We start from the raw sequence: 59,855 nt of genomic DNA, 5'->3' as shown, positions 1-59,855 counted from the left end.
TTTTGAAACAGCTCTGATTTTCTGAGCACCTGTCATGATTCCTGAGGTTCTACAATGCCCAAACAGTAGAAAAACCCCACAAATGACCCCATTTCGGAAAGTAGACACCCTAAGGTATTCGCTGATGGGCATAGTGAGTTCATAGAACTTTTTATTTTTTGTCACAAGTTAGCGGAAAATGATGATGATTTATTTTAATTTTTTTTTTCTTACAAAGTCTCATATTCCACTAACTTGCGACAAAAAATAAAAAATTCTAGGAACTCACCATGCCCCTCACAGAATACCTTGGGGTGTCTTCTTTCCAAAATGGGGTCACTTGTGGGGTAGTTATACTGCCCTGGCAATTTAGGGGCCCAAATGTGTGAGAAGTACTTTGCAATCAAAATCTGTAAAAAATGACCGGTGAAATCCGAAAGGTGCACTTTGGAATATGTGCCCCTTTGCCCACCTTGGCATCAAAAAAGTGTCACACATCTGGTATCGCCGTACTCAGGAGAAGTTGGGGAATGTGTTTTGCGGTGTCATTTTACATATACCCATGCTGGGTGAGAGAAATATCTTGGCAAAAGACAACTTTTCCCATTTTTTTATACAAAGTTGGCATTTGACCAAGATATTTCTCTCACCCAGCATGGGTATATGTAAAATGCCACCCCAAAACACATTGCCCAACTTCTCCTGAGTACGGCGATACCAGATGTGTGACACTTTTTTGCAGCCTAGATGCGCAAAGGTGCCCAAATTCCTTTTAGGAGGGCATTTTTAGACATTTGGATCCCAGACTTCTTCTCACGCTTTAGGGCCCCTAAAAAGCCAGGGCATTATAAATACCCCACATGTGACCCCACTTTGGAAAGAAGACACCCCAAGGTATTCAATGAGGGGCCTGGCGAGTTCATAGAATTTTTATTTTTTTGCTTAAGGAAATTGATTTTTTTTTGTTTTTTTCTCACAAAGTCTCACTTTCCGCTAACTTAGGACAAAAATTTCAATCTTTCATGGACTCAATATGCCCCTCACGGAATACCTTGGGGTGTCTTCTTTCCGAAATGGGGTCACATGTGGGGTATTTATACTGCCCTGGCTTTTTAGGGGCCCTAAAGCGTGAGAAGAAGTCTGGAATATAAATGTCTAAAAATGTTTACGCATTTGGATTCCGTGAGGGGTATGGTGAGTTCATGTGAGATTTTATTTTTTGACACAAGTTAGTGGAATATTAGACTTAGTAAGAAAAAACAAACAAAAAAAATATATATTTCCGCTAACTTGAGCCAAAAAAATGTCTGAATGGAGCCTTACAGGGGGGGTGATCAATGACAGGGGGGTGATCACCCATATAGATTCCCTGATCACCCCCCTGTCATTGATCACCCCCCTGTCACTGATCACCCCCCCTGTCAGGCTCCATTCAGACGTCCGTATGATTTTTACGGATCCATGGATACATGGATCGGATCCGCAAAACACATGCGGACGTCTGAATGGAGCCTTACAGGGGGGTAATCAATGACAGGGGGTGATCAGGGAGTGTATATGGGTGATCACCCCCTGTCATTGATCACCCCCCTGGTAAGGCTCCATTCAGACGTCCGCATGATTTTTACGGATCCATGGATCGTATCCGCAAAACACATGCGGACGTCTGAATGGAGCCTTACAGGGGGGTGATCAATGACAGGGGGTGATCAGGGAGTGTATATGGGTGATCACCCCCTGTCATTGATCACCCCCCTGGTAAGGCTCCATTCAGACGTCCGCATGATTTTTACGGATCCATGGATCGGATCCGCAAAACACATGCGGATGTCTGAATGGAGCCTTACAGGGGGTGATCAATGACAGGGGGGTGATCAGGGAATCTATATGGGTGATCACCCGCCTGTCATTGATCACCCCCCTGTAAGGCTTCATTCAGACGTCCGCATGTGTTTTGCGGATCCCATCCATGTATCTGTGGATCCGTAAAAATCATACGGACGTCTGAACGGAGCCTGACAGGGGGGTGATCAATGACAGGGGGGGTGATCAGGGAGTTTATATGGGGTGATCAGGGGTTTATAAGGGGTTAATAAGTGACAGGGGGGGGGGGTGGGGGGTGGAGTGTAGTGTTTGGTGCGACTTCACTGACCTACCTGTGTCCTCTGGTGGTCGATCCTAACAAAAGGGACCACCAGAGGACCAGGTAGTAGGTATATTAGACGCTGTTATCAAAACAGCGTCTAATATACCTTTAGGGGTTAAAAAAAATCACATCTCCAGCCTGCCAGCGAGCGATCGCCGCTGGCAGGCTGGAGATCCACTCGCTTACCTTCTGTTCCTGTGAGCGCGCGCGCCTGCGTGCGTTCACAGGAAATCTCGGGTATCGCGAGATGACGCGCCGATGCGTCCAGGAGGAACAAATCAACCACCTCCCGTGGTCCATTCCAAAGACTCCAAAAGCATGTGCCCAGCCTGACATTAAAAATAATTGACCCCCCATCATGTTTAAAACATGGGTAGTGGCAAGATTGGGGTTAATGAGTCTCATTAACCCCAAATCTTGCTGGCTGTCTTTCTTATAGATATGGTTTTTGCCTGCCTTTATTTTGAGGCAGGCTAATCATCACTCCTGCACTGGGTCTGGCTGTGGGCTAGGCTAGGTACCTGCTATGCTAGGCTGGCTGCTTTTCAGTGCTCAGTCTCACTGTCTCACTGACTCTGGGGCTCGGGCTGACGCTGGGAGGACTCAAAGGAGTACACATGACAAGCGTGAGTGACTCAGTTAGGAGTCAGGACGGAGGAGGAGGCTGCTCTGCTGCCGCTGGTGCCGTTCGCTGAGCTCAGCGCTCACTCATCTCAGACGGAGTCAGACGGCGGGGCGCAGCAGTTTATTACCTCCCCCGTCCCTCCTCCTCCTTTATTAAACGCACAGTCATTGGTGGCAGTGGTGCAGGCATCTTCAGAGCCCGCTTACTCCATTGGGCTCAGCGGCGGCAGCGTCATAGGAGGGAGGGAATCCCTCCCTCCTTCTCCCTCTCGCCTTCTCCACTGTCTTTCTGGCGGAGCGCCATGTTGTGTCATAGGAGATAATGGGCTGCGCAGCCCAGTATCGAAAAAGTGCAAATCACAGTACCGAATCGATACTTGTAAAAAAGTATTGATTGGGTATCGATTTTTCGATACCCGCAACAACCCTAGTCCTATATACATACAGGGTGTACCCCGACACTGTAATGTACTGTCCTATACATATACAGGGTGTACCCCGACACTGTAATGTACTGTCCTATACATATACAGGGTGTACCCCGACACTGTAATGTACTGTCCTATATACATACAGGGTGTACCCCGACACTAATGTACTGTCCTATACATACAGGGTGTACCCCGACACTGTAATGTACTGTCCTATACATACAGGGTGTACCCCGACACTGTAATGTACTGTCCTATATACATACAGGGTGTACCCCAACACTGTAATGTACTGTCCTATATATATATATATATATACAGGGTGTACCCCGACACTGTAATGTACTGTCCTATATATCTACAGGGTGTACCCCAACACTGTAATGTACTGTCCTATATACATACAGGGTGTACCCCAACACTGTAATGTACTGTCCTATATACATACAGGGTGTACCCCGACACTGTAATGTACTGTCCTATACATATACAGGGTGTACCCCGACACTGTAATGTACTGTCCTATACATATACAGGGTGTACCCCGACACTGTAATGTACTGTCCTATATACATACAGGGTGTACCCCGACACTAATGTACTGTCCTATACATACAGGGTGTACCCCGACACTGTAATGTACTGTCCTATATACATACAGGGTGTACCCCAACACTGTAATGTACTGTCCTATATATATATATATATATATACAGGGTGTACCCCGACACTGTAATGTACTGTCCTATATATCTACAGGGTGTACCCCAACACTGTAATGTACTGTCCTATATACATACAGGGTGTACCCCAACACTGTAATGTACTGTCCTATATACATACAGGGTGTACCCCGACACTGTAATGTACTGCCCTATATACATACAGGGTGTACCCCGACACTGTAATGTACTGCCCTATATACATACAGGGTGTACCCCGACACTAATGTACTGTCCTATATATACAGGGTGTACCCCAACACTGCAAACCTCTGCCCCATAAGTAATGCACCCAAGTATAAAAAGTGCATAAGCTGGGCACCTCAATACTGCCATATTCCACCCTATGAATGTGTACCCCAATCCTGGCGTGTACCAGTGGGTTCCATACCTAGTGCACCCCACCTTCCCTGTCAGGAAAAGACGGCCTCCAGCCCCGATATCACCTAGTACTGACCCGCACATCCCCCCAAGTTGCTCTGCCGCACTGTTGGGTCCGCTCACATTACACTGCCCACCACGCACAGCCCTCACCACACTGAGTGGCTTCAGTGCGCAGGCGCCAGTCCGCCGGGACTCTCCCGCGCATGCGCAGTAGGGCTCACCGGGTTAGGCGCCGTATTGAAATATCCCGATCTAGAGACTCGTCTTGTATAGAACATCCGGCCTGTGTACAGCAGAGCCCCGCCACCTCCAGGGGGCACTACACCATGACTGACACTACAAAGTCATAACTACTGCACCAAATTACTGTATCCCAATACACAGTGGCGCGGGGGGAGCGTTGTCCCGGGCGCCAAATTGTAGGGGGCGCCAGGCAGCAGGCAGTAGGAGAGCCACGGGAGCCTATGGCCCATTCTGCCTCATATAGGCTTCGGGCCAGGCCTGAAACGCTAGGTAAAGAATGTATTGGCTTCTTTGAGGTCATGAGATCATGTGACTGCTTCCTCCCGCCCCTTCCAGACTGTGCCAGAAGCAGAGCAGCACGTGCTGTGGTCAGTGACTTCTGCTGGGGGCTTGTAGTGCAGTATATGAGGGGCGTGAGAGCTGCTAGAAGCTTTTATAGTCACCCTCAGTCACATTGCGCACTCATCCCCTTACAAGGTATTTTGACTCCATGAGGTGGTTTGGCCTCGTCTGTGCCCCCTCCACACTGTGGTAGAGATGAGCGAATTTCATATTTTGAAATTCGTTTGGTGGTAAAAGGAGAATTGCGTTATGGATTCCGTTACCACGGACCATAACGCAATTCTATGACGGAATGCCTTCAGAGGCATTCCGTTATTCATTCTGTCATAATTGAAGTCTATGGGCTGCAAAACTGATCCGTCCCGGGGAGGACTCCCCTGCATAACGGAATGGGACGGATCCCATTAGAGCAGAGAGGACCAGAGTTTAGATCCCAGGGGGGATGGGGGGACTCTAAAGGGGTTGTCTGGGTTCAGAGCTGAACCTGGACATATCCATATTTTCCCCCAGGCAGCCCCCCTGATGTTGGCATCGGATCATCTCAAGCTCCGACGCGCTCCCTTGCCCTGCGCTGGATCGCACAGGACACGGGCTCTTTTGTTTACAATAACACGCTTCCGCCCGGCAGTGTGTTCGGTGGCATCACCGGCTCTGATGGGCGGACTTTAGCATTGCCCTAGCCGTTTCACTGGCTAGGGCAGCGCTAAAGCCCACCCATCAGTGCCGGTGACGTCACCGGGCTTCCTGGCAGCCCCATGGAAAGCCTGGTTCACCTCCGGAACTCCTGAAAATGCCTTTGGCCTGCGCGATTTAGCAGAGGGCAAAGGAGAGCATCGGAGCAGCTCAAGCCAGGGGGGCTGCCTGTGTGAAAGTGGAGGGATGTCCAGGTTCAGCTCTGAACCCGGACAACCCCTTTAACAAGAAAAAAAAAAAAAAAAAAAGGAAGGGCGCAGCCTGCTTACACCTTTAAGGAATCTCCCCACTAGGGGGATTTCTGCCATCCTGATGTCCAAAAAAGCACTAAGGGCCGACACTTGAACTTTTAGGGTACTGGTTCTGAGCCCCTTCTCAAATCCTACTTGCAAGAACTCTACAATCAGGCTCACGTTCATACTACTCTGAGGATCCCAACGGTCACCCGCAGATCACAGAAAAGGCTTAACAAGTTCGCGGATACATTTTGGAAGTGATCTGCTTTCTACTATGTAGCAAGGTCGATATGACGGCCTCAGAAAACCCCTTTTCTTTTATAAGATCCATCCCGTCTCCAAGCCGCTAAGTGTAGATGTTGTATGTTGGGATAAATGGCCGGACCCTGATGACGGCGGTCCGGAATCTGAGGCAGAAACCAGGGCTCCCTTGTCGCGAGGTTTTGAAGCGGGGGGAACCCAAAGTCCTTGCAATCAGAGAGAATGGTGGAAATGCGTAGAGAAGACCTCTGGGCCATGGCAAGGAAAGAGCGTCTATCTGATTTCAATTTTCCTTGGGGCTGATGGAATAAAAATGTTCTACCTTCCTGTTCTGTCTTGTTGCAAACAGATCTAATACCGGAAGCCCCCACCTGTCTGTGATCTGACTGGAGATCTTCTGATTTAACGACCATTCTCCTTCTCTGAGACCGTCCGCTGAGAAAATCTGCTAAAATATTATCTTTCCCTTATAAGTGAACCGCTGAAATGGACTTTAGGTTCTCCTCTCCCCATCTGAATATTCTTCTCGAGACAGCAGTCAAGGATTTGCTTCTCGTCCCTCCTTGACTGTTTAGATATGCCCCCGTCGTCGCAATGTCCGAGAGTACCTTGACATGGTGGTGTTGGATAGTTGGTCTCAAACTTAGGAAGGCTTGGAAGATAGCTGCCAATTCTCTTAGGTTTGAAGACGCTAAAGACATCTGAGGACTCCATGTTCCTTGTACCATTTCCTGCAGAGTATGTGCCCAATTCACTCTATTCGAACTAGGACCCTTCAAAATATACCTTTTTATATTTATCCTTAAAATATATGCCCCATGTTGGTGGCTGATAACATACAGAAGTGCAGACCTAAGGCCGGCTACTTAATACTACACATATAGCACCACATTTGTGACATATATACACAATACACAGATGGATAGAGGGGAGGTCATCGGCTAGTAACCTTATATGTGGGGAGTCTTTCCCTAATGCAGTCCTCCTCTAGCCTTTGCCCAGGGACCACCCCTGATGGTGGGGTTTCCCTGTCCTCGTACCTTCCCTACTTTCCCTATATCACCCTAATAGTAAAGTGAACTAGTGCAACAATTAACATATAGCAATGATACTGCCGTAACAAAGATGGATGTTGCCCATAAATCAGGTAACAATAAAGTACCCCACAACACAATATCCCAACGCGTTTCGCCCACTCAAGGGCTCCTCAGGGGGTCTAGGTTCAAATGATACATTCAAAAAATTGCACTTAGTACAGTGTCTACTTGGATATATTTACCATAAGGTACATTCTACTATTATGCCAACTGTCATCCTGAAAAGATGCTGCGGACGTCACAAATAATAAGACAGACTTTATATGATGGGAACTGGAGGCATCATTAACTCCTATTGGATAATGGAGATGCTGCTAGTCAATTCCAGCTCCTGTCATGACTGCCTCCTCCCAGGGACTCGATATGGCAGAGGACCTCTATTGGCTCTGCCCCTACGCCAGCTTCCAGCACACGCCTGCGCTTCCTCCTGGCCATGCCCCCTCCAGCCGTCACGTCACATCAGCCACTGCCGGAAGTGCGCCAAGGAAGAGCAATGCGGTACGTCACAGGAATCCGCCTGCAAGATGCGCGAGGCGTCGATCCCCTCTACCCAGAGGTAGGTACAGCCCGGGATGCCCAGCGTGGGACTTACTCCAGAAGGAGAGTCAACACTCCACCCGAAGCCTCTGTCCCCTGCTCAGCCCTCCCCAAAAATAGGAAGGAATTTATATTTTGGCTTCCGCTGTTGTTTCCTGTCCCTGGGAGACGGGATCGAGGTCCTATCAGTGCCGGTGTGGAGGAGTTAGGGAAAGTAGCCTTATCTATCTATCTATCTAAGGCTACTTCCACACTAGCATTTTCAATTCCGCTATTGAGATCCGTCATAGGATCTCAATAGCGGAAGAAAACGCTTCAGTTTTGTGCCCATTCATTGTCAATAGGGACAAAATGGAACGAAACGAAATGCACCAAAATGCATTTCATTCCGTTTGGTTGAGCTCCCATTGCGGATAGGATAACGCTGCTAGCAGCGTTTTTCTGTCCGCGATGTCCTGGCACACAATGTAAGTCAATGGGGACGGATCAGTTTTCTCTGACACACTAGAAAACTGATCCGTCCTCCATTGACTTTCAGTGGTGTTCATGACGGATCCGTCAGGGCTATATAAGACATAATACATCCGGATCCGTTCATGACAGATGCATGCGGTTGTATTATTGTAGCGGAAGCATTTTTGCAGATCCATGACGGATCCGCCAAAAAACGCTAATGTGAAAGTAGTCTAATCTTGTCTGTCTATTTCATATTCATCAGCATAGGTCAGTCATGCCGGCCTGTGTTGGACCCTGACTGATTTTATATTGATCACGTATCCTAGTCCAAGATAACCCTCTTAAAGGGCATCTGTCAGCAGTTTTGTACCCATGAACCTGGCTGACCTGTTCGATGTACACTTGGCAGCTGAAGGCATCTGTGTTGGTCCCATGTTAATATGTGCCTGCATTGCTGAGAAAAAATTTGGTTTTAAAATATGCAAATGTATCTCTAGGAGCAAGGGGGCATTACCGTTACACCTAGAGGCTCTGCTCTCTCTGCAACTGCCGCACCCTCTGCACTTTGATTGACAGGACCAGGTGTGATAATGTTTGCACTGCCTGGATCTGTAAATCAAAGTACAGAGGTCGTGGCAGTTGCAGAGAGAGCAGAACCTCTAGGTGTAATGGTAACGCCCCCGTTGCTCCTAGAGGCTCATTTGCATATATTAAAACATCATTTTTCTCAGCAATGCGGGCACATATGAACATGGGACCAACACAGATGTCTTCAGCTTCCAAGCGCACATGTAACAGGTCAGCCAGTTTCATAGGTACAAAACTGCTGACAGATGCACTTTAAGAGTGGGGATACACCAGGGGTATAGCTATAGGGGGTGCAGCAGTTGCATCAAGGCTATGATTCCAAGGTGCCTAAAGGCCCTTCTGCCACATAAGAGGACACCAGTACTAGGAGTAGCACATGGGAAGGCGGGTGCGCTAATAAATATTTTGGCTTGGGGCCCTGATGCTACCCCTATGTGATACATACAGACATCTAGTTATGTGCAGTCTATGCAACTGCATTGGTAACTATTCTAAGTAATAAATGTGATGCTTTTTACCTTTACACTTCTAGTTATTTTTATTTAATTTTTTTAATAGGCCAAACTTTTGTATACATTTGTGTTGGTTTTATGCGAGCTATTCTGCACAAAATGCGATGTATGTGTAATGCCAAAACATGACCACAAGATGGCAACCCCGAGCACAAACTACTGCATACCTGTAATGCCAAAACATGACCACTGGATGTCACTGCGGAGCACACAACGTGGTAGACGTCTTCCTGTGACCTGTGGGGAGTCTCAGCGGTGACTCTCCGTGTGGCTCCAATCGTCTGCATGTAAGTAATGTCTCCTGTGCGCCTCATACACTGTGCCCTGGGCTCCTACCCTGTATTATCACATGTCCTAAGGTATCTCCCTGCAGCTGATACACTGTAAGACTCTATGACAATTCAAGGGCATTGGAGTCAGAATGTAGCAGGGGAAAAACCAGGACTGGAGCCTCCGCAGACATGGGGTATAAGGGAAAGATCTGCACCTGTTCTGTGTTTAGAGCCGCACCTGGTTGTGGCTCAAAATCACTGACCCAACACTGACATGTAAGGGTACTTTCACACTAGCGGCAGGGAAGTCCGGCGGGTGAACAGCCTGTCGGATCCGTCCTGCCGCTAGTTACGGTGTGTGTGCCCCCGGACTGCTGCTCCTTCCCCATTGACTATAATGGGCACGGGGCGGAGTTCCGGCGGCAGCGCACGGCGAGAGGCAGCCGGACTAAAAAAGTACTGCATGTCGTAGTTTTTGTCTGGCTGCCTCTCGCCGTGGGGCCGCCCTCATTATAGTCAATAGCGGCAGGACGGATCCGACAGGCTGTTCACCCGCCGGAACAGCCTGACGGACTCCCCTGCCGCTAGTGTGAAAGTCCCCTAAGGCTACTTTCACACTAGCATTATTCTTTTCCAGTATTGAACCCCGGTAAAGGGGCTCAATACCGAGGAAAAAACGCATCAGTTTTGTCCTAATGCATTCTGAATGGAAAGCAGTCTATTCAGTATGCATCAGGATGTCTTCCGTTCTGTCCCTTGTACGGTACTTGACTGGACAAGATACCGAAGCTTGCTCTGTATTTTTTCTGGACAAAATCCCGGAACAATACCGCACTTGCCGGATCTGGCATTAATTTCCATAGAGATGTATTAATACCGGATCCGGCATTAATTTCCATAGAGATGTATTAATACCGGATCCGGCATTAATTTCCATAGAGATGTATTAATGCCGGATCCGGTTCTAAGTGTTCTGGAAATTGCCAGTTTTCCAGTCTGCGCATGCACTGGGATATAGGAGGAGCTAGTTTCGCTTTTGATCTTTGAAAAAATTTAAATACCGCTTTCCCGGATGCGTTAGATGGATCTGTCTCATCCGGAATAACAGATCCGGAAAAAAAAAGCTATCAGTTTGTATACAGCTTGCCGGAACTGCGTGCTGGATTCTAACAACACTCGTGTACCCTTAATGAGGCATTATGGGATTGGCAGTAGGTTGTCTCCAGAGCCTTACATTTCTCCCCTTGCATTGCCATAAATGAAATCCACAACAGATAAGTTTCGCACTCCTGGCCTATACGCCGTGGATATTGCGGCTATTTCATTCACTCGCTACAGACATTTTCTTTGGAAAAATCTGTACGTAGCTTGCAGAAAATGCCCGAGTCAATTGTGGTCGCAGATTTCACTCTTGCAATGCGGACGATTTGTGCTAACAGTTTTGCAACAAAAACCAAGGGGTCGGCAACTTCCGGCACGCCAGCTGTTGTGAAACTACAACTCCCAGCATGCCCAGCTGTTCCACTAGTTCTCTAAACCCCAATAGAAGTTAATGGAGCATGCTGGGAGTTGCAGTTTCACAACAGCGCGAGTGCGGAAGGTCAATAACCCCTGGCTTGGGCCACAGGACATAGACAATCAGGCAAGTGGTACTACATTGGTATATACTGGCCAATATACATGCAGAACACCCTGACGGTACAGGTAGCCACTGCTCCGGTCGCAATGCATATAAAAACTGTAGTGGCCAATGGCTTATCCACAGCAGGGTCCCTTTGAGAGTCTTGCTATATATAGGAGCTTTCCACGCGGTGGGACCCTGGTGTGGGCGTGCCTTTGGATCACAGGGGTCCGACCCCTGAGAACGATGGTCATGTCTCTGAATGGAGCAGTAGGGCAAACATCAGTCCATTCACTTCTAAAGGGTCTGATAGAAATGAATGGAGCTGTGGACTGACATGCAGACTATTGCTCCATTTGGGGGGGGCAGTCAGATTCCCCCCCAACAATCTGTTATTTATCACCTATCCTATGGATAATACGGGTCATGGAGTGACCCTTTACCTCATTACCCAGTTATAAGAATATTGCTCGCCCTGCTATGCAGCTTCGCCCATTCCTTACCCCACGATCCGATTCTGGTGGGATAGGGCCAAATTTTGCAGACAGGTTCATGGATCCATTTTCTCTTACAGGAAGATGGCCCCAAGCTGCCTTACTGCTGAGGACAGGTTTTGAAGGTGCATCGCAGCCATTAAGGAGATGAGACGGTCACGCAGTCTTCTGCTCTCCGGGGCCTCCCTGGCAGTTGGAGTGGCACTTGGTGCAGGACTGACAAGCTGGAAACTAAAGGATGAGGCTGCTCCTAAAATCCTCTACCCTCCTATAGTCCAGGCAGCCTCTGAAGTGTTGCTGCCGTCTCCCTCTGGGATCGCCCGCTTTGGTCTGCCAGGGCTGAGTCAGCTCAAGACTCGGCAGTCCCATGTACTGAGCTACGACGCCAGGCTTCGGGGCCCAGCCTGGGTTTTGGAGCAGCTTAATGGTGAACGGTTACAGGGCAGCGCCAACCGCCAGGGCTGTGATTTCATAGAAGATGAGTCTGTGCACCCTTATCACCAGGCTACCAACGCAGACTACCGAGGAAGTGGTTTTGACCGGGGGCATCTGGCAGCTGCGGCCAATCACAGGTGGAGCCAGAAGGCAATGGATGAGACATTCATACTCAGCAACATTTACCCTCAGGTTGGTTTCTGTTAAACCTGAAACTGATTTATATATACTAACGGCCAAGGCATGCTGGGAGTTGTAGTTTTGGAGAGTCACGGGTTGTAGATCACTGGTTTACGCAATACTGGAGTAAGACCTCATTCAGACAGCTGCAGTTTAGTGTCGGTGTCACAGGATGCAGGACCCATCAACCCTATGGCGACCTAAGTTCAGGTCACGTGAATTTGGTGGGATCACGTCTTGCAACCATAACCAGAGGCTAAAATGGGGCCCTTGGTTGTCAGTAATGGCTGTCATGTTGAAACGTTACTACTAGGGATGAGCGAATCGACTTTGGATGAAACATCCGAAGTCGATTTGCATAAAACTTTGTTTCAATACTGTACAGAGCGAGCGCTCCGTACAGTATTAGAATGTATTGGCTCCGATGAGCCGAAGTTATTCCCTCGCGTGATAACTTCATAAACTGATTTCTACTGTAAAAAAAAAACTAAAACATTTCCTGTACTCGGGTTCAGTTCCAAGTGGTCAGAGTTCAGGAAAATATTTTTTTTACAGTAGAAATCAATTTATTACGTTATTAGGTAAAGTAATAACTTCGGCTCATCGGAGCCAATACATTCTAATACTGTATGAAGCGCTCGCTCCGTACAGTATTGAAACAAAGCTTTATGCAAATCGACTTTGGATGTTTTATCCGAAGTCGATTCGCTCATCCCTAATTACTACCTAAGTTACGGCCATACATTGCGGTTGGGACGCGCCTGCCTAATTAAGCCGGTGTTCATGGCGACTGCTTGAGAGGTAACCCACAAAACCGCACAGCCGATGCCCATGAACACTGAATAAAGAATTTGGTTGTAATTCATTAAAGGGTTTTCCAGGTTTTTAAAGGTGTTACCCGAGATGTGACACGATCCCGTGCAGTGGCCACTTCCGGGATCATGTGCCGTACATTGGACGGGTGACCAGAGGCTGGGATTAGAACCCACAACATGAGTCTCTATCTCTTGCCGCAGCGCTAGTGGGAGATTCAGACTCGCGCACGCGCTGCAAGTTCTAACTCCAGGCTAGGATCACATGCCCAACATCAGGCACATGATCCTGGAAGTGGCCACTGCACGGGATCATGTCGCATCTCGGATAACACCTTTAGGGTCGATTCAGACGTCCGCAAATGGGTCCGCATCCGTTCCGCAATATATAGGGAACGGGTGCGGACCCATTCATTAATAATAAGGCAGAACGGGATGCGGAGAGCACAAAAATAGAACATGTCCTAAAATGCTTTTCCTTCTTTTTTTAAATGAAAAAAAAAAAAAACACAAAAGATTTCAACAAGAGCAGTATGAATTTATTCAGCAGCATCAGCCCTGCCAGGCATTATGCCTGGATTAAGAAGGTTGATCCTGCCGATGCTCTTTAATTGAATCGTCTTACGGGGATCATTCATAGGTCAGTCATTTTTAGAAAAAACTTGAGGCAATAACTGCAACAGCATAGGACGTCCTGCTGTTAAAGGGTTTCTGTCACTAGAATTGTGCGATGCGCTAATGTCAGCTGCACCTAACTCTGCTATTCTTGTGATCATTCATGCCCCCGTAAGGGTCCATTCACATGTCCTCAATTTCGTTCTGCATTTTGCGGAATGGAATTGCGGACCCGCACTTCCGGGTCCGCAATTCCGATCTCGTAAAATATAGAACATGTCCTATTCTTGTCGGCAATTGCAGACAAGAATAGGCATTTTCTATTCGGCGATGTGCGGTCCGGAAAATCCGCAAAACACACACGGACGTGTGAATGGACCCTTACTGTAGAATTCTGTGCACTGGCAGGCGCTGTGAGGAAGCTGGCAACCGGCGAGCGTCCTTGCCTTACCGCTGGGATCTTTTAGGGAGATCTATTAGGGTGAATAGGATTTTTACATTCTCCATTTTGAGCTATGCCTCGTGCACAGCTCAGTATGGAGAAAGCCATGGCAGGCCTGGATCGCTTCAGCAGCGTCCAGGCTGCCATGGCAACTAATCGGAGCTCCTCGATTTAACTGTGGGGGCTCCGATCGGAAGTCAGAGGGAGCCGCATCCCTCTGCCTTCCCTCACAAGTGCTGTGATCAGCGTTGATCGTGGCACCTGAGGGGTTAAAAGACATGAGCGGACCGATCCTCGCTTCCTGCCAGTGCGGGCAGCCACCAGCTGTATGATACACCCGGCACCTGCCGCGTATGGAGAGGGCCCACTGCAGAGGCCCGCTCCACACACCCCCAGACACATAACCCTGTATATGTACAGCGCTATGGGTTAAGGGGTTAATACTAATGATCTGGATAGGTCATCAGTATCTGATCAGTGGGGATCAGACACCCAGGACCCCCGCAGATCAGCTGTTTGAGAAGGCACCGGCTCCCCTGTGAGCGCCGCGGCCTTCTCTCTGCTTTCCCTAGGGCAGTGACGACTCGGTCATCAGTCACATGGCCGAGTGGGTCCGAGTGCGATACCAGGAACAGTGACTATACTACGTACGGCACTGTGTCGGTGAGCAGAGAGGTCACAGCGCTCACAGGGGCACCAATGCGTCTCAAACGGCTGATCGGCAGAGGTCCCAGACCCCCACCTATCAGATACTGATGACCGATCCTGAGGATAGATCAGAAGTATTAAAATCTCGAAAACCCCTTTTTAAGGCCTCTTTCACATGTCCGTGATGACACCCGAGACAAGATGGTCAGCAACTTGTCCATGAAGTATCCGTGTTTGGTCCTTGTGTCCAGTTTTTGCCCTCCATATGTCATTTGTATTCCACAGATCACTGCGAGGTGGAAAACTAATCTCTTTGCAACCATCCATGAAAACCACGGACCAAACACGGATGGCATCATGTGCGTGAGGGATCTGTAATCACGGCTAAAAATAGGGCGCGCTGATGTGGTGTCACCATGGTCCATGAAAAACCACTGATGAGTGAATAGACACATTAAAGTCAATGGGTACGTAAGCAGTCCATGGAGACCACAGACGGCACACATCCGTGATTCACTGATGTGAAAATAAGGCCTAATCCTGTGGAACAGTGATCTCTACAGCCGACACAAAACTCCCGTCATGCTGGGAGTTGTAGTTTTGTACCAGTGGTTGGAGACCATTGCTGTATATGCTGATTTTGGCCACTTCATTCTTACAGAATCCAAATCTTAATCAGAACGCCTGGAATAACCTGGAGAAATACTGCCGTGGCCTAACCAGGAGTAACAAGAACGTGTACGTGTGCACCGGGCCCCTCTTCCTCCCCAAGTAAGTCACAGGACGCAGATGCATGATTTGTAACCTCATTCACCTCACTGACCTATTCTAACACTTTGCAGAAGGGAAGTCGATGGGAAGATGTACGTGAAATACCAGGTCATTGGTGCAAACCACGTTGCCGTCCCCACGCACTTCTTCAAGGTGGTCGTCCTGGAGAAGTACAATGGAGAGATAGAACTGCGGCCCTATGTGATGCCGAACTGCCCTGTAGATGAGAAGATCCCCTTGGATCGCTTCTTAGTCCCGATAGAGAGCATTGAGCGAGCCTCGGGTCTACTTTTTGTTCCCAATATACTCAAGAGCTCAAGCAACTTGAAGGCCATCACGGCGGGAGGGAAGTGACGCCGTCTGGAGCTGCACCCACTAGTACATGGGGCCCAGTCACTAGGACGTCTGTGGACACTTACCCATTGTGTTTTGATATAATTAGGAAAAATCCAGTAAATATAATAAAAGAATTTAATTGATGAGGTGGTCTGGTCGTGTGTAGTCCATAAGTTTACAATGTCCACACCATGAATGGGGGAGTTCGTCTGCCACCGATACTGGTTGTCACAGTCCGTTGTTCAGCCATCTTTGATCTTCTGAACTGCACTTTCTATTCTGGGTTTCAATGCGGTGAGTGAGATCAATATGGCTTCCTTGAGGAGGGAAAAAAAGAAACGTGAAATGAAACTGAGATATCATCACTAGCGAGAGGTTCCAATAGTAAGGTCATAGCCGTCCTTAAAGGGGCATTCGGTGGGATGTAAAGATGACTATATGTTTAGCACATGCTGGTTACAGCAGTTAAAGGGGTTGTGCAGGCGGTGTATATTGAAAACCTATCACTGATTGAATGGACAGTGCGTCACTTTGGTTCCTTCTGAGCTTTACCACACACAGCGCCACTCTGTATCCATAGGCTAATCCTGGTACTGCAGCTAAGTCTGATTCAGGAGCATGGACTGTGGCTGCTAATACAGAAGAATGGCACCGCTTGTAGTAAAACTGCTTTGTTCTTGTGACTGATGCCAATCCCAGTGGTAGGAACAATACATGTTTATAATGGTGAACTGCATGTACTGTACCATTCACTAAAGTACCATTATCAGAGCCTGACCGCTTTTTAAGGTGTGATCCAATATTATACTGTCTAGCGCTCATTTCTGACATTCAGACTTTATTGCCAAGTGTTCTTCTAAATTCTGCTCCAGTCCTGCCTCGGGGAGGACATCAGAATTTCACAGTGTTCCTCACTGCTCCCCTGCAGACGTGTAAGCCGCGGTGTGTTCACCAACCTCTGTTCTGATGGTGCGGCTGCCCTGGCCTGGACATGTGTTCAGGTAATGGTTGAATAAGATACTAGGTTCTTCTATTTCCAGGTTCTGGTCACTGTCCACGCTGGCTTCCAGTCCTCGAAGTCCTCCAAACACAACCAAAGCATGTCTGACAGCATAACAAAAGATAAGGTTACTGTGCTGCCTGACAGTCCTTGGAAATTTACGCTTAAGGGTCCACTCACACGTCCGTAGTATATTGCGGATCCACAATACACCCGGCTGGCACCCCCATAGAACTGCCTATTCTTGTCCGGACAAGAGAGCCACGGACCGGAAGATCGGGGGCGCGCTCCGGAAATGCGGATGCGGACAGCACACTGTGTGCTGTCCGCATCCATTCCTGACCCATAGAGAATAAATGGGTCCGCACCCGGAACGGATGCGGACCCATTCTACAGACGTGTGAATGGACCCTAACCAAGACCACATCTATCAATAGTGTGTAAAGTACTGAAAAACTGTGATATGCTAAGTACAGGGCGAGACAGGGTAGGGCAAGACAAGGATTCAAAAAGCAAATGCACATATGCACTACAGCATCTAGCCCTGCAACAGGCATAACTTAATTTGTTATTCCCGCCTCTTTGCAGTCCCAATCGTGATAAATGGCACTGTTGGTAGGTATGCGGCAGTCCCAAAAATAGACATACAACAGAGGAATAATGCTGGACAGATAGAGCTACATGACATCTGTCAGGAGCCAAAAAACAGATCAGATCCTATCCTTAAGATAGGTTATCAATATCTGATGGGTGGGGTGGTTGACTCCCGGCACCTTGGCCGATCAGCTGTTTGAAGAGGCCGCCATGCCACAGTGAGCACTGCAGTGCCATATATTGTACAGTGGTTGTCCTTTATATTGCAGCTCAGGACCATTCACGTGATGTCACTGACCAAGGAATGCTGCGGCCTCTACAAACAGCTGATGAGCAGGGGTCCTGGGAGTTAGACCCCCCACCAAACCGATACAGATTACTTACCCTGAGGATAGATCATTATTTTACACCTGGAAAACCCCTTTAGAGGCTCTGATGCTTACCGGAAATCTGGCAGCGCCACATCCTCCACACTGCTTCCTCGTTCAGAGGTTCCAATAGTAAGGTCATAGCCGTCCTTGAAGGGGCATTCAGTGAAAACCGCACCTGAGATATAAAGACGATTATATGTTTAGCACATGAGACACACACACACACACACACACAACATCAGGTCACGAGTGGATCCGGATACTCACTGAGGCACGATGCCAGCCTCACTCTGTACCCCCAGTATATGGCATCTTCAGTCCTTGGATGCTGCGGCGAGACCACAATTCCTTTTCTTACTTTTCGGTCTGGACACAGATCATATATAATGAATATACAAATAATCTGATGAACGACGCAATAGCTGAGAGATGTGTATGGAAGACGTTCAGACCCGTACTGTTCCCACCAATATTTGTCCTGGCAGTGGAAATCCTTTCCATTATTTACCCCTTAAATTAAAGGGCTTGTCCATAACTAGAAAAATAAAAAGGGTTTGCTTTTCGCTCAAGAAACAGCACCTCTCCTGTCCATGGGCTGGTATTGCACATCATCTTTATTCAAGTGGATAGGCTGCTAACTATACTGAGGAGTAACGGGAGAAGACGCTACGTCCTCCCTCACTGGTGTGAGCTACTACTTCCCACATCGCTTCTTTCCTATTTTTTGCTTTACAGGCTAAACATCGGGGTGAAGGTTCAGGTCCAATGAACATTTCAATGTTGGATGCCTGTGTCGTGAGCCGTGATTATTTACCTGGATTCTCAGGTTGCATCTGAACGGTGACTCTGACTCCGGCTTGAAGCTGCTTGTCGATCTGCACCTCCTGTGAAGACATGAGAAGGGATGAGACTTCTGACCAGCATTCACACACTTCAGACATCTAAATCTCAACAACCCCCCTTTACACATGCATGCTCGGCTGAGAGTGCACATGCAAGTCTAGTTTCACACATGTGGTAAAGCTATCAGGCTCCGGCAGAGGGACAGCGTGCTGGAGTTCACCATATTCACCCCAAGACAGATAATGGGATTCGGCACAAGTGCCTGGTTTCGGCCAGACAAAAACTGGTGAACACACTAGTTTTTGTCTGCCCAAAATTTGGCCCTTATGCCAGAAACATGCCGATTCCCTGTCCCATTATAGTCAAAGGGGACTGGTGGTGCATGGCAGCTTTACCGCATGTGTGATACTAGCGTAAGCTGCTGACAGACATCTCTGGCGACGGCTTATCTCCTTGTGAACAAAAGATCGGACGTGTCGAAATTCATCTGTCTGATCTTTGTTTGTGTATGACATAGAAAGACATCTTTCATAGCACCAAACGGTAAACAGGTATAAAGCTGCAAATGACAGGTATTCCCTCTGGGAGGTTGTTCTCAGTACCTTTCTCATGCCACAGTTCACGAACGAGCCTTTGCCAGGTTTGATGGGCCGATCTAACACGACTCCCTCCCGGTACTTAGACTCTTCATCAATTCTCACATGATGAGGACTGTCCAGGGGGTTCAGAAGCCCTAGAAAGGGGTTAACACTGAGAATGATTGCGAACACCAAACACAGGAAGGTTCCCTGCCTGTCATCCATATATCGTACACTTACCTGCAAACTGCAGATCTGGATGTTTGGGGAAGAATGACTTTCTTAAGTACCTATGGTAGAAAAGACGAGTGTATAAAACATCACACATGTCCTGTAGAAGAGCAACAAAGGGCATCACCAAGAGAGCAGTTTGTGAGCTCCACCGATGGCGACTACTACAGTGGCCATGACACATCAACTAATGTTCCACGGACTTGAAATGGGAAGTCGTATTCAACCCCTGTGTTGTGGAAGCTGCAAGTACAGTACATACAGATGAAAGATACCATGTACTAATGAATACTTCTGCAAGCAGCATTTTATCTTCTGTAGGGGTTAAACACTTTTGCAATGCACTGTGGGCTGCTGCCAGTGGTTGTCACCAAACGTCTCCTATAATGCCTCATTCACACAGCCAGTGATTTTCATCAGCGATTTTGAGCCAAAACCAGGTGCGGCTCCAAACACAGATCTTTCCCTTATACCCCATGTCTGTGGAGGCTCCAGTCCTGGTTTTGGCTCACAATCACTGATGTGTGAATGAGGCTTCACTCGGATTACTCACAGACTTTTCCTTAAAGGAGATGTGCCCAGTGAAAAGTTCTCTCCTTTCCACAGGACGGGGATAATGATCTGATCAGTGGGGGCCCGACTGCCAGAACCTCCACTGATCCTGAGAATGGAAAGGCAGGTCATGTGTGCTGCGGTTCCATTACTTCTTCTGCTCTCCGAGTACAATGCTCAGCAGTTCCATAGAGAATGAACATAGCGGTATCAATCGTGCGCTGCCTGCCGCTCCATTCATACAAGGGGACAGGACGCTATTCTCAGGATCAGATGACTTTTAAACTTGGCACAGCCCCGTTAAATTCCCTGACAGGTCTGTACTCACTGCGGGCACTCCAGGTACTGCAGTATGCGTGCCAGCTGCACACAGCCGTGGCCTTTTTTGCCAACTCCTTCAAACTCCCCCTCCACGCTTCTGAAAGACAAGACATGGACAAGTCAGCGGAGAACATACAGCGGCGGACATTGCTGCTCGTCCCCTTCGGGTATGCCGTACGTACTTTGATCCTTCGTCATTCTCATCAAATATCACTACCTCGTCCACACAATGAATAGCACACGCCCGAGCGATCTGGCCGGCCAGGTACGTGCGCAGCTCCGGGGACTGGGCGTTCTCCATAATGGAACCAGGCAATGCCACACTCACTGTATACAGACGACCTAAGGGGGAAACACAGTGAAAGCCGCCTTTATCACACGAGGATAATGGATATGCAGCTCTGCTAAAAAGTACGAGGGTCAGCAGGGGCTGTATACAAAGAGGCACACCACAAGTCCCAGCAGAACAGCATGCATTTGCAGTGAGAGCCCCTGAACTCCCATTTCATACAATCACACGTTTGATTCTTCCTAAGGTTCTGTAGATCAATTGTATCCCACTGTTTTAAAACTACAATTCCCAGCATGCCCTGATAGTCGCAGGCTGCTTGATACATAAGAACTCAGCACTTTCTTTAGGCCCCTGAAATAGGAGACTTGGGAGCTGCGCTGCCCCCGCTGGCTTGTCGTGGTAGGGCGACACTAGTAACATAATTATGACTGTACCTTGTGATGCCTTTTTCACTTCTTTCTCCTGCTCCAGTTTCTCGGTTTCTTTCCGTTTCTGCAGTTGCGCCTTTTCTAACTCTTTCAGCAATTTCGCTTCTCTCCATTGTTTTTTCTGCTCTCTTCCTGCAATTCATATAAGTCGTCAGGTAGTTAAAGGGGTTTTCTGGGTTCTCGATACTGACATCCTGACCTCAGGACAGGGTCGTTGTGCTGCGGTGGAGGGTACGGCAGCTTCATCCCGTTCACGTGCATAGAACAAACCTGCCGTACCCCGCACCGCCATTACTAAACAGACCGCACGCGGGGAGATGGGCCGAGGCAAACTACTAGAAGATGCTGTGCTTGCTGAAGAGCTGTGGCCCCTTCAAACAGCTGATTGGTGGCCCCCACCGATCTGATACCAATGACCTGTTCTGAAGATAGATGATCACTATCCTCAACCTGGAAAACCCCTTTAAGACTTATGTAAAGGACAAATGAGCTCTTACTTTGTTCCTTATGTTTTCTCCAGTTTACTTTCTTTTCAGGTTCCTGAAACACACAAAAAAATAGATTACGATCTGAGGGTGAAGATAAATGTCAAGTCTTTCACTGCAGATTGTTCCAGGGCCTGAGGGGGCGGAGCATGACACACGACGTCAAAGACCACCAAGGGGAGAACGCCAGTGTCATGCTCCGCCTCTTGGCTGGGAGTGTCCCTCTGATCGCCCTGTGCACACTTCTGCAACTTGCTAATATAATTGGTGTTTCAACACCTCACCGTTAAAGATCTCTGCTTGCTGTCAAGTTAGGCCTCACTCACATTTCCGTGTCAGTATTATTTACTTATAAAAAGTGCCCTTATTTAATCCGTGAAGATGTCCGCGTGTCTGTTTTTACTTTCCGTGTGTCATCAGTAATTCACGGACGTTGCTCAGCGGAAATTTAATTTCAAGAGCATTTTCTATCTGGCTTCCGCGAAGAAGGATGCACCACGGATGCCATCTATGTTGTGTTCGTGATTTTCAAGGACCCATAGACTTCAATAGGGGTGTTTGGTCCGCATCACTGACCAAAGAAGTGCACGCCTCCGTGATTTTTTTACTGACCCACTGTCAGTAAGGAAAAATACTGATGTGTGACCAGGCACCAAGGTACTAATTAGCATACTATACAATACCTCATATCTCTGGACTGTCACAGCATATCGACATGAGACAAGTGGCGTTATATGCAGCTGCATTTACAGTCGCAGTGTGGCGGTGTTACCATAGAAATGACTAGGGTCGCAGTGTGGCGGTGTTACCATAGAAATGACTAGGGTCGCAGTGTGGCGGTGTTACCATAGAAATGACTAGGGTCGCAGTGTGGCGGTGTTACCATAGAAATGACTAGGGTCGCAGTGTGGCGGTGTTACCATAGAATGACTAGGGTCGCAGTGTGGCGGTGTTACCATAGAAATGACTAGGGTCGCAGTGTGGCGGTGTTACCATAGAAATGACTAGGGTCGCAGTGTGGCGGTGTTACCATAGAAATGACTAGTGTCGCAGTGTGGCGGTGTTACCATAGAAATGACTAGGGTCGCAGTGTGGCGGTGTTACCATAGAAATGACTAGGGTCGCAGTGTGGCAGTGTTACCATAGAAATGACTAGGGTCGCAGTGCGGCTTGCACATTTGCCACGAAACCAGAATCACAAAAAATCCAACCCAGTCAGATTTTTTTGTGATTCGGGGACAGGGTGTAGTACACGTACTAGTCGTAATGTAACCCCATTTATTTCTATGCTAGCGCCGCTACATTGGGGTCCTTAGGTGTGACAGCTGTGTAGCCAGCCTAAAAAAAAGGCAGGGAAGGGGTAAAAACTATTAAAAAGTTATTATCAGCTGTTCAGGCCGCCATCCGATCCAGCACCGCCGCTCCGATCCTCCTGGGCTTTGTTTACATGACCACAAAGGTGTCATCCCGAACATTGCACAGGACTGCAGCAGTGTCATCCAAAATACTACACACGACCGCAGCAGTGTCATCCCGAATACTACACACGACCGCAGCAGTGTCATCCCAAATACTACACACGACCGCAGCAGTGTCATCCCAAATACTACACACGACCGCAGCAGTGTCATCCCAAATACTACACACGACCGCAGCAGTGTCATCCCAAATACTACACACGACCGCAGCAGTGTCATCCCAAATACTACACACGACCGCAGCAGTGTCATCCCAAATACTACACACGACCGCAGCAGTGTCATCCCAAATACTACACACGACCGCAGCAGTGTCATCCCAAATACTACACACGACCGCAGCAGTGTCATCCCAAATACTACACACGACCGCAGCAGTGTCATCCCAAATACTACACACGACCGCAGCAGTGTCATCCCAAATACTACACACGACCGCAGCAGTGTCATCCCAAATACTACACACGACCGCAGCAGTGTCATCCCAAATACTACACACGACCGCAGCAGTGTCATCCCAAATACTACACACGACCGCAGCAGTGTCATCCCAAATACTACACACGACCGCAGCAGTGTCATCCCTAATACTACACACGACCGCAGCAGTGTCATCCCAAATACTACACACGACCGCAGCAGTGTCATCCCAAATACTACACACGACCGCAGCAGTGTCATCCAGAATACTTCACACGACCGCAGCAGTGTCATCCAGAATACTTCACACAACCGCAGCAGTGTCATCCAGAAAACTACACACAACCGCAGCAGTGTCATCCAGAATACTACACACAACCGCAGCAGTGTCATCCCGAATACTACACACGACCGCAGCAGTGTCATCCCGAATACTACACACGACCGCAGCAGTGTCATCCCGAATACTACACACGACCGCAGCAGTGTCATCCCGAATACTACACACGACCGCAGCAGTGTCATCCCGAATACTACACACGACCGCAGCAGTGTCATCCCGAATACTACACACGACCGCAGCAGTGTCATCCCGAATACTACACACGACCGCAGCAGTGTCATCCCATCCCGAATACTACACACGACCGCAGCAGTGTCATCCCGAATACTACACACGACCGCAGCAGTGTCATCCCGAATACTACACACGACCGCAGCAGTGTCATCCCGAATACTACACACGACCGCAGCAGTGTCATCCCGAATACTACACACAACCGCAGCAGTGTCATCTCAAATACTACACATGACCGCAGCAGCCAATCACTGGCCTCAGATGTCACATGCAGTATATGGGACAGCGGGTTCACAGAGTGGCAGCACTGGAATGGAGGGGGTAAGAACGGAACTCTGACAACCCCTTTGAGAGGTGGCTTTACTTTGGCTTCAATAGACAGATAACACAGGAGAATAATAAAGAGCACACTGCTGTGGAACTACAAATACAAGCACTCCCAGGCAGGAAATGACAGCCTGTTCAAATTGTGGCTCCTAAGCTTTCTGCAGCACCACAACTCCCAGCAGTGTCGGACTGGGGTGCCAGTGGAATTGATTCTGGGGGCCCACCGTACAGCTACCAAAAATGGAAATGTTTTCGGTCTCGTGCACTTGACCGTGTGCATTTTACTACACAATACAGTGGGCAAAACAGGATTATATTATGCACTATTACACTATATCAACGTTTTTCATCAAGCAACGAACACATGGCTTTTAGTTGATAACTTGTTGGTCATTTACAGTCAGCAGCGTGGATGGTCCTTAATGAGCCCCCCAGTCCCTCAGCCAGGCTAGGCAACATCCAAAGTGATGAAAATGTTTATTGGAGTGAATATATGATAAGGATGGGGCTGCGCGGTGACACTGGCCGCACTGCAGATGTCGCGGCCAGGATCGCTTAATGACAGTCATAAGAAATCCAACAATTAAAAAGGATTTATGTAACGAACGATGATTTATGTAACAGCCTCATGGCTGTCAAAAATGTATGTACTGTAAATAAAATAAAATAATTTTTAAAAAAATGTGCCTGGTCATGAAAATCTCAGGAAGAGGACCAGTCCTGAACAGTCTAACCTTTATTTTTTGTAAAGGAATGGAAAAGAAAGGAAATCTGCTTTTTTTTTTATGGCATGCACTGTAATTCGATTTTATTTTTTTAATTGTGAAATAGAGAAAAAAAATAAATAAATTGTGTTTTACTTTATACACTGTCACCATGTACTGGAAATGCTATATAATATATACTACTAAGAGGTGCCATGGTGGTAAGGACGCTGTTCCACCTAATGGCTGCCGCATGGCCAAACACCAGAAGTCGGCACAGTCTGCAAATCTACTAAGGTTTACTACTTGCTGATTCTTAATGGCCGTGTGATTCTAGGCAATTTCTTCATTTATTTGTATACCGTACAGACTTTTGTGTTTTGCTACGTGGGATGACACCACTGTTCAGGATGTTGGCCGTGTAGAACTGCGGCAACAGCAAATGATGGTTTGGATGCGACATCGGTGACCACCATTATTGCAATGTAAGGGCTTATTCACACGCCCGTTGTACAGCAAAGGGGTATATCGAGAACCCATTCAACTTCAATGGGTCCGTGATCCGTCCGCACTGCAAAAAAATAAAACAAGTTCTATTTTTTTGCGGTGCCGAGGCACGGACAGAAACACCACTGTATGCGGGCCGCAATACGGCCATGGACCCACAACGGCCGTGTGAACAAGCCCTAAGGGTGCAGATTTTGTGGCAGAATATTTTGTGACTGAAAATCAATTCCATTCTATTTGCAAAGGATGGCCATGGGGCTGATCTGATGCCACTGGCTCTGGGGGACATGTCTCATGATGGCAATTGGCAAATGCCATGGGGCTGATGGCACTGGCTCTGAGGGACATGTATGATAATGATGGCAAATGCCATGGGGTTGATGGCACTGGCTCTGGGGGACATGTATGATGATGGCAATTGGCAAATGCCATGGGGCTGATGGCACTGGCTCTGAGGGACATGTATGATAATGATGGCAAATGCCATGGGGTTGATGGCACTGGCTCTGGGGGACATGTATGATGATGATGGCAAATGCCATGGGGCTGATGGCACTGGCTCTGAGGGAGATACATGTATGAAATTTGTGTTTTACTAACACTTAGTCTTCATCTTTACATTGTTTGGAAAAAGATCTGTTAGGGTACTTTTACACTTGTGGCAGGACGGATCCGACAGGCTGTTCACCATGTCGGATCCGTCCTGCGGCTGTTTCGCCGTGCCGCCGCTCCGTCCCCATTAAATATAATGGGGACCGGGGCGGAGCTCCGGCGCATCACGGCGAAAGCCGCCAGACCAAAAAGTCGGACATGCAGGACTTTTTAGACCGGCGGCCTTTCGCCGTGCTGCGCCGAAGCTCTGTCCCAGTCCCCATTATAGTCAATGGGGACGGAGCAGCGATCCGGCGTCACGGCGAAATAGCCACAAGACGGATCCGACATGGTGAACAGCCTGTCGGATCCGTCCTGCTGCAAGTGTGAAAGTAGCCTTACACATTAAACATTTCTTGAAAAGTTTTGTAATTTGTATTTTTTGTATGAATACAGAAGAAAATAATATATCACAATATAGATTTTCGGCCATATTGCCCACCCCTAACACAAAGCATCCCAAAGCCATCACAACTGCTGCCATATCATAGTTGCCAAGAGTCCCAAACTTGAAGGGACTGTGCCCTAATTTTAAAAGATAGCCCTGGCAAGGTTGGACTGTCCCGGGCCAAAAATGCACAGATCCAGGCAGGTTTGGGGTGTTCCCGGGGGTAGGGCTTACATACCCCAAATTTACCAACTGCTGTTGGCAAGTATGCCATGTGGTGGCACCGTAGTCTCCCCTACAAGTCAAGCTTTACAGGAGAGAATACCTTTGTGATACGGTCTGCAACAGAACGTGCCCCAACTTTAATTCTCATGGATTTTGTTCTCCTCCATGTTAAATCATAGGCACAAGGATGCCGAAAACAGCATCACAGGGGTGCACACAGAAACTGAAGCGTCCATATTGTGAATCCTTGTATTTTCCCTGACTGTGTCCCTAAGTATAGTGCCAGCTGCCCTTAAGGGCTCTTTCACACGAGCGGATGCCGTGCGTGGAATCTGCTGCGTGAAAGACAGCCAAGCCCTGCTCTGGACGGAGCAGTAACATGATTGATAACGCTCCGCGCCTCTTTTTGCTACAAAATCACGGTGACAACTTTATCTCACTGTCATTTTGTAGTAGTAAGGTCACAGAGAGGCGCGGAGCGTTATCAATCATGTTAATGCTCCGTCCAGAGCGGGGCTTGGCTCTCTTTCACGCAGCGGATTCCACGCATGGGAACCGCTCGTGTGAAAGAGCCCTAACCCTGTCCAGACACAGTCTATTTTTATTTTTTCATTTTCGTTCTCTGCCTTCCAAGAGCCATCATGTTTTCATTTTCTGTTCACGTCGCCATTGAAGGGCTTGTGTTTTGTGGGACAAGTTGTATTTTTAATCTCGCTGTTTATTTCACCGTAGCTTGTATTGGAAAACGGGTGCGGTAAAATATGGCAATCCTGCCAAGGTTTTTGACGACCTTATTTCGCGGGTCAGTGCGAATACAGCGATATCAAACTTATCGCCAAGTAAACATTGCCACCAGAGATAGAACTGTGCTTTCTGAGAGACTCTCCATTTAGGCTCATAGAGGGGGAACCCGAACGTGGGTCTTCGTGAGTCTACCCATTTAACGTACTTTTGAGAAGAAGAAAAAAAAACATCGGTCTGACGGTCTCTTGCTTTATAAACAGACATTTCCTGGACCGCTCCTCCTGACGTTATGTCTACACAGGGTGAAGGTCTACCTGTTATATATGTGCAATATAGATAGGGACACACCTGACAGTCTAGTGATACATCACATTGTGCCGGCACTTATTACCACTGTAGGTCTCTTAAAGAGCCACTCTTCCTAAAACCGAGATCGGCAGGAGCAACGCCACGCACCAGATTCACCAGACTGTCCTGCTATAAGAATGGTATAAGGCTCCATTTTGCTCTTGCTATGGGGCACAAGTGATAGTCTATCTTCAGGATCTGAGTGGCGGGTGTCCGACAGTCCACAACTCTGTTCACCAGCTGTATGAAGTGAATGGAAGCAGCACTGCAGTAACAAGCGGGCAGAGCCGCGTTGTTCCTGTGCCATCTTCTGGATACCATAATGGTTGTCACCCAGCAGACTGACAATGAAGGACGACTGAGTGACATTACACAGGGGTGGACTGGGTCAGCAGAGTACTAAGGGGTGGACTGGGTCAGCAGAGTACTAGAGATGGAGGATACTCCAGTGGCCCACGGTCTAATACAAAAATGGGCCTCAAATGTCCTGCAGAGGACAACCCCAGTTGGAGGTGACCTTGGAGCCAAGTTTTAGGGTCTATTTGTTATGGCGTGATTCCAACACATTAGACCTGTAGATCTAATGAAAATATGTGGAAGAGAAGGCTGCAGGCCTCGAACCTCCATGTTGTGTGAACACAAGACTTTGTATCTAATCTGTTATCTTCATACTGGCTCAAATACAAGGCTCACACATCTGAGGAGACTGCTTCCTACCTCTTCTTACTGTGATAAGGAACAAGCAGTGCAAAGCTGTAACCTACCACTGAGCGTAGACACCCGGGCACCCCATCCCCCATAAACCCGGGGCCCACGGTAACGGACATAACAAGGCTTGACCAATGGACGCCAAATCAGATCTGAACAGGCTATGGCTGTGGACTGTAAATTATTACTATTTGTATGGTACACAGTGTATAGGCTGATTGACTACTAGTGAGGATATATAGTGCGCACAGGAGCCTTCCTTAAAGGGAACCGGTCATGAACTTTAGGCCTCATGCACACAGCCGTTTGGCGGCCGTGGCCGTATTGCGGCCTGCAAACGGCGGGTCGGCAATCCACAGCCGCGTACACTCCGCATCACAGATGCGGACCCATTCAATTGAATGGGTCTGCAATTCCAGAGATGCGGAACAGAGTCACGGAACAGAACACCGGAAGCACTACGGAGTGCTTCCGTGGTGTTTCTTTCCATGGTTCCGCACCGCAAAAAAATATGACATGTCATATTTTTTTGCAGTATGGACATACCACGATGAATGGGTCTGCCCCGCTGCACGGATGTTGCCCGTGCATTGGGGACCGAACGGCCGCACAACGGCCGTGTGCATGAGGCCTTATGCTGCCCACACTAACGGTAGAATAAAGTAGAGACAGGTGAGTGGATTTCAGCAGTCGGTCATTTAAAAGTAAGTGGTTGCTGAGAACCAACATCACAATCATTGCAGACTGGGCCTGGAAAAGAGTCCCGGCCACCTGAGAAGAGTCCTGGTTATCCATGAATTCCTGCTGATGACTGACAGTCTTCTACCTAGTTTTCTCTCTTTCTCTCTAGGAGAGAACTGCCAATCATCAGCAGGTGGGTGAGAGAGCAGGAGATTATGTATAACCAGGACTCTTCTCAGGTAGATGTGACTCTTTTCAAGGCCCATCCTGCAATGATTATGATGCTGGTTCTCGGCAACCACTTACTTTTAGCTGATGAGTGACACAGCCCTGAAATCGGTGAGATCAGCATAAAGTGGATGACAGGTTCCGTAAAGGGGTTGTCTCCCTCCTGCAAATGACATTAAGGGCTCATGCACACGGCCGTTGCCCGGCCATGGCGGGTCTGCAATACACGGGCACCGGCAGTGTGCATCCCACATTATGGATCGTGGACCCATTCACTTAAATGGGTCCACAATCCGGGAGAGGCAGAACGGAGGCACGGATCTGAAGCCCACGGAAGCACTACGGAGTGCTTCCGTGGGTTTACTATACGTGCCTACGCACCACAAAAAAGTAGTGCATGCACTCGGACCGTCGGATGCAGATCGCGGACCCCATTCAAGTGAATGGGTCCGCGATCCGCATGCGGCTGCCCCACAGTTGGTGCCCGTGCATTGTGGACCACAATTTGCTGTCCGCAGCATGGGCCCGGCCAGCACGCGGTCGTGTGCATGAGCCCTTATCATATAGAGAAAGTTAATACAAGTCACTTACTAATGTATTGTCATTGTCCATATTGCCCCCTTTGCCGGCTGGATTCATTTTCCCATCACATTATACATTGCTCATATCCAGGGGTTATGGCCACCGCTGCACTGCAGGTATGAGGATGGGAGCTGCTGCACACACGTGTCTATGTTCACTCCCACAGCCGGCTCATTTTCCTAATAATGTGCAACCACGACCACCGCTGCTGGATTCTAGGGTGGTCATAATCCCTGGATACGAGCAATGTATATTGTGATGGAAAAATGAATGCAGCCAGCAAAGGAGGCAAAATGGACAATCACAATGCATTAGTAAGTGGCTTGTATTAACTTTCTCTACATGATAAATGCCATTTGCTGACGTGAGACGAGGGATTCTGTCAGCTAGGTTTAGCCTATAGAGCTGAGGACATGCGCTGCTGGATCGCCACTAGCACGTCCGAAAGATACATTCCCCATAGCTCTGAGTGCTTTTATTCTATATATATGCAAATGAGGCTAGTAAGGAGCCCAAGGGGCTGTTACCAACATTTCAGGAGCCCAGCACCGCCCGCTGTGAAGGAGCCCAGCACCACCCGCCTCCTCCGAATCTCCTCCGACATCACACAGTTAGGCCCCTTGCAGACGAGCGTTTTTCCCGCAGCGAGCCCACATCGCAGCACCCGGCCTGACCTCCCAGCACTGACGGGATTCACATAGCATTATATTGATTTATGATGCTATGTAATCCTTACAGTTCTGGAGTATATTGGATAACACTGGCAGCATTATGTCAGTGTTATCCAATACATTCCAGAACTGTAAGGCCTCTTTCACACGGGCGTCATGTTTTTTGCCCGGATAAGAGCCGGGTGTGTTGCGGGAAAATGCGCAATTTTTCCACGCGAGTGCAAAACATTGTCATGCGTTTTGCACTCGCGTGAGAAAAATCGCGCATGTTTGGTACCCAAACCCGAACTTCTTCACAGAAGTTCGGGCTTGGGATTGATGCTCTGAAGATTGTATTATTTTCCCTTATAACATGGTTATAAGGGAAAATAATAGCATTCTGACTACAGAATGCATAGTATAATAGTGCTGGAAGGGTTAAAAAAATAAAAAAGTTAACTCACCTTATCCTCTTGTTCGCGTAGTTCGTTCCCGGTCTGTAGTTTGCTAGCTGTGGGCTTGGGCTAAAGGACCTTTGATGACGTCAGATCACATGCTCCATCACCATGGTGATGGACCATGTGATTGGAGCATGTGATCTGACGTCATCAAAGGTCCTTTAGCCCAATCCTACAGCTAGCAAACTACAGACCGGGAACGAACTACGCGAACAAGAGGATAAGGTGAGTTAACTTTTTTATTTTTTTTTAACCCTTCCAGCACTATTATACTATGCATTCTGTAGTCAGAATGCTATTATTTTCCCTTATAACCATGTTATAAGGGAAAATAATACAGTGAATAGACTGTCACCTAGAACCCATGCGTGAAAATCGCACCGCATCCGCACTTGCTTGCGGATGCTTGCGATTTTCACGCAACCCCATTCACTTCTATGGGGCCTGCGTTGCGTGGATTATCGCACCGCAACGCACAAAGAGGAGCATGCTGCGATTTTCACGCAACGCATAAGTGATGCATGAAAATCGCCGCTCATGTGCACAGCCCCATAGAAATGAATGGGTCAGGATTCAGTGCGGGTGCAATGCATTCAACTCACGCATCGCACCCGCGCGGAATACTCGCTCGTGTGAAAGGGGCCTAAGGGTTACATAGCATCATAAATCGATATAATGCTATGTGAATCCCGTCAGTGCTGGGAGGTCAGGCCGGGTGCTGCATCTGCAGGGGGCCTTACAGCGCTGTAATCTCACGCATGCGCAGTTCGTTCCCTGAGGCTGATGCTAGCACAGGGAAGGAACACTATGCCGGCACTAGGGCTACAGCAAATGATTATTTTAGCAATCGAGTATTCTACCGATTATTTTTACGATTAATCGAGTACTCTAATAAGAAAAAATGAATTAATAGACTGTTTTCCTTTATAAAAACTTATCAGACTTCCTGCCATCAGTCTCTAACACCCTTTGTTCCCCCCTGTGTGATCAGCCCAAGTGCCATCAGCTCCACTCCCCCTTGTGTCATAGCCCCTGCTCTCCCTTGTGCCCTCCTGACACCCGGAGTGCACATCGTCATTGGTTGCTATGACGCTGTGCACTCGGGGCGCCTGGCCATAGTCGCGCCCCCACCCCGCAGACACTTCATTGTTCCGAGCTGCTCTGGGTCTGACGTCACACAGCGCATTCGGTCACGGCGTGCGTACGTCAGCAGGTCAGTACAGTGGAGTGTCCGGAGGCCCCCTGCTGGAAAGGTGAGTATTCCAAGTGCTTTGTGGGCCAGCGGGAGACCACAGAGCGGGAGTAATAGCAAGCGCTTCACTCCCGCTCCGTGGTCACGTGACACAAACAAATCCTCGATGCAAAAAATTTGCATCAAGGATTTTTTTGTGTCGAATTACTCGATTTAATCGAGTACTTGTTGCAGCCCTAGCCGACACAGCATGTGCGAAATTACGGCTCTCTAACTGTGTGACATCACAGGACCAAGGAGGAGATTCGGAGGAGGCGGGCGGTGCTGGGCTCTTTCACAGTGGGCGTGGCTGGGCTCCTTCACAGTGGGCGTGGCTGGGCTCCTTCACAGTGGGCGTGGCTGGGCTCCTGAAACGTTGGTAACAGCTCCTTACTTGCCTCATTTGCATATATACAAAATCTTTTTTTTTTTTACAGAATAAAAGCACAGAGAGCTATGGGGAATGTATCTTTCGGACGTGCTAGTGGCGATCCAGCAGCGCATGTCCTCAGCTCTATAGGCTAAACCTAGCTGACAGAATCCTTTTAAAGGCTTAGGGCTTGTTCACACGACCGTGACGTGTTTTGCGGTCCGCAAATTGCAGATCCACAAAACACGGATGCCGCCCGTGTGCCTTCTGGAATTTGTGGAACGGAACAGGTGCCTATTCTTGTCTGCGGGGACACGGAACTGTCCGCATCTTTTGCGGCCCCATTGAAGTAAATGGGTCCGCACCGATGTGGAACCAAACCAGGGTTGTGTGAATGGATAATGGATTTACTCAGTGTAAAACCGATCACAGGTAGCGGAGTTGCACCATGATCAGCTGTGAGGGCAGACATTCTGTGGATGCTGGTGGTGTTTCTGCAGTAGAAGCGGCGATTACTATAGCGCCAAAGTGCCTTCATAGGGCTGTTTAATGCAGCTCAAAGTGGTTGTAAAAAAAATGTAGAATTGAAAAAAAAAGAAAACAGCGCCACACTTGTCCATGGGCTGTGTCTGGTACTGCAGCTCGGCCACCTATAAGTGGAAGCTGCAATAACAGACACATCTCCCAGCATCTTTCAGTCTGTACAGACTCCAATGCCTAGACCGTTTTCTACAGCACACATGGCCTGACTGGAGGAAGCCGGGAGCTGACGTGCGGACTCCACGTCCCCGCTCCCTATACCTCTGCCTTGCGACCCTCCTCACCTGCTCCAGCCTCGGTCTCTTCTCCGCCATGTTTGCTCCACGTGTGGCCAGCACTTCCGGTTTGACAGGCCTCTCCTAGCAACCGCGGGGTGAGCCGGGCCTCTGCTGCCCTCGTGTGGCTGGCGCCTGGCACTGCAGCCAGAGTCCACAGCTGGCAATACACAGGAGCCCAAAAATCTGGCAGAGAAGTGAATTTACAAGTGGGTCGGTCGGATTCTGATAATAAAAAAAACTAAATCAATCAGTTTAATAAACCTTTAATGACCCTAAAGTTCTTAGAAGTCTTCCACACATGTCCCCAATGTGTCCAGTTATTGATGCGGCATCAATGATGCCTTATAAATGCCACAGCTAGAGATGCCACCATAGGAGCCTCAGCCACAGATAGCCTTCCATGGCACGGCACGTTAACCTCTCTACATGGACCTATGGGCAATATTGAGATGCCAAGATGCTCCTAGATTAGCCAGGCGCCTGGTACCACGTCTCAGGCTCCTGTGGGCTCATGTATTATATGGGCGCTTGTTGACTTCAGTCCAACTCTCCTGATGCCCAAGGGTTGTCTCATCATAGACAATGGGGGCAACTGTCTAATAGGTGCGGGTTCCACCGCTGGGACCCGCACCTATATCGAGAACGGAGCTACGCAAGTGAAGGAGGACGCACTGCGCATGCGCGTCCCCCTCTCCCATTTATTTCTATGGGGCTCTTTCGGCGGCCCCATAGAAAATGAATTGAGGGCGGATGCGCATGCGCAGGGAGTCCTCCTTCACTTGCAGGGCTCCGTTCTCGATATAGGTGCGGGTCCCAGCGGTGGGACCCGCACCTATAAGACAATGGGGCCATATCCTAGCAACATGCCCCCCATTGTCCGTGATGATACGAATGGATAAGAGTTCAGTCCTGATTCGCTCCTGCACGTTACGTAGATTATTAGCTCTGCGCTGCGCTCATTACTTTGTGCAGATTTCACACTTTGCAATCCAAGTCTGAACTCAGCCTTAGACCAATCCAACCCCATTCACATGCACTGGAGACTTCTGCTCAGAATTCAATCCTCCATCAGGTTTCGCCCCATTCATGACCATGGAGCTAATTCCTGTGAACGTCCACAGCAGAAATCCAAGGGTCAGTTATGGATTATTATTAGAGATGAGCGAACTTCTGTTTTAAGTTCGGCGTCTAAAGTTCGGGGTCAGGTTAGCGGAGAATCCCGATATGGAACCGGATATGGATTCCGACTTCCGTTGTGGTCCGTGGTAGCGGAATCAATAGTGGCCGATTATTGATTCCGCTACCACGGACCACAACGGAAGTCGGAATCCATATCCGGTTCCATATCGGGATTCTCCGCTAACCTGACCCCGAACTTTAGACGCCGAACTTAAAACAGAAGTTCGCTCATCTCTAATTATTATCTGACGTGTGGACATAGCTGAAAGCTGCAAATGAGCAGGAAGATCTGTGATCGCTGTTATCTGCCCAGTCTGTACGGTTATTGCACATTAGATCAACGCCCTTTGTGTTTCCTGGAAATGATTAAAAGAAACTGAATGAAAAGTGAATTTGAAACTTGCTGGTAGCCGCCGCAAAAAAACGCCCCCCTCGTCCTGTTGATTGACAGGACCAGCGAGTGCTTCTCTTTCAGTGACGTCATCGGCGCAGGCGCACTGAGGGAGTGCTGAGGAGGCGAGCCTCCTTCTCTCAGAGCGCCTGCGCCGAATGAAGACAGGCGCGGGATTTGAAATGCTGACAGGGCCAGCTGGAGGAGGAGAGCGCTCGCTGGCCCTGTCAATCAACAGGAGGAGGGGGCGTTTTTTGGGGGTGGCTACCAGCAAGTAGATGTCCTACTTGCTGGTAGTGAAGTGATTTGCATATTTTAAAAGATCATTTTTTAAGGAAAAGAACCCACAGCTAAAGGTAAGAGCCCTATGTAGGGAATAGTCGTTATAAAAGGATTTTAACAAGCTCAAAAAAATAAATAAGGGTTTTGGGGGTGACAGAAGCCCTTTAAATGATTAATTCCAGTCACTGTTTAGAAAACGTGAATTCAAATAATTTGAGAATGAACAAGCTTATGCAGGATAAGTGAATAAATATATTTACTAAGTGTGGGCTCAGTGGTTAGCACTGGGGTCCTAGGTTTGAATCCAACCAAGGACAACAGTTGCATGGTGTTTGCGTGGGTTTCCTCCCGGGTTCTCCGGTTTCCTCCCACACTCCAAAGACATACTGATAGGGATCTTAGACTGTGGGACCGCTTGATGCTAAAACAGACAAATCACATACAAAATAATAAAAAGTAAATAATCATCACTGTCCTGGAGTTATTCCCATCAGTCTTTCCTCCAGTGTGCATCACGCATGTCTCTGAGATCACTCAGGAAGGTGGTCTTATCAGCACAAACCATCTCTAACCTACTACATTACAAAGAAGACTTTATTACACAGAATATTAAAGGTAATATAAAAGAGACAGAATCAAAGGGGCAGAACTAATCAGTTCCAAAATACCCTTACAATACATTCCAACCCTGGTCATTTGACAGAAAACCACTTTGGAACCATTGGATTTCTAAAAAAAAATAATCTAAAACTGTGTCTAGGACTAACAAGAAGTGTTTTTCACTGAGGTCTTCTTCACTGCTGATCGTCTTGGATCTTAAAAGTCTCTGGTGCAAAGTCCATTCTCCATTTTTCCCCCATTTTTTTGGTGTTCTGTGCACCGTACACCTCAACACATATGTTGTCTCCAGAGTTCAGTCTCTTACCCCTCGTTTCTCTGTGTTGAAGTGGAGAGAGCCTCTTATCAGTGGTTGTTAGACAGTCCATAACCTTCTCGGTTTGAGGAGCTTTGACATTGGGAGGGACCTCCTCCCCTCCAGTGTCACAGCGGCAGACAGCAGCAAGATGTTATAAGATGATTGATTTCAAGGGTCCCTGTGGCGACTTCAGTCACATGATGCATCTATGATAAACTGTTAAATATTCTACCCAGTTTTTTATATGAACATAGGCTGGTTGAGATGCTGTACATTGCCTATGTGTATGTAGTGTACAAGACTAGAGGTCCACCTTGTTCACAGGCCAGCGGGGGATTCACTGGTACCCCGTGGGTCAGTCCGAGCCTGCTTATTCCTCATCTTCCCTAATTCTACCAAGCCAACCATAGTAAACCAGGTCTAAGTTGAAATCGCAATGCGATTACTTTAAGTTATATTAATCACATTGCGATTTCAACTTAGAGCTGGGTTTCTATTGGGTCAGCTTGCTAGAATTAACGAAGTTAACGAATATGGAATATAGCAGTGCTAAGTTGAAATCGCAATGCGATTAATATAACTTGAAGTAATTGCACTGCTATATTCCATATTCGTTAACTTCGTTAATTCTAGCAAGCTGACCCAATAGAAACCCAGCTCTAAGTTGAAATCGCAATGCGATTACTTTGAGTTATATTAATCGCATTGCGATTTCAAAGTAATTCTCAAATCCGACAGTACATTCTAGTAGGTGCAGCCACATGTGACTGAAATGGGGTGTCCAGGGGTCCGCAAAAAACGGATGACATACGGATACATTTACGTGTGCTATCAGTTTTTCACGGACCCAAAGACTTTCTATGGGGCCACGGACCGCAATTTGCGGCCAAGTATAGGACATGTTCTAAAATAAAAGGAACGGACAGCACACGGATGACAATGAAAGGCATTCCGCAATTTTTGCGGACCCATAGAAATGAATGGGTCCGTGCATTGTCCTCAAAAATTGCAGATCGGACACGGAAGAAAAACACGGTCGTGTGAATGCTCCCTAATTGTACAGCCACACGGCGTCACTACGGCTGTGAATCTCACGTCCATGGAAAAACACAGCTTCTTGCATGGTGGCAACTGTTCATTTGGTGCACACTCCATCTGCTGCAAAATATCATAAAATACACTTTTCCCCTCACATATATTGTCGGGAAGAATATTGTAGCTAAAGGTGGAGGCCCCTATATTCTTCCCGACAATAAAGAAATGTATGTTTGGATGGGATAATATGTTGAATTTCAGAAAGTATGGGCCATATGGTATATTATATTTCCAATAGACCTCTAGTCACATTAGGTCAAGGTAGATTTTTCAATTATTCCCTTTTTTTTTTTAAACGCATCACTACCGCACTGGTATTGCATGGTGACCAAATGCGTTTTTTCGACCAATTAAGAGTACCACTAGGATTGTACAACTGTATGGTGGGTTTTTAAATTTTAACATTGCTAGGACATTATTTGTGATTGTTTTTAATTATGATTTTTTTATTGTTCTATTTTAAGTTCGAATTTTGTATACTTATTACCTGAAGTTGACAATATCATGCATATATAGCAGCATTGATTATATTCGATCAATATTCAATTATGGTTGGTTCAAAGAACAAGAGGATCCGGACCGGATTTTGTATGACATCATATCCCCTATAAAAGAGGGGCATTCTGGGGGGACTAGTAACCACTGAGGAAGGGGTTATTTAATACCCCGAAACGCGTCTGGTTCAAATCCCCCAAAGGATCACTTGCCAAGTGTAATGGAATATTAATATAAGAAATTGCCCGTCCAATACCGTCTGCCGCGCAGTAGGTGATTTAAAGCTTGTAAAGATCGTGCACAACTATCAAAGTCCACGTGCAAACAAGCCGGCGTGGGGATCTAGACGGAAGAAATTCGTATAACTCATAAGACTACGGTAGGCTGCATCGAAAGACCAACGTATGGGCATTTGTTTAATCGAAAGGTAAGACTGTTCAATTTTTGTATGCCGGCTTATAGAAACATAGAAACATAGAATGTGTCGGCAGATAAGAACCATTTGGCCCATCTAGTCTGCCCAATATATCTGAATCCTATGAATAGTCCCTGGCCCTATCTTATATGAAGGATAGCCTTATGCCTATCCCATGCATGCTTAAACTCCTTCACTGTATTTGCAGCTACCACTTCTGCAGGAAGGCTATTCCATGCATCCACTACTCTCTCAGTAAAGTAATACTTCCTGATATTACTTTTAAACCTTTGCCCCTCTAATTTAAAACTGTGTCCTCTTGTGGTAGTTTTTCTTCTTTTAAATATTCTCTCCTCCGTTACCGAGTTGATTCCCTTTATGTATTTAGCAGTTTCTATCATATCCCCTCTGTCTCGTCTTTCTTCCAGGCTATACATATTAAGGTCTTTTAACCTTTCCTGGTAAGTTTTATCCTGCAATCCATGTACTAGTTTAGTAGCTCTTCTCTGAACTCTCTCTAGAGTATCTATATCCTTCTGGAGATATGGCCTCCAGTACTGCGCACAATACTTCAAGTGAGGTCTCACCAGTGTTCTGTACAGCGGCATAAGCACCTCCCTCTGTCTACTGCTTATACCTCTCCCTATACATCCAAGCATTCTGCTGGCATTTCGTGCTGCTTTATTACATTGTCTTCCCACCTTTAAGTCTTCTGAAATAATTACTCCTAAATCCCTTTCCTCAGATACTGAGGTCAGGACTGTGTCAAATATTCTATATTCTGCCCTTGGGTTTTTACGCCCCAGGTGCATTATCTTGCACTTATCCACATTAAATTTCAGTTGCCAGAGTTCTGACCATTCTTCTAGCTTTCCTAAATCCTTTTCCATTTGGCCTTTCCCTCCAGGAACATCAACCCTGTTACATATCTTTGTGTCATCAGCAAAAAGACAAACCTTACCATCGAGGCCTTTTGCAATATCACTTATGAAGATATTAAACAAAATTGGTCCCAGTACAGATCCCTGTGGAATCCCACTGGTAACATGACCTTGTTTTGAATGTTCTCCATTGACTACAACCCTCTGTTGTCTGTCCCTCAGCCACTGCCTAATCCACTCAACAATATGGGAGTCCATGCTCAATGACTGCAGTTTATTGATAAGTCTTCTATGTGGGACAGTGTCAAAAGCCTTACTAAAATCTAGATATGCGATGTCTACTGCACCTCCACCGTCTATTATTTTAGTCACCCAGTCAAAAAAATCTATAAGATTTGTTTGACATGATCTCCCTGAAGTAAACCCATGTTGTTTTTCATCTTGCAATCCATGGGATTTTAGATGTTCCACAATCCTATCCTTTAATAGGGTTTCCATTAATTTGCCTACTATTGATGTCAGACTCACTGGTCTATAGTTGCTCGATTCCTCCCTACTACCTTTCTTGTGAATGGGCACGACATTTGCCAATTTCGAATCTTCCGGGACGACTCCTGTTACTAATGATTGGTTAAATAAATCTGTTAACGGTTTTGCCAGCTCACCACTAAGCTCTTTTAATAATTTTGGGTGTATCTCATCAGGCCCCTGTGACTTATTTGTCTTCACTTTAGACAGCAAACTTAGAACATCTTCCTCTGTAAAGACACATGCATCAAACGATTTAATAGTCATCCTTTCTAGTGGAGGTCCTTCTCCTTCTTTTTCTTTTGTAAAAACTGAACTGAAGTATTCATTAAGGCAGTCGGCTAGCCCTTTATTCTCTTCTACATACCTTCCGTCCTTTGTTTTTAATTTAGTTATTCCTTGTTTTAATTTCCTTTTTTCATTTATATATCTGAAGAATGTCTTATCCCCTTTTTTCATAGACTGAGCTAGTTTTTCTTCTGCCTGAGCTTTAGAAGTTCTTATAACTTGCTTGGCCTCTTTTTGCCTAATCTTGTAGATTTCCTTTTCTTCATTGCTCTGGTTTTTTTTATAATTACAAAATGCTAGCTTTTTATTTTTAATGATTTGGGCCACTTCTGCTGAGTACCACAGTGGTCTCTTCCTTTTTTTGCTTTTACTGACAAGTCTAATGCAATTTTCTGTTGCTTTCAATAGTGCACCTTTTAAGTAGTCCCATTTCTCCTGGACTCCATGTAATCCGTTCCAGTCTGATAAGGACTCATTTATGACTAATTTCATTTTTGAAAAGTCTGTTTTTCTAAAATCTAAAACTTTTGTTTTTGTGTGGTGGGACTCTTTCACAGTTCTTGTATTAAACCACACTGACTGGTGATCACTAGATCCCAAGGTTTCGCCTACAATGACATCATAAACCGAATCCCCATTTGTGAATACCAAATCCAAAATGGCCTCCCTCCGGGTTGGCTCCTCAACCATTTGTTGTAGGGATAACCCCAGTAGGGAATTTAGAATATCTGTACTCCTGGTAGAACTTGCTATTTTGGTTTTCCAGTTTATATCTGGAAGATTGAAATCTCCCATAATGATAACTTCTCCTTTCATTGTCATTTTAGCTATTTCTTCAACTAGTAGATCATCTAGTTCTTTAACTTGACCAGGTGGTCTATATATCACACCTACACGAGTTACTGCATGATTAGCAAACTGCAACGTAACCCAAACTGACTCTATGTTGGCCTCACCAACTTGTATTAGGTTAGATTTAATGCTATCTTTCACATACAGGGCCACTCCTCCTCCTTTCTTGCCTTCTCTGTCTCTTCTGTATAAAGAGTACCCTGGTATGGTTATGTCCCAGTCATTTCTTTCATTAAACCATGTCTCCGTAACAGCCACTAAATCTACATTCTCAGATGCCATTATTGACCCAAGTTCATTGATTTTTTTTACCTAAACTGCGAGCATTTGTAGACAGGACTCTGAGCTTATCATTTCTTAACCTCTGTGCTTCTGACCTGTTCTGGCATTGTTTCGGGGGGCAATTGGACTCTTTAATTTTCACTCTTTTGCCCCCCCTTCCTAGTTTAAATACTCTTTCGCAAATTCTTGGAGTTGTTCACTAAGTACATTTGTTCCTTTGAGAGAAAGATGCAAACCATCTTTTTTGTACAGTTCCTTTCTATTCCAAGTAGAGCTATCATATTTTTGTATGCCGGCTTATGTGTGTTGGGAACACACAGCTAAGTGTTTCAGCGGGAAGCCGCTGAGAATCCAGTATAGTGGGACGCCGCTAGGACAATCTTTGGGCGAATAGCTTATCATAAGCTGTATTTGAGTTCCAAGTGATTAATCTTGTTCTTCCAAAGTGATTCATATGGGATTTAGACTTTTATCTTCATATTCCAAAGTTTGGATCGAATACTATCGATCTTTCCGATTCGAATGTTACATATTTTACACCTATGAATGCTGCTATTGAACGCTGATACAGTTCGAAAATTAATATAGGCATTTATTTAGCAATTTTATTTAGCGATTTTTTTTTTATCGAATATTTAGCGATTTTATTGTTATTGTGATGATCGTTTATGTCCTCGACTTTTCTTGTGATTTTTAATTGTGCCCAGTACCTTTCACTATAGGGTAGCACCTATTTTCATTATTATACCGATATATAATAAATTCAATATTGGTCGCGATATCTGAGAGTGCCCAGTGTAATTTTTTTTCATTATGTCATTTATGTCAAAAATGAACACCGTAAAATTTATAACGTAAAAACTCAGTGGCAGTATTGCTGTTTTTTTCCCATCTCCCTCCCAGAAAGTTATGTGTACCCCCAAAATGACACCATTAAAAACTACAACTTGTCCCGTAAAAAACAAGCCCTCATACAGCTATATACAGTGGATATAAAAAGTCTACACACCTCTGTTAAAATGTCAGGTTTCTGTGATGTAAAAAAATGAGACAAAGATAAATCATTTCAGAACTTTTCCCACCTTTAGGCCTCATGCACACGGCCATGTTCCGCGGCTGAGAGCGGTCCGTGGTAACCCGGCCGGGATTCCTTCTGATAGCAGGAGCGCACGGCGTCATTGGTTGCTATGACGCCATTCGCTTCATGATCTATACAAGTGTATCATTGTACAGCAGTGGCGGCATGAAGCGCACGGCGTCATAGCAACCAATGACGCCGTGCGCTCCTGTTGTCAGAAGGAATCCCGGCCAGGTTACCACGGACCGCTCTCAGCCGCAGAACACTGCCGTGTGCATGAGGCCTTAGGCTACATGCACATGACCGTATGTGTTTTGCAGTCCGCAAATTGCGGATCCGCAAAAAAAAAGGATGACGTTCCGTATGGCATCAGTTTTATTTGCGGATCCATTGTAATAATGCCTATCCTTGTCCGCAAACTAGAAAAAAATAGGACATGCACTATTTTTTTTGCGGAGCAACGGAACGGACATACTGATGCGGACAGCACACTGTGTGCTGTCCGCGTTTTTTGCGGACCTATTGAAATGAATGGGTCCGCATCCTATCCGCAAAAAAAAAAGGATCGGACACGGAAACAAAATAAAGTCGTGTGCATGAGGCCTTAATGTGACCTATAAACTGTACAACTCAATTAAAAAACAAACTGAAATCTTTTAGGTAGAGAGAAGAAAAATATAAAAATAAAATAATATGGTTGCATAAGTGTGCGCACCCTTAAACTAATACTTTGTTGAAGCACCTTTTGATTTTATTACAGCACTCAGTCTTTTTGGGTATAAGTCTATCAGCATGGCACATTTTGACTTGGCAAGATTTGCCCACTCTTCTTTGCAAAAACACTCCAAATCTGTCAGATTGCGAGGGCATCTCCTGGGCACGGCCCTCTTCAGATCACCCCACAGATTTTCAATCGGATTCAGTTCTTGGCTCTGGCTGGGCCATTCCAAAACTTTAATCTTCTTCTGGTAAAGCCATTCCTTTGTTGATTTGGATGTATGCTTTGGGTCGTTGTCATGCTGAAAGATGAAGTTCCTCCTCATGTTCAGCTTTCTAGCAGAAGCCTGAAGGTTTTGTGCCAATATTCAGGGGCGTAGCTATAGGGGGTGCAGAGGTAGCAGTCGCTACCGAGCCCAGGAGCCTGAGGGGGCCTAAAGACCCTTGTGCCACATAAGAAGACACCAGTATCATAGAAATGGCATGCTTGGACTTCCGGTTCCGGCGCGCACATGGATAGCCGCTAGTTACAGGAGCCTCGCTTTACCGGCCCGTAATTCATTGAGCCACCGCATATCGGGACTGTAAAGTGCCCACACATACCCCTTGAAGCATTGGGGACATCTCATGGAGAAATTCTTGGTCAGAGGCAGCTCCCAGAACGAGTTCCAACCATCACTCCCGACAGGAGAGGAGCCGAGAACCAAGGGCAAGATGGCGCCAACGAATGATAAGCGTCAAAGACTTACCCGATCGACTTCTCAGTCTACACAGAGGAGCGCTGAGGCTTCTTGTTCGGAAGAGGAGGAGGTGGACTGCGGTCCAGATCCGAATGTGGCGTTAACTTCCTCATGTAAAACGATAGCCATAGAAGTGGCCAAACTCCTGGCACCGGATATTAAGGCTTCACTGGAGGCTACGGTATCGACGGCCTTACAACAGTTACAGACGGAGGTGACACAACATACCTCCCAGATAACATACGTCCTAGAGCGGCAATAGTGAAGTACCTGAACTATGCTGCCAAAGAGGCCATATTGGCAAATATTCAGACGCAACACACAACCCCTACTGGTTCGGGGTAACAAAATTTTATTATTCAGCGACTACTCCGCTGAGGTAGCGAAACGCAGGAGGGAGTTCAGTCAGATTTGTTCCTCACTGGCGCAGAATAAAGTCAAGTTCGCCTTATTGTACCCAGCAACGCTGAGACTTTTCCGTCAGGATGGAACGATTGACACCTTTCACTCTCCAGGAGAGGCGATGGAGGAACTGGAGTCTGATCCGCTATATTCGGATATGGTCCCCCCACCTTCCCAGAGATCCACAGCGTCGATCAGAGGAAGAGGATCCAGGCAGAAACAAGGACGATTGGCGTCTAGGCCCATGGGGTCGGAGGAACAGGCGGTGGATTCCAGATGAGAGCTGAGATCATAAAGTGTTGGCGTAGTCTTACAAGAAACCCCTGAAGGGACACGTGAGATGGCAAAGGACTTATGGTTCAATTATGTTATGATATGCCGTTAATTGTTATATCGATCAGTAAGGGCTGGAGGGCTAAGTATGAGATTGTCTTTGAGACAGTTAGTTTGAGACGAGCTAGCGCATGCGCAGTGTCGGCATCATGTTCATTCCCTGTACTGGCATCAGCACAGGGAACGAACTACGCATGCGCTAGCTCACGCATCGCGAGATTTCGGCGCTCCAGCTCTGTGACGTCAGCCAGCAAGGAGGAGATTCGGAGGACGCGGGGCGGTGCTGGGCTCCTTTCCGCTTGACTCATCTCCGGATACAGGACTCATATCAGGTCATTTGCATATGGATCAAAACAGTTTTTTAACACAATAAAAGCGCAGAGAGCTATGGGGACTGGGTATTGCAGATGTGCTAGCGGCCATCTAGCAGCCCATGTCCCCAGCTCTATGCGCAAAATCCTGGTGACAGGTTCCCTTTAAGATCGATGTTACATTTCTGCAGGAGACCCACCTAGAAGAAGCTGATTTTTGGAGGATGCAGAGATTATGGGTGGGGCAAGTGATAGGGTCATCCTCTGTGGGTAAAAAGGCGGGTGTCATTGTTCTATTGCATAAACACTTACAATATGTTATCAAGTCCACATCAACGGACGATCAAGGGAGGTGGATGCGCATATGTCTAGATTCTTCCGCAGGCCAGATGGTCATACACAATGTCTACGCCCCCAACAAATCTCAGATAGATTTTTATAAGGGATTAGAGGTGGATATTCTAAAAGAGGATTCACAAATGATAATGGTGGTAGGAGATTTTAATAGGGTGCATAATGAACAGGAAGATAGGAGACGAGGGGTCTCCCGGGGTATCAACAACCAGGGTCATGCTCAGACCTTACTCCCTCTATTGCAGAACACCGGACTATTTGATGTATGGCGGTATCATCACCCAGTGGACCGCGAGTTCACCCATTTCTCGCATGCTCGGGGGTCATGGTCAAGGATTGACTATTTTTTAACATCGTCAAGATTGTTGACAAAAGTTAAAATGGTTGAGATCTCTGACTTGTTAATCTCTGACCATACCCCAGTGATTATGGAGATCATGGATACTGATCCCAGGGGACGGGAATATATATGGAGAATGCCTCAGCACTTATCCAAGGACAAGGAATTTATAGACAAAATAAGAGGGTGGTGGGAATACTCACAAGATAATGCAGAACATGTGACCAATCAGGCTCTTTTTTGGGATGCGGCCAAAGCAGTACTAAGGGGTCGTATAATGTCACATACGATAGGGAAAAAAAAGAGCCGAGGATTAAATATGAAGAGGCTACTATTCAGGTACGAGAGGCATACACAAATTTTCTGCAAACTCCCACAGAAGCCAACAAGTTACTATGGGTAACTGCTAAACATAACTTTGATTACTGCCTGGAGAGACAGGAAAAATGGTTTGGGGACTATCAAAGGGTGATTGGCCAATTTAACTCGTCCATTTGTCAAACAGTCACCATTACATCCTTTAAAAGATAAATCGGGTAGACTGTGTACCCAACCGAAGGATATAATGGAAACACTGGGCGAATTTTTTCAAACACTGTATACTAACGATCCCTTTGATGCCCAGGGAGCAAATGACCTCCTGGCCAAGGTAGAACTGCCACAGCTTTCTAGGGAAGTGTTGGAAACGCTGAATCGTGACGTAAGTGAGGAGGAGTTAATGACAACTATAAAAACTCTTGCGAACTGCAAGGTGCCGGGCCCTGATGGGTTCCCAGCTGAATTTTATAAAGCAATGAGCCAGGAATTGTCCCCGACTTTGACCAGTTTAGCCTATATAAAAATACTCCCAAAACCGGGAAGAGATTTAACTCAGCCGGGCTCATATAGACCGATATCTTTAATCAACCAAGATATTAAGATTTTATCTAAAATCTTAGCTAATAGATTGGCCATCTGTGTGACCGATTTGATAGGCCCTCACCAAGTGGGGTTCATGAGGGGTAGGTCGGCGGTGACCAACATCCGGAAGGTTTTGGCAGTTTTAAGCAACGGCAGGAATAATATAAGTGAATATAAACCAGCGCTATTAGCAATCGATGCCGAGAAGGCTTTCGATGATGTTAGTTGGCAGTGGTTAGATATGGTGCTAGACAGGGTCAACATTAAGAGTAACTTTAGAAATTACCTAAAAGCGATATATGAAAATCCTCAAGCGAAAGTTTATGTACCGGGCTTTTTATCAAAGAACATTGTACTCAGTGAAGGCACACGGCAGGGATGCCCCTTGTCTCCCTTGCTCTTTAACCTGGCAATGGAACCCCTAGCTAGATTGGTGGTGCAATCTGATACCTTTGAAGGAATTAAAGTAGGTAATCAGGAGTTGAAAGTGAGTTGTTTCGCGGACGACATCCTGATATACCTAGGAGCACTGGAGCTTCAGTTAGATCGGGTAATGGAGACATTAATCACATATGGGAGAGTGACAGGTTATAAGATCAACGTAGACAAGAGTCAACTGTTGCTCCTGGGGCGGAGGACTTACCAAGAAAGCCAAATGCGAACTAGAGTTGAAATCCGGAAAGATTATCTAACTTACTTGGGTATCAAAATAGGGCGCACCCCGGAGTCAATATATACATTGAATTACCCCCCTCTCTTCCTAAAGATAGAGAACGAATTGGAAAAATGGAAAGAGTTACCCCTGTCCTTGTGCAGTAGAGTGCACTTAATTAAGATGGTAAGCTTCCCGAAGTTACTCTATCCACTTCAAACAATCCCGCTACTTCTAAAGCACACAGACACCACGAGGATGCAGACAGCGTTTAACCGCTTCTTGTGGAAAACTAAAAGGCCCCGCATTGCTTATGCAAAACTGACAATGTTGAAGTGGGAAGGAGCGCTGCAAATGCCAAATATTTGTCATTATAATCTAGCGGCCTTATTCCGGCATGTAAGGGACTGGGTGTGGGGGACTGGGTATTATTCGGCAACCAAGATAGAGCAGGAACTAGCCGGTTTATAGAACTTAGATGCTCTATTGCATACAAAAAGAAGAGATATTCCCATACCGATCAGACAGTCCATTTTGCTAAGAGACACCATAATGGCGTGGAAGTCGATTAGGAAGATCTATGGACTTCCCTACTATATATCACCCAGAATGCCATTGTGGTCGCTGCCTGCGTTTCCACAGGGCAGAGATAATATTTTGTTCCAAGGCTGGAAGGCTAAAAACATTACGAGACTTAGTGATTTATTGGAAACCAATGGCCGTCAATTGCTGTCATGGGAACAGGTGAAGGGACAGTATGATCTAGCAGACGCTAATTATCTCCCTTTTCTGCAAATTCAGAGCTACTGCAAGGCACAGGCAATTTCATTGGGTGACCCGGAAAAGCTTGCGTGGTTCGCGGCTATACTGGGCAAGGATGGCTCGCACATGTCCCTCTCAGAATTGTACCAAAAGTTACACGACATACAGATGATAGGAGTGGTAAAGGAGGCCTTTAAGCCCTGGGAAAGAGAATTAAAAGATCAGAACATAGCAAAATATGCATTTACACTTGCATACATTCAGTTACTTTATACTGGTCTGTATATATTTTATACGGATTAAGTACATTCCTGAATGCGTGTATTAGTGTGTGTGTATATATATATATATATATATATATATATAAAACATTCATTTAAATTTTTCCCATTTTTCTTTTCTATTCATATTCTTTATTTAGCAATATGAATCCCTGTGAAGAACCACCTAATCCCCAATCCACTCAATCCATACCCATTGGCTATGAGGTATTAATTTCGGATTCCATTCAACAAATGGTCGATCAATCCGTTTCTAAATCTGTATCAGTTGCAATACAGTCAGCCATGGTATCCATTCAGGATTCCATTTCCAAATCCCTTTCCTTGGTAGTAAACCAAAGGCCTCCTCAAAATTACCCTTCTACTCCAACTGACAATTTCCTCTCAGCGGAAGATTCAGTTACAGAACTTGCCAAAGGTTTTAAAAAAATCAGGCAAATCAACCAAAAAGAGAAGATTTACAGACGACCCAAAATCCCACACCACGGGAAAGGGTCAAAATCCCAAAGAATGTCGGCATAAACCTTGCGGTAATGATAATGGTGGCGAAAATCCCCACAAAGGACCCTCCACCCAGGAGGAGAAAACCAATAGCCGGGTTATGACAGCCAGTAAGAGGGCTAAGTTTATCTCTTACAAAGAAATATCTTCCTCCTCATTATCAGATGATTCTGATTCAGTTTTGAGGGATGAATTACCATTTTTCTATGAGGATGACTATCCTGAGGATCCTGAGGAATTCTCTTCAACCAGCCAAATCCCAGAATCTCTAATCCTAGACAGTCAGGGTATTCCCTTTTTCAACCCCGATCAGATAAAACACCCTAGATCTGGAGAATGGGTCCCCCAATCTCAAATTTCTAGATTTTTGATGCATTGGGTTAATAAATCCCTGGATAGATCCTCCAGGAACAAACTAAAAGCTGAATGTCCTAGACCTACTTTGCCACATAAAAAATCCCTGACTCCAGAGTTAGACCCCATCATTTTTAAATATTTAAATAAAACGGGAAAAAATCCCAAAAGAGGTCTGGACAGATCATTTAAACTTTGTCAGGACAAACTTTTAGATTTATTAGGACCCCTCACTAAAATATTAGACTTATCAGAACAAGCCGTTATTACAGGCGAACCAGTAGACACGTCAGTTCTACGTGGCTGGGCCCAAAGGGCCATCTGTTTCTTCGGAAACATTAACTCCGCTCCTGAGTGCGGAAAGAAAACAAAATATCTTGATGAAATTAGACCCTCAGCTCACCCATTTGGCCAATTCTGACCCTGATGAGTCTGCCGATGGTCTTCTTTTTGGGGATTCCCTCATTAAAGAGATAGGGAAATTCGTTGGTGTATTTTCCTCCCTCGATAAAGCCAAAACATCTTTGAAAAAAGTAGGTCAGCCCAAAATTTTTGGCAGGGCTGGGAAAGGCAGGGGCCGCTTTCCCAGCCAAACTTCACAGTTCAGACAAACCCAGCAGGCTCCCTTCCAATCAGACAGACCTACCACCTTTACACCGCCCACCACACCATTTTTCCCTACCAGAGGACGCCCATGGAGAACTCGAGGCCAGCAAGGTTTCCCTAGATCCAGACCCTCATCAGGTAAGCTTTTCTATCCCAAACTATTCCCACTTTCCTCTAGGGGGAAGACTGAAACATTTTTTCCAAATATGGTCCTCTCTAACCTCAGATTTATGGATCCTGAACACCATCTCAGGATATCTGATAGATTTCCAATCCCTCCCCTCACAGAACCACATCCCTCAACCAATACATTTCTCCAATTTAGACCAAGACCTCATAGAGTCAGAGATACTAGATCTTTTCCACAAGAAAGCTATCATTCAAGTACCACCTCTATCCCCAGGTTTCATCAGCAACATCTTTCTAGTAAAAAAGAAAGATGGGGGTTACAGACCGGTCATAAATTTGAAAACCCTCAACAATTTTGTGACTTACCATCATTTCAAAATGGAGGGAATTCACCTTCTCAGGGATCTCTTACTCCCTCAAGATTGGCTAATAAAAATAGATCTAAAAGACGCTTATCTCACTGTACCCATACACCCTTCCCATCAACCTTTTCTACAATTTTTCTGGAACAATCAGAAATGGCAATTCACTTGTCTCCCGTTTGGCCTTTCATCAGCCCCTTGGTGTTTCACCAAATTAATGAAACCAGTGATATCATCCCTAAGATCCCGAGGTGTACATCTAATCATATATTTGGGCGACATCCTAATTATGGCACAAACACTCTTACTAATCCTTACGCATTCACAATGGACCATTTCTCTTCTAACCAATCTTGGTTTTCTAATCAATTACAAAAAATCTATCCTATCCCCTTCCAAGGAACTAGAGTTTCTAGGCTTTAACATCAATACCGACTCTGCTCTGTTGAGTCCTCCTACCAAAAAACTGACATTGATTCGAAGATAAATCCGTTCAGTACTAAACAAACATCTAGTTTCACTGAGGACCATTGCACGGATTGTGGGCCTCTTATCGGCCTCCATACAAGCAATCTTCCCCGCTCCATTACACTACAGAGCCCTCCAACGTCTAAAAACGCAACATTTACGAGAGGGGTTACAATATTCAAACAAAGTTCCACTATCCCCGGAAGCCAAAGAAGAACTTCTTTGGTGGCTTCAACATATTCAGATCTGGAATGGCAAAATGATATTCAACTCCCTACCGAATCAGACGCCAGCCTATCGGGATGGGGCGCTCGTTGTGGCCCTTACTCCACAGGAGGAAAATGGTCAGACTCAGAATCTCAACTACACATTAATTGTCTGGAATTACTAGCCGCCTTTTTCACCATGAAAAGTTTTGCAAAAGACAAATCACACTGCTGCATCCTTCCACGTATGGACAATATTGCAGCAGTTCAATACATCAACCGTTTCGGGGGCACCACCTCCAAGATTGTAACCGACATTGCCAAATAATTTTGGCACTTCTGTCTACACAGGGATATCACCTTAAAAGCAGAATACCTTCCAGGTTTGATAAACTCAGTTGCCGACTGGAATTCCCAATACCTTTCGGATTCCAGCGACTGGAAATTACACCCACTCATCTTTCAACAGATCAACAAATTATGGGGTCCCCTCCTCATTGATCTATTTGCATCACGACTAAACACCCAACTTCCCACCTTCTTCAGCTGGCGTCCGGATCCAGAAGCCTTAGCCATAGATGCTCTCCGCCAAATTTGGCCACAGGAACGTCTCTACGCTTTTCCCCCATTTGCACTAATCCCCAGGGTTCTACTTCAGACAATCGCACAAAATTCCACACTAGTGATCATCACCCCATGGTGGCCGTCTCAAACATGGTTTCCCACACTACTCAGTCTGACAATAGATATCCCGAGAATTCCTCTTTCTCCCCAAGATCTTCTCCGAGACCCTTCGGGACATCTACACCCTCTGATCCTTTCGGGACACCTAACACTAATAGCTTGGTTGATTTCAGGCAACCAACAATCGATCTCGGACTTTCACAATCTACTATCGACATCATCTCTGATGCATGGGCCCCGGGAACCAAAAAGGCTTATAGATCAGCCTGGAAAATTTGGCTTCATTGGTGCACTCAACGAGACTTGGATCCCATTGAAGCACCTGTTACCCACATATTAAATTTTCTTTCTGAATCATTCAATATGGGGAAGGCTTATAGGACCATAAACCTTTATCGTTCCGCAATATCATCAGAACATGCCCCTATTAACTCCATCCCAGTCGGTAAACATCCAATGATTTGTAGACTCATGAAAGGCATTCGTTTTAGAAACCCCCCAAAACCTAGGTACCATTCCACTTGGGACGTTACCTCCCTTCTAAATCTTTTTTCTAACTGGGAAGACAATGAACATCTTTCACTAAAATTACTCTCTTTTAAAATCATGACCCTCTTATGTCTCATCTCCATAAAAAGAGTGTCAGATGTTAGAGCCTTAGACATTTCCCACAGATCCTTCACCCCTAACGGAGTAACCTTCCAAATAACCAGAAGAACCAAAACCAACCTACACATGGTTTTCTACCCGGCTTTCCCTTCTAACGATAAACTATGCATTGTCCGTTGTTTAAAAACATACGAATCCATGACCCAATCTTTACGCTCTCCTCAATCTTCCCAACTTCTTATTTCTTTTCATAAACCACATCTTCCAGTATCCTCCCCTACATTAGCAAGATGGATTAAACTTACCATGCAAATGGCAGGGATTAATACGACAATATTTGGCCCACACTCTATACGAGGAGCAGTTTCCACTAAAGCATTCCAAAAAGGAGCTTCTCTCTCTGAGATTTTGAAGGCCGCGGACTGGTCTTCAGAATCCACTTTTAAAACATTTTATTTCAAACCTGACACTCATGTATCCATGTCTATCATTTAATTATGGTTATGTCATTTAGCATAAATTTAGCTTTAAACTTGCACAATGGGAGCCTCCTGTTGCAATAAAATTGGAGATTTTCCTAGCTATTGCAACGGAAAATATAGATTTTATTGAAGACAGGAGGCGAGCATTGTCCCCCCCCCATAGCATACTAGAATATCTTCATTTCTTCAATCCTCCATCCATCCTCCAATGTTCCTGTTACCTCAGATTTGTCTCATCTAGATCTACTTTATATTCCTTTATGGTCGAGATCCATTTAATTTCAAGTTACTTCATCTCGAGTCACCATCAAGAAAGAGGCAGAATCTACATCGACAACACCTCTTATACACTAGGGAGATCTCTGATTGGCTATTTGGACTACCTCATTTACATATTTAATACCTGTCTTGAAAAAACTATTTTCACCTGTTGTAATAGTTATTCTTGCTGCTAATGGGAGTAGTAAAGAAAGTTAATGCACAATGCTCGCCTCCTGTCTTCAATAAAATCTATATTTTCCGTTACAATAGCTAGGAAAATCTCCAATTTCTCTTCATTGGTGGCGCAGTGCTCCCCCTAAGCCACCCAGTATTAATCATTGGTGGCGCAGTGCGCCCCCCATCCTAGTATTAAAAATGTTGGTGGCGCAGTGTGCCCCCCCACCCAAGCCCCCCCCCCCAGTATTAATCATTGGTGGCAGTGGCCACAGGATCCCCTCTCCCCTGCTCCTCCGATCGGAGCCCCAGCTGTGTAATCCTGGGGCTCCGATCGGTTACCATGGCAGCCAGGACGCTACTGAAGCCCTGGCTGCAATGATAAGCTCCATGCTGCTGTGTGTACAAAGCACAGAGCAGCAGGGACAGTGAGAGATCCTATTCACCTTGATAGAGATCTATCAGGGTGACTAGGACAAGGGTTCTAGTCCCTATAAGGGGGCTAAAAATTAGTAAAAAAAAAACTAAATAAAAATAAAATAAAAAATATTAAGTATAAATGAAAAAAAAATTACCAAAAAAAAATACACGTTAACAATAAACATTAATTTTCAGCAGATTTGTGTAGGAATTTTTTTTTTTCCAAAAATGAAAATTCCCAGAATATCGCTATAAATTATCGGCTATCGGCCTGAAAGTTCACAAATTATCGGTATCGGCCCTAAAAAATCAATATTGGTCGATCCCTAGTACTCCGTATGCATTCCGTTTCCGTATTTCCGTTCCGTTTAAAGATAGAACATGTCCTATTATTGCCCGCAAATCACGTTCCGTGGCTCCATTCAAGTCAATGGGTCCGCAAAAAAACTGAACACATACGGAAATGCATCCGTATGTCTTCCGTTCCGTTTTTTGCGGAACCATCTATCGAAAATGTTATGCCCAGCCCAATTTTATCTATGTAATTACTGAATACTGTATATGCCATACGGAAAAATGGAACGGAAAAACGGAACAGAAACGGAAACAAAAAAACGGAACAACGGATCCATGAAAAACGGACCGCAAAACATTGAAAAAGCCATACGGTCGTGTGCAGGAGGCCTTTACAGGATTTTGAATGTGATTGCTTAATTCTGAACACAGCTATATCCCCAGTTATAAGAGGGTGTGCACACTTATGCAACCACATTATTATTATTATTTTTTTTTTTTCCCCTCCACCTAAAAGATTTCAGTTTGTACAGTTTCAATTGAGTTGTACAGTTTATAGGTCACATTAAAGGTGGAAAAAGTAATGAAATGATTTATCTTTGTCTAATTTTTTTTTACAGCACAGAAACCTGACATTTTAACAGGGGTGTGTAGACTTTTTATATCCACCGTAGATGGAAAAATAAAAAATGTTATAGCTCCTTCCTGGGGTGAGTGTGTACTGAGCTGGGCAGGGGTTTCCCAAGTCGTCCCCTTGCAAAAGAGGAAGGCCCTCCTGCTATTCTATAGAGCTCCAAGCAAGATTTGGGTGGAGGCACTGCGCCATAGTGATGTGAGAGCCACCATACGCCCTGCCTACTGAGGGCTGCCCAAAGGGGTGTTACAAATAATGCATACATGTGAGGTCCAGGGCCGGTTCTAGCTTTATTAGGCCTCTTTCACACGGGCGTTGCGGGAAAATGTGCGGGTGCGTTGCGGGAACACCCGTGATTGTTCTGCGCGAGTGCAAAACATTGTAATGCGTTTTGCACTCGCGTGAGAAAAATCACGCATGTTTGGTACCCAAACGAATCGGTGTTCTGTAGATTGTATTATTTTCCCTTATAACATGGTTATAAGGGAAAATAATAGCATTCTGAATACAGACTGCATAGTAAAACAGCGCTGGAGGGGTTAAAATAAATAAATAAATAAATAATTTAACTCACCTTATACCACTTGATCGCGAAGCCCGACTTCTCGTCTGTCTCCTTTGTTGAATAGGACCTGTGGTGAGCATTCATTATAGGTCAAGGACCTTTGATGACATATATAACCATCACTGCTTGAGAAAGATCCCAGAGAGAAGGATCGAAACGTTGCTGTCTGGTAAATAAAAAACTTTTTCATTTTACGCCTTGGAAGTGCCGCAGAATTTTTTCTTATTGTATGCCTTGGAGGGGGACCGCCTTCACAGCCGCTGGCACTCCGCTTACATCTTTTCTCGCTGTGCGGCTCCTGTTGCCTTTTTTTCTACATGTTATAAAGGAAAATAATAATGATCGGGTCCCATCCCGATCGTCTCCTAGCAACCGTGCGTGAAAATCGCACCGCATCCGCACTTGCTTGCGGATGCTTGCGATTTTCACGCAACCCCATTCACTTCTATGGGGCCTGCGTTGCGTGAAAAACGCAGAATATAGAGCATGCTGCGATTTTCACGCAACGCACAAGTGATGCGTGAAAATCACTGCTCATGTGAACAGCCCCATAGAAATGAATGGGTCGGTATTCAGTGCGGGTGCAATACGTTCACCTCACGCATCGCATCCGCGTGGAATACTAGCCCGTGTGAAAGGGGCCTTAGAAAGAGACTATGTACTATATGACGTCTGATTTTCATTTTTTACATGAACCGTGGGATAACCCCTTTAACCACCTCAGCCCCCCTAGCTGAAACCCCCTTAATGACCAGGCCACTTTTTACACTTCTGCACTACACTACTTTCACCGTTTATTGCTCGGTCATGCAACTTACCACCCAAATGAATTTTACCTCCTTTTCTTCTCACTAATAGAGCTTTCATTGGGTGGTATTTCATTGCTGCTGACATTTTTACTTTTTTGTTATTAATCGAAATTTAACGATTTTTTTGCAAAAAAATGACATTTTTCACTTTCAGTTGTAAAATTTTGCAAAAAAAAACACATCCATATATAAATTTTTTGCTAAATTTATTGTTCTACATGTCTTTGATAAAAAAAAATGTTTGGGTAAAAAAAAAAAATGGTTTGGGTAAAAGTTATAGCGTTTACAAACTATGGTACAAAAATGTGAATTTCCACTTTTTGAAGCAGCTCTGACTTTCTGAGCACCTGTCATGTTTCCTGAGGTTCTACAATGCCCAGACAGTAGAAAAACCCCACAAATGACCCCATTTCGGAAAGTAGACACCCTGATGGGCATAGTGAGTTCATAGAACTTTTTTTTTTGTCACAAGTTAGCGGAAAATTATGATTTTTTATTTATTTTATTTTTTTTCTTACAAACTCTCATATTCCACTAACTTGTGACAAAAAATAAAAACTTCCATGAACTCACTATGCCCATCATGAAATACCTTGGGGTGTCTTCTTTCCAAAATGAGGTCACTTGTGGGGTAGTTATACTGCCCTGGCATTTTAGGGGCCCAAATGCGTGAGAAGTAGTTTGAAATCAAAATCTGTAAAAAATGCCCTGTGAAATCAGAAAGGTTCTCTTTGGAATGTGTGCCCCTTTGCCCACCTAGGCTGCAAAAAAGTGTCACACATCTGGTATCGCCGTACTCAGGAGAAGTTGGGCAATGTGTTTTGGGGTGTCATTTTACATATACCCATGCTGGGTGAGATAAATATCTCAGCAAAAGTCAACTTTTCCCGATTTTTTATACAAAGTTGGCATTTGACCAAGATATTTCTCTCACCCAGCATGGGTATATGTAAAAATACACCCCAAAACACATTCCCCAACTTCTCCTGAGTACGGCGATACCACATGTGTGACACTTTTTTGCAGCGTAGGGGCGCAAAGGGGCCCAAATTCCTTTTAGGAGGGCATTTTTAGACATTTTGATCCCAGACTTCTTCTCACGCTTTAGGGCCCCTAAAAAGCCAGGGCAGTATAAATACCCCACATGTGACCCCATTTTGGAAAGAAGACACCCCAAGGTATTCAATGAGGGGCATGCCGAGTTCATAGAAAAAAATATAATTTGGCACAAGTTAGCGGAAATTTATTATTTTTATTTTTTTCTCACAAAATCTCCCTTTCCGCTAACTTGAGACCAAAATTTCAATCTTTCATGGACTCAATATGCCCCTCAGCGAATACCTTGGGGTGTCTTCTTTCCAAAATGGTGTTATTTGTGGGGTGTTTGTACTGCCCTGGCATTTGAGGGTCTCCGCAATCATTACATGTATGGCCAGCATTAGGAGTTTCTGCTATTCTCCTTATATTGAGCATACAGGTAATGAGATTTTTTTCCCCGTTCGGCCTCTGGGCTGAAAGAAAAAATGAACGGCACAGATTTCTTCATTCGCATCAATCAATGTGGATGAAAAAAATCTCTGCCAAAAAAAGAAAAGGAGGGGAAAGGAGTCTGCCAGGACATAGGAGCTCCGCCCAACATCCATACCCACTTAGCTCGTATGCCCTGGCAAACCAGATTTCTACATTCACATCAATCGATGTGGATGAATAAATCATTGCCGGGATTTATTTATTTTTTTATATACAAAGTGTTTGCCAAAGCATATGAACACCGCCTCCTCCTCAGCTCATATGCCTCGGCAAACGTATCTTTTACTGCAGAGGAGAAATCTCGTCTTGCAGCGCCGCATACACCGACTTGTGTGTAATCTGACAGCAGTGCAATGCTTCTGTCAGAATGCACATCAGTGCTGCAGCTAGTCGATCGGTTGGTCCACCTGGAAGGTAAAAAAACAAAACAAAAAAGAAAAAACCAGGCCGCAACGCAATAAATTTGATTAACTTTATAATAACTTTAGAACAGAACATATAAACTTTATTTTACTTTTGAAACTGAATGTTAACTTTTTTGCTTACTGGTGTTTTTTGTTTTGTTTTTTACCTTTATAGGACAAACCTCTCCTTCCCCATGGGACAATGTGCAAAGCGCAAATCGCCCAAAGATGTGGCGAAGTGCATTATGCACTTTGTCCCAGGTGAAAGGAGAGGTTTGCAGCAGCTGTGAGTGAATGGGCCCTAATAGCCCTGTGTGCCTGTCCTGGTGAGATGTGATCCCTATGCTAAGTGTACCTGTGTGTGGTACTTCCGGAAACACTCTCCAAAGCATAGGGCAGGGTGGTCAGGGCAGTCAGGACAGAAATAGCGGGTGTCATGCCTTATTCCACTCCTGCTACAGACACAAAATCTTTTTCGGGGTGACGGTTGGGTTGGGGTACCAGGAACGACACTGGGGAAATGTCGCTCGTGTAGACGGCTAATTACACTGGTGGATGGGGCCACGGAACCTTCTGGATACAGGAGGTTCTCGATGATCTCTTCCTGAAATTTGAGGAAGGATCGTGTTCTCCCAGCCTTACTGTAGAGAACAAAACTATTATACAGAGCCAATTGAATTAAATATACAGACACCTTCTTATACCAGCGTCTGGTGCGTCGGGAAACTAAATACGGAGACAACATCTGGTCATTGAAGTCCACCCCTCCCATGTGAAGGTTATAGTCGTGGACTGAGAGGGGATTTTCAATGACTCTGGTTGCTCGCTCAATTTGGATTGTCGTGTCTGCGTGAATGGAGGAGAGCATGTAAACGTCACGTTGTCTCTCCATTTCACCGCGAGCAGTTCTTCGTTACACAAGGCAGCCCTCTCCCCCCCTTGCAAGACGGGTGGTAACGAGCTGTTGGGGGAAGCCTGCGCGACTAGTTCGCGCGGTGCCACAGCAGCCAATCTGTTCTAGAAACAAATGCCTGAAGAGGGCCACTCTTGTGTAGAAATTGTCCACATAAAGATGGTACCCCTTGCCAAATAAGGGTGACACCAAGTCCCAGACTGTCTTCCCACTGCTCCCCAGGTAGTCAGGGCAACCGACCGGCTCCAGGGTCTGATCTTTTCCCTCATAGATCCGAAATTTGTGGGTATAGCCTGTGGCCCTTTCACAGAGCTTATACAATTTGACCCCATACCGGGCGCGCTTGCTTGGGATGTATTGTTTGAAGCCAAGGCGCCTGGTAAAATGTATAAGGGACTCGTCTACGCAGATGTTTTGCTCAGGGGTTTACAAATCTGCAAATTTCTGGTTGAAGTGGTCTATGAGGGGCCGAATTTTGTGGAGCCGGTCAAAAGCTGGGTGGCCTCTGGGACGGGAGGTGGTGTAGTCGCTAAAGTGCAGGAAACGCAGGATGGCCTCAAATCGTGGCCTTGACATAGCAGCAGAGAACATGGGCATGTGATCAATTGGGTTCGTGGACCAATATGACCGCAATTCATGCTTTTTGGTTAGACCCATGTTGAGGAGAAGGCCCAGAAATTTTTTTAATTCGGAAACTTGGACTGGTTTCCACCGGAAAGGCTGGGCATAAAAGCTTCCCGGGTTGGCGGATATAAATTGAGTGGCATATCGGTTTGTTTCTGCCACAACTAAGTCCAAGAGCTCCGCAGTCAAGAACAGCTCAAAAAATCCCAGGGCCGAACCGATCTGAGCTGTCTCAACCCAAACTCCAGACTGGGCGGTGAAAGAGGGAACTAATGGTGCAGCTGAAGTTGGGGGCTGCCAATCAGGATTTGCCAGCACCTCAGGGATTCTAGGGGCTCTACGGGCACGTCTGTGCGGTGGCTGCGACGGGGTAACTAATGCACGTGCCACCGTACCAGCTCCAACTGCCCTTCTGGTGCTCGCCACTTCACCATGTTGTACGGCAGTGCTGGTACTAGGTCCAGGGAGGGCTGCGCTGCTGGTGTATGCCTCACCACGTAATCCGACAGCGCCAGCCCCACTCTGCTTCCCTTGAAGCGGATCCTGCGCAACCTGTAGTCTAGCGACACGGGGCCAGGTACGCCTGGTGGTATCAGGGACCTCAACCTCCTCGTCCGAACTTTGAGTCAGACTGCCACTGCTTTCTACAGGTTCATATTCTGACCCGCTAGATTCATCAGATGAG

General features: G+C 46.2%; 2 protein-coding genes across 2 annotated transcripts; one reads left to right on the top strand and one right to left on the bottom strand.

Moving 5' to 3' along the window:
- The first annotated feature begins 9,297 nt into the window (after positions 1-9,297).
- On the top strand, positions 9,298-16,020 carry ENDOG (endonuclease G). Its single transcript, XM_044268685.1, has 4 exons — positions 9,298-9,538; positions 11,719-12,265; positions 15,432-15,541; positions 15,613-16,020. The coding sequence occupies exons 2-4, from the start codon at positions 11,786-11,788 to the stop codon at positions 15,893-15,895; spliced, it is 873 nt and encodes a 290-aa protein (XP_044124620.1). The 5' UTR covers positions 9,298-9,538; positions 11,719-11,785; the 3' UTR covers positions 15,896-16,020.
- On the bottom strand, positions 15,999-33,718 carry SPOUT1 (SPOUT domain containing methyltransferase 1). The gene is made up of 12 exons (XM_044268684.1): positions 33,674-33,718; positions 21,585-21,627; positions 21,094-21,219; positions 20,550-20,709; positions 20,375-20,464; positions 19,504-19,553; positions 19,288-19,418; positions 18,657-18,726; positions 18,110-18,208; positions 17,915-18,017; positions 16,834-16,981; positions 15,999-16,194 (listed from the first exon to the last, which is right to left on the bottom strand). The coding sequence occupies exons 1-12, from the start codon at positions 33,701-33,703 to the stop codon at positions 16,120-16,122; spliced, it is 1,125 nt and encodes a 374-aa protein (XP_044124619.1). The 5' UTR covers positions 33,704-33,718; the 3' UTR covers positions 15,999-16,119.
- Between the last annotated feature and the right edge of the window lie 26,137 nt (positions 33,719-59,855).

Source organism: Bufo gargarizans, chromosome 9, assembly GCF_014858855.1.
Source record: "Bufo gargarizans isolate SCDJY-AF-19 chromosome 9, ASM1485885v1, whole genome shotgun sequence".
In the NCBI taxonomy this organism is placed as follows: Eukaryota; Metazoa; Chordata; class Amphibia; order Anura; family Bufonidae; genus Bufo; species Bufo gargarizans.
The sequence above is the reverse complement of the archived record's forward strand: the minus strand, read 5'-3'. Positions and strand labels throughout refer to the sequence as shown.

Excerpts from the sequence above, each read along its gene's own strand:
- ENDOG (XM_044268685.1), top strand. The coding sequence starts at position 11,786 with ATGAGACGGTCACGCAGTCTTCTGCTCTCCGGGGCCTCCCTGGCAGTT. Across the intron at positions 12,266-15,431 it reads TCAGCAACATTTACCCTCAG|AATCCAAATCTTAATCAGAA; the intron begins GTTGGTTTCTGT and ends TCATTCTTACAG. Across the intron at positions 15,542-15,612 it reads GGGCCCCTCTTCCTCCCCAA|AAGGGAAGTCGATGGGAAGA; the intron begins GTAAGTCACAGG and ends AACACTTTGCAG.
- SPOUT1 (XM_044268684.1), bottom strand. The coding sequence starts at position 33,703 with ATGGCGGAGAAGAGACCGAGGCTGGAGCAG. Across the intron at positions 16,982-17,914 it reads GTGGCGCTGCCAGATTTCCG|ACATGCTTTGGTTGTGTTTG; the intron begins GTAAGCATCAGA and ends TTATGCTGTCAG. Across the intron at positions 16,195-16,833 it reads GCCGCACCATCAGAACAGAG|GAAGCCATATTGATCTCACT; the intron begins GTTGGTGAACAC and ends TCCCTCCTCAAG.